The 62016-nt window shown below is 45.5% G+C and overlaps 2 protein-coding genes across 5 annotated transcripts; one reads left to right on the forward strand and one right to left on the reverse strand.

The window, feature by feature from the left end:
• Positions 1 to 34901: 34901 nt before the first annotated feature.
• Positions 34902 to 45575, reverse strand: iqcc (IQ motif containing C). The gene is made up of 5 exons (XM_078423395.1): positions 45531 to 45575; positions 43176 to 43319; positions 38323 to 38716; positions 37271 to 37392; positions 34902 to 36368 (listed from the first exon to the last, which is right to left on the reverse strand). The coding sequence occupies exons 1-5, from the start codon at positions 45573 to 45575 to the stop codon at positions 36327 to 36329; spliced, it is 747 nt and encodes a 248-aa protein (XP_078279521.1). The 3' UTR covers positions 34902 to 36326.
• A 93-nt stretch (positions 45576 to 45668) lies between these two features.
• On the forward strand, positions 45669 to 57073 carry zbtb8os (zinc finger and BTB domain containing 8 opposite strand). Of its 4 annotated transcripts, none has more exons than XM_078423205.1 (7): positions 45669 to 45882; positions 49826 to 49850; positions 51463 to 51584; positions 53148 to 53230; positions 54405 to 54457; positions 55115 to 55151; positions 55267 to 57073. In XM_078423205.1, exons 1-7 carry the CDS (start codon positions 45774 to 45776, stop codon positions 55351 to 55353), a joined length of 516 nt encoding a protein of 171 aa, XP_078279331.1. In that variant the 5' UTR covers positions 45669 to 45773; the 3' UTR covers positions 55354 to 57073. The 4 variants fall into 4 exon arrangements, with proteins under 4 accessions (XP_078279331.1, XP_078279332.1, XP_078279334.1 ...); XM_078423206.1 differs by having other exon boundaries at positions 45669 to 45876; XM_078423208.1 differs by having other exon boundaries at positions 45769 to 45868.
• Positions 57074 to 62016: the final 4943 nt, after the last annotated feature.

Below are 62016 nucleotides of genomic sequence, written 5' to 3' on the forward strand. Positions count from 1 at the left end.
ACAGTGCAGACAGCGCAGACAGTGCAGACAGTGCATCAAAGTGCAGACAGCGCAGACAGTGCGCAGACAGTGCGCAGACAGTGCAGACAGTGCGCAGACAATGCAGACAGTGCAGACAGTGCAGACAGTGCAGACAGCGCAGACAGTGCGCAGACAGTGCGCAGACAATGCAGACAGTGCAGACAGTGGCTCGCGATAAACAAATCCTTCCTTAGCATCTTCCGGTAAATTTCACAAACCTCATATTTTGTTTGGGCAGCTTACACCCCAGCGGTATGAATATTGACTTCTCTAACTTCATTGCTTTCCCTCTCTCTCCATCCCTGCTCCATCCTAGTTCTCCAACCAGTCTGAATGTCCTGATTAAATGTCACTGATTGTGTGCCTCATTGTCACCTTCTTCTCAGCCAACAATGATTATTCAACATTTTCCTTGACCATCATCCCCTTTGCTCTCTCGTTTTCACACCTACCCTTTCATATCTCTATCTCTCCCTCTCCCCTGACTCTCAGTCTGAAGAAGCGTCTCTACCCGAAACGTCACCCATTCCTTCTCTCCAGAGGTGCTGCCTGTCCCGCTGAGTTACTCCAGCACTCTGTGAAACGTCACCCATTCCTTCTCTCCAGAGGTGCTGCCTGTCCCGCTGAGTTACTCCAGCACTCTGTGAAACGTCACCCATTCCTTCTCTCCACAGATGCTGCCTGGCCCGCTGAGCTACTCCTCAGATAGAGCACTGCCTCAGATTATGGAATAAAGTTTGATTGAGCAAAACACAAAGTGCTGGAGAAACTCAGTGTGTCAGGCAGCATCTGTGGAGGGAGTGGACAGACTCGGTGGGTCAGGCAGCATCTGTGGAAGGAGTGGACAGACTCGGTGGGTCAGGCAGCATCTGTGGAAGGAGTGGACAGACGACGCTCCAGGTCGGGACACTTTTTGCCTTTATCACTTGCTCCACCTATCTACCAACCACCCCCTCCCCCTAACTGTATCCACCTATCACTTTCCTGGCTTTGTCCCACCCCATCTCTCTTTTCCAGCTTTCTCCCTCCACCCCATCAGTCTGAAGAAGGGTCGGGACCTGAAACATCATCTATCCATTCCCCCCACAGACGCTGCCAGACCCACTGAGTTCCTCCAGCACTTTGTGTTCTGCTCAAGCTTCCAGCACCTGCAGTTCCTTGTGTACAGTTAGACTGTCGATGGTGTTTCTTTGTCAATTAGTCAATCGGTACAAATCATGGCGTATATACTTTCTGGAGATTCACCTTGACACAGAAGTTGCAGTCACTGTTTGCCATGCTGCCATGCTGCCAGCCTGGGTCCATTGTTCACACACACACACACACACACACACACACACACACACACACCCAGTCACCACCACCAATATATTTACTGCTCCAAATTAGCACTAATGATGAAACATTATACGGCCTTGTAAATCTCCAGAACAGGAACACTGGTCATATTAAAGATAAGACTAGAATTAACTACAAGTCCTGACCAAAAAAGACCAATTAAAAATCCCATTAAGATTTATATATGTTTGTAAAACAAATCCTTAAAGAGTTGTGTTTAAATTATGATCCAATTGGAATTCCAATTTGCTTCAATAAATACCCATCTCGAGGAATTGAGGTAACAGATATATTGCTTCATTTATCCACTTGATTCATTTAACATTCCTTTTCATAAGTGCCAGTTACATTCCTGTGTTTGAAATCTTTCACCCATTAAACAGTTATGGACCATGCTCATTAAGTAGAAATGGATACCAATGTTTGATAGCGAGAGAAATGTCAAACTAATTTGGCCGCATCAAAAATGATCTTGGACTCACAAACGTACCAGAATCAGCTCATTTATTTTTAATCATAGGCGATGTAGTCGGGAACTTTATCTTTCTGAATGGTTTATGTTCACAGTGTTACCATTGTGTCATGCTCTGTAGTCAAGTGTCAAGGGTGTTCAATTGTCACATGTACTAGCAACAAAACAATACCATTCTTACGGCAGCTTTAGAGGCTCATTAGTTTGGTTTAGTTTAGTTTAGAGACACAGCGCGGAAACAGGCCCTTCGGCCCACCGAGTCCGCACCGACCAGCGATCCCCGCACATTAACACCATCCGAAACACACTAGGGACAATTTACATTGATACCAAGCCAATTAACCTACAAACCTGTACATCTTTAGAGAGTGGGAGGAAACCGGAGCACCCAGAGAAAACCCACGCGGTCATGGGGAGAACGTACAAACTCCGTACAGGCAGCATCCGTAGTCGGGATCGAACCCAGGTCTCTGGCACTGTGAGGCAGCAACTCTACCACTGCACCACCGTGAACATAGTAACACAGAGTAACACACAGATAAATATACAATAACCGGTAATACAATAAATTAGCAATCAGTAATACTAAAGAAGCGGATATAATTAAGACTTTTAAAATACATTTGGACAGAAATATGGATAGGAATGGTTTAGCAGGCAAATGGGAAGGGACCTTAGCGTGTAGGATAGTGCTAGTGTATGGGGTGATCGCTGGCTGGCATGGACTCAGTGGACCGAAGGGCCGGTTTCTGCTCTGAAGTGTAAACAGAAGCAATGTGGGTGGCAGTTTCCAACCACCACACTAACGCTGATTTCACATGGCTTGTACCCTGCTCTACGTTTGATGGATAAAGTTATTAAAAATTAATTTAAGTTTTAATAACCCAGAGGGAGAACAGCTTCCAACTGATGTAGATGCCACATTCCTCCAGAAGCGAACCTCATTGTTTCACCAGTGTGCTGTGAAATAATTTGGTTTCATAAATACAGCACCATTTTCACATTAGAAATAAGGTACTACAGATGCTGAAGAAGGGCCCTGACCCGAAACGTCACCTATCCATGTTCTCCAGAGATGCTGCCTGACCCGCTGAGTTACTCCAGCACTCTGTGAAACGTCACCTATCCATGTTCTCCACAGATGCTGCCTGACCCACTGAGTTACTCCAGCACTCTGTGAAACGTCACCTATCCATGTTCTCCTCAGATGCTGCCTGACCCACTGAGTTACTACAGCACTCTGTGAAACGTCACCTATCCATGTTCGCCATGTTTCTCAGTTTTGCCCTCTGTTAGCTGGAGGGTCAGACTGGGGAAGGGAAAACACTTTACGTATCAAAAACAGAACAAGGGCATTGAATTTGTTCGACATAAGGCTGTTCAGTCTTTGGGGGAATGGACAGAACTGCTTCAACCGGGGAATCAGTGCTTCTTATGAGAGACTCTTTGCAATGTTAGTGGCCTCCAACCTTGTCTGACATCAATTCTCGTTTCAAAGGTTTTCAAGTGTTGACCATCTGCATATTCATTGTTTCTGGGGGAGGGAGGGGAAGGTGGGGGAACTAGCTTCGAAAAAGCCTTCAACCCATCAGCTTATTATGAGCACAGCATCACGGTATTAATTACCTGAACAATAATCAATTAAAGGAATATTCCTCATAAAGCCCCCGTTCAAAAAGCTGCCGACTCACATCGACACAGGAAGCAGAGCAACTCACAAAAATCATGAGCAACGTGAAAAGAGTGGATGTGGAGAGGATGTTTCCACTAGTGGGAGAGTCTAGGACCAGAGGGCACAGCCTCAGAATCAAAGGATGTTCCTTTAGGAAGGAGATGAGGAGGAATTTCTTTTGGCAGAGGGTGGTGAATCTGTGGAACTCATTGCCACAGAAGGCTGTGGAGGCCGTCAGTGGATATTTTTAAGGCAGAGATAGATAGATTCTTCATTAGTACGGGTGTTGGGGGTTATGGGGAGAAGGCAGGAGAATGGGGTTACGAGGGAGATAGTTCAGCCATGATTGAATGTTGGAGTAGACTTGATGGGCCGAATGGCCTAATTCTGCTCCTATCACTTATGAATTTATGAACTCAGACATCACAGCGAAACATAAATTGCATGTAATATTTTGAAAGAAAATTTTAAAAACAAGACATGAGTGCAAAACACAATTAGATAAAAGAGCGACGTTGGCATTAGTGCAAGCGGTACGTGGTGTTGCGTTGTTGAGGTGGGGTTACGCTCGTGTGGGTGGGCTCATGAACCTGGTGGTTGCAGGAGAGAATCTGACCCTGGATCAGGCTGCTGTACCTCCTGCCCGACGGTCGCAGTGAGAGGTTGGCACGCCCGGACGGTGGGCATCCTCGATGGCAGATGCCGCCTTGTTGAGGCAGTGCCCGGTGGCAATGATGTCGAAGGAGGGGAGGGCAGTGCCCGTGATGGACCGGGCTGAGTCCACCACTCGCTGTGTCACGTAATGTGTGGGAAGGAACTGCAGATGCTGGTGTACACTGGAGATATTTACACCAGCATTTAATGACTGTCTTTTGTGTCACGTAATGCAGTTTAAACACTCCAGCTGCCGACCTTCTCTCCGACATTGGAGATGATGCTTATTCTGATTTATTGTCATGTTTTCATTGCTATTCATGCCTCTTATCCACAAGTTTTATCAATCTGCCTCACAGTTTTTTTCACGGATTCTGATCTAAAAGTATTTTTCTCACCAATTTTAAAGGTCAGATAAGTATTATTAAATATCTATAAATCTTCTGTAACATTAACCATTCTTGGCAATTTCCTGTGTATCGTTAAAAATAGGTTCCTGATTAAGGTGCAAATACCTTTCATGTGAAAATCTGCATGGAAAAAGATTATGCAAAAAAAACTGAAGAAGCGGCCCGAACAATGAACACTGGAAGACTTAGCGAGGGGGGACTGCCGGAAGGAGGGGGAGGGGGGGGAGGGTGGAGGTGGGGGAGGGGGGGGGGAGAGGAAGGAGAGACGGGGAGGGGGGGAAATAAAGGAGGAACCGGCGAGGGTACTTTGTAACTTTGTGCAGGAAGGAACTGCAGGTGCTGGTTTTTCAGGAGATAGACACAAAGTGCTGGAGTATCTCAGCGGGACAGGCAGCATCTCTGGAGAGAAGGAATGGGTGACGTTTCGGGTTGAGGCCCTTCTTCTGTAGGAAGAAACTGCAGTTGCTGGTTTAAACCAAAGATGGTTGAAACGAAGAAGGGTCTCGACCCAAAACATCACCCATTCCTTCTCTTGAGATGCTGCCTGTCCAGCTGAGTTACTCCAGCATTTTGTGTCTGTCTTACTTTGTAACTTTTCAGCACCGTTTATGTGGCGACTATTTGCATACCTTGGGTACGCAAGCAAAGAATCTCACTTTGCTCTCACATGTGACAATAAAGAATTCCATTACATCTGAAACGTCGTCTGTCCACTCCCTCCACAGATGCTGCCTGACCCACTGAGTCTGTCCACTCCCTCCACAGATGCTGCCTGACCCACTGAGTCTGTCCACTCCCTCCACAGATGCTGCCTGACCCACTGAGTCTGTCCACTCCCTCCACAGATGCTGCCTGACCCACTGAGTCTGTCCACTCCCTCCACAGATGCTGCCTGACCCACTGAGTCTGTCCACTCCCTCCACAGATGCTGCCTGACCCACTGAGTCTGTCCATGCCCTCCACAGATGCTGCCTGACCCACTGAGTCTGTCCACTCCCTCCACAGATGCTGCCTGACCCACTGAGTCTGTCCACTCCCTCCACAGATGCTGCCTGACCCACTGAGTCTGTCCACTCCCTCCACAGATGCTGCCTGACCCACTGAGTCTGTCCATGCCCTCCACAGATGCTGCCTGACCCACTGAGTCTGTCCACTCCCTCCACAGATGCTGCCTGACCCACTGAGTCTGTCCACTCCCTCCACAGATGCTGCCTGACCCACTGAGTCTGTCCATGCCCTCCACAGATGCTGCCTGACCCACTGAGTCTGTCCATGCCCTCCACAGATGCTGCCTGACCCACTGAGTCTGTCCACTCCCTCCACAGATGCTGCCTGACCCACTGAGTCTGTCCATGCCCTCCACAGATGCTGCCCGACCCACTGAGTCTGTCCACTCCCTCCACAGATGCTGCCTGACCCACTGAGTCTGTCCACTCCCTCCACAGATGCTGCCTGACCCACTGAGTCTGTCCACTCCCTCCACAGATGCTGCCTGACCCACTGAGTCTGTCCATGCCCTCCACAGATGCTGCCTGACCCACTGAGTCTGTCCATGCCCTCCACAGATGCTGCCTGACCCACTGAGTCTGTCCACTCCCTCCACAGATGCTGCCTGACCCACTGAGTCTGTCCACTCCCTCCACAGATGCTGCCTGACCCACTGAGTCTGTCCATGCCCTCCACAGATGCTGCCTGACCCACTGAGTCTGTCCATGCCCTCCACAGATGCTGCCTGACCCACTGAGTCTGTCCACTCCCTCCACAGATGCTGCCTGACCCACTGAGTCTGTCCATGCCCTCCACAGATGCTGCCTGACCCACTGAGTCTGTCCACTCCCTCCACAGATGCTGCCTGACCCACTGAGTCTGTCCACTCCCTCCACAGATGCTGCCTGACCCACTGAGTCTGTCCATGCCCTCCACAGATGCTGCCTGACCCACTGAGTCTGTCCATGCCCTCCACAGATGCTGCCTGACCCACTGAGTCTGTCCATGCCCTCCACAGATGCTGCCTGACCCACTGAGTCTGTCCATGCCCTCCACAGATGCTGCCTGACCCACTGAGTCTGTCCATGCCCTCCACAGATGCTGCCTGACCCACTGAGTCTGTCCACTCCCTCCACAGATGCTGCCTGACCCACTGAGTCTGTCCACTCCCTCCACAGATGCTGCCTGACCCACTGAGTCTGTCCATGCCCTCCACAGATGCTGCCTGACCCACTGAGTCTGTCCATGCCCTCCACAGATGCTGCCTGACCCACTGAGTCTGTCCATGCCCTCCACAGATGCTGCCTGACCCACTGAGTCTGTCCATCCCCTCCACAGATGCTGCCTGACCCACTGAGTCTGTCCATGCCCTCCACAGATGCTGCCTGACCCGCTGGGTTCCTCCAGAACTTTGTGTCTATTCTCAGCACAAAGTAAGGAGTTTATAAATTCTAAGCCGTTCAATGTCCTAATGCAAGTAACCACTGTAAGCAGGTTGGCAACAGCTGTGGTTAACGTCTATTTCACTTGCTCCCTCATCAGCTGCTCTTTCCTTTATTTAACTCCACTAATTTCCTTATAGGAAGGGTCACAGCTTGACCTCCACCACTGCCTAGTCTCTCCCCAGTCCCAGCTTGACCTCCACCACTGCCCAGTCTCAGCTTGACCTCCACCACTGCCCAGTCTCTCCCCAGTCCCAGCTTGACCTCCACCACTGCCCAGTCTCTCCCCAGTCCCAGCTTGACCTCCACCACTGCCCAGTCTCAGCTTGATCTCCACCACTGCCCAGTCTCTCCCCAGTCCCAGCTTGACCTCCACCACTGCCCAGTCTCTCCCCAGTCCCAGCTTGACCTCCACCACTGCCCAGTCTCTCCCCAGTCCCAGCTTGACCTCCACCACTGCCCAGTCTCTCCCCAGTCCCAGCTTGACCTCTACCACTGCCCAGTCTCTCCCCAGTCCCAGCTTGACCTCCACCACTGCCCAGTCTCTCCCCAGTCCCAGCTTGACCTCCACCACTGCTTTCACATCTACCTCTCCCCAGTCACAGCCCTGGAAAGGAATCACTTGTCAGTGGGTTCTGAGGAATAAAACTGACAAGGAAATGATTAGAAAATAGATTGTGTGGTTTTAAATATTTCATGTATGAAAATGTGCTGTGGGATATATAATCTGGGGGTGGCAGGCAGGACTAGGGCGTGCAATCCAGATACAAGGAACGGCGACCTGTCTGGCCAATTTGCAACACTTCTCATTACAAGTGTTACAATGTCTTTGCAATAAGCTGCTCCTGAGATCAGGAGAACATTATATTCAGTAAAATTAAAACCTGTGATTCTTTTCATCACATTCATGGGAACGGTTGCTTGCTTAGCCTGCACACAGCGATAGTTTCCCTGCTCTTTGCAATTGCTCTTCCAAAGATACATGTTCCCGATGTGAATGGTCTCGCTGAGATTTAGACCCTGCTCAGAAACATAGCCTGACTCTAACTCACTCACGTGCCTGCACTGGCTGGGCGTGCAACAAGGGTGGCAACTGGAACGATGAGTGGTGGACACTGCCCGGTCCATCTCGGGTACTCACCTCCCCACCATCGAAGGTCCATCACGGGTACTGACCTCCCCACCATCACAGGGATCTACTGGGAGTGGTGGGCACTGCCCAGTCCATCACGGGTACTGACCTCACCACCATTGAAGGTCCATCACGGGTACTGACCTCCCCACCATCGCAGGGATCTACTGGGAGTGGTGGACACTGCCCGGTCCATCACGGGTACTGACCTCCCCCCATCGAAGGTCCATCACAAGTACTGACCTCCCCACCATCGCAGGGATCTACAGGGAGTGGTGGACACAGCCCGGTCCATCACGGGTACTGACCTCACCACCATTGAAGGGATCTACAGGAGGCGCTGCCTGTAAAAGGCAGCCAGCATCATCAGAGACCCACACCACTTTAATCTTCTCTGTGTTTATTTGATCCATGGATTGAATGTAAACAGAACTTGCTCTCTGATCACCAGCTATCCTGCGCAACAATCTGCTTTTTCAATGAGTTCTGAAACCAGTGGTTTAGAATCAAAACGAGGACTTGGCCTCTAATTCAGGCCTGCAGTGACAAATAGCACAAGCCAACCAGACAACGACTGTATGACAGACTGGCTGTGATAAAAGATAATTGTTCAAATGGGACAGAGATGGAATTGAATATTGGTTAACACTCCAGCTCTCGTGTGCAGGACAAACTTCCCCAGGGATAACATTCTAATCATCGCAGATTATTTTTTCGTGTATAAATTCAGCCATTATTCTGCCACACATAAAACAGTTAATCAGTATTGAGTTTCTATTAATTCAATTTTATTATTTAATCTACACACATATAAGCATCGCCATTAGCTGAAAAGCAGCCAATAACACAACAGACACATCAGTGCTTCTTCTCGCTGCATAACGTCAGTCAGTGGCTGGACTTTTAGTTTTAGTTTAGTTTAGAGATACAGCGCGGAAACAGGCCATTCAGCCCACCGGATCTGCGCCGATCAGCGATCCCCGCACACTAACACTATCCTACACCCACTAGGGACAATTTACAATTATACCAAGCCAATTAACCTACAAACTTGTACGTCTTTAGAGTGTGGGAGGAAACCGAAGACCGAAACCCACGCAGGTCACGGGGAAAACGTACAAACTCCGTACAGACAGCACTGATCGAACCCGGGTCACTGGCGCTGTAAGGCAGCATCTTTACCGCTGCGCCACCATGATGCCCTAGATTCGTTGAGTCATACAGCACAGAAACAGGCCCTTCGGCCCAACTTGACATGCCGACCGAGATGTCCCATCTAAGCTAGTCCCATTTGCCCACGTTTAGCCCACATCTCTCTAAACTTTCTCTATCCATGCACCTGTCCAAATGTTTTTTAAATGTTGTTATTGTACTCGACCACAGCGGTAGAGCTGCTGCCTCACCACGCCAGTGACCCGGCTTTGATCCTGACTACTTGTGCTGTCTGTACGGAGTTTGCACATTCTCCATGTGACCACGTGGGATTTCTCCAGGTGCTCCGGTTTCTCACACATTTCAGAGGCAGACGGGTTAGTGGGTGAATTGGCTTCTGTAAATTGCCCCTATTATGTAGGGAGTGAATACAAATGTGGGATAGCATAGAACCTGTGAGAACAAGTGATCGATCGTCAGCATGGACTTGGTGGGCCGAAGGGCCTGTATTTCCAAACTAAACTAAACATTCACTCCATTTCTCTTGCCTCGTGAGACCTGACACAGCTCCTCCGTGAATTATTTCAGACTTCCGGTAACCGCGGAATTTTGCGCGGGGTACAAATTTATTTTATCATTTTTTAAATAAAGTTAAAATAAAAATTATTTTATAATTTTTAAAATAAAATTCTGACAATGACTAAGTCGTTGCCAGAATTTTATAAAAAAATTATAAAATAATTTAAAATTAAAATAAATAAAAATAAAAATTATTTTATAATTTTAATTATTTTATTATTTTAATTATAAAGTATAAATTATACATTATAAATTATAAATGATATAATTTTTTTAATAAAATTATTTTATAATTTTAAAAATAAAATTATTTTATAATTGTTAAAATAAAAGTCTGGTAGTTGCCAGAGAGCAGGGATAAGCGGAGTGTGCTCGGCTCAGACCAACTGCGACAGTGTTCCTGCACTGGCCAAGCTGTGAGCCAGGGGTAATTCTGTGGAATAAGTTTCCTGAAGAGGGTTTCAGGCGGTGAGCTCACACCTTTGCTTTGCAGCTTTGGATTGCAGCCAAGGTTTGCCATTCCGCTCACTGAGGGGAATATGGGAGGTAATGATGTGGGGCCTCTACACGTGTAATAAGGATTGATTCAGTAAATTGTCCAAGGCAGGCAGACTGAACAATTGAATAGCAAGGGTCTGAACCACACGATATCAGTTAATAACAAGCTTCCTGCTTGCTGTACTCCAGAGACCATTATCGTAATTCAAGGATATCTGCTTTGCAATTCCCTTCTATCTTTTTCTCAAGTCTTTATATTCATCTTTGTCATGTCAGTAATGGACAGAGAAATGAAGGCTCCAAGATCAACTGCTATCAGATAAGACTGTAACTATTAAATTATGTTCTACCTTCCTCAAGTTTCAGCGAATAGGCTCCCCACCCATGAACTAACTGCATGGTAGAACAGGTTAAATGGGCAGAATGGCCTCCAGCATATAAATCCAACTTAGTCATAGTCATAGAGTCGTAGAAATGTACAGCATGAAAACAGGCCATTTGGCCCACCTTATTCACGTGGACCAAATTGGTACATTGGATGATCTACTTAACAACCAAAACTTGCAGCCTCCTTTTGCTCTGGTATTTTATTTCATTCTTCACATGTTTAAACTATAATGTTTTATTCTTAATGTTGTAATGTTTTATGTTTTATTCTTAATTGTTTACTGTATGTCGTGTTGTTACTTGCGAGCAAGGCACCTAGGCCAACTCCTTGTATGTGTACATACCTGGCTAATAACTGTCGTTATCTCTGGCTACGGTCCCCAAGTGCCTGAAGTCGGCTACCATAGTGCCGGTGCCGAAAAAAGCAAAGATCACCAACCTAAACGACTACCGTCCGGTTGCCCTAACTCCGATAGTCATGAAGTGTTTTGAAAGGCTGGTCCTCTCACACATCCCTGACTCACTGGACCCACATACAGGGCAAACAGATCCACAGAGGACGCCATCTCTCTGGCTCTTCACACTGTCCTGACTCACCTGGACAGACAGGGCACGTACGTGAGGATGCTATTCATAGACTACAGCTCTGTCTTCAATGCGGTCATCCCCACCAAGCTCATCACCAAACTCCACCAGCTAGGCCTCAGCTCGTCGTTATGCGACTGGATCCTGGACTTCCTGCTGGAGCGACCGCAGGCAGTGAGAATGGGCCCGCACCTGTCCTCCACTATCACCCTGAGTACCGGCACACCACAGGGCTGTGTTCTGAGCCCCATGCTCTACTCCCTCTTCACACATGACTGTGTTCCTGCATTCGACACCAACACCATTGTCAAGTTTGCAGACGACACAACGGTGATCGGGCTGATCACCAACGGTGATGAAACAAAATACAGAGCGGAGGTGCAGAACCTGGCGGACTGGTGCTCTGATAACAACCTGTCCCTAAATACCACCAAGATCAAGGAGCTGATCATCAACTTCCGTAGATCACACAACGGGGAATACGCCCCGATCTTTATCAACGGGGACAGTGTTGAGAGAGTGTCCAGCTTCACGTTTCTGGGCACTCACATTTCGGAAGATCTCACATGGTCCACTAACACCACTGTGCTGGTCAAGAAGGTATAGCAACGACTGTTCTACCTGAGAACACTGAAGAAGTCTGGTCTGCCCCAACAACTGCTAACGACCTTCTACCGCTGCACCATAGAGAGCATCCTAACACATGGCATCCCTGTGTGGTATCTCAGCTGCACGGAGGCAGAAAGGAAAGCTCTTCAGCGGGTAGTCCATACTCAGAGGACCATCGGAACACAGCTACCAGCCTTGGAAGGCATCTACAACACACGATGCCTCAGAAAAGCCACCAGCATTCACAAAGACTCCTCACACCCCTGCAATAATCTGTTCAAACTTCTACCATCGGGCAGATGATACAAGGCCTTCTACGCCCGCACCTCCAGACTCAAGAACAGCTTCATCCCCAGGGCCATAGCTGCTATGAACCGGTCCTGCTGAGCCGGATGGTCACATCGCACAGTGATCCGGCACAGATCTACTTGCACTTTATTCTGTCTTAAAACCATTTCTAATTTTGTTTCACTGGGTTGTCTACATTTATATTGATTAGCTAATTAATTTATAGCATCGTATGGGAGGCGCATTCCCAATCTCGTTGTACCCCTGTACAATGACAATAAAATTGATTCAATTCAATTCAATTCAATTCAATCCCATTCGCCTGCATTTGGCCCTTCAGTCTGAAGATGGGTTTCGACCCGAAACATCACCTATTCCTTCTCTCCAGAGATGCTGCCTATCCCGCTGAGTTACTCCAGCATTTTGTGTCTCTCTTCCTATCCACATATCTGTCCAAATGTCTTTTACGTTGTAATTGTATCTGCTTCTTTAGCTTCCTCTGGCAAGCGTATCTTTTAAAATCTATTTACTTTTTGATACAAAATAAAATTTTAATATATAAAACCTCAATATTTGCATTTAATCAAAATTTTAAAACATATATCTGTGTTTTATTTACAAATATAATATTTAATTCTAATAATTTATAGAAAGAACAATCTGTTTCTCGTAATATACAGGAGGGGATGGTGCAGAAAGATAATATGCCGATTATTTTAAGTCACAACGTTTGGCAGTAACTTTACGACCTATATTTGTCAGTGGTAAATATATCATTGATTTTGTAGTTAAGGATGATGAATATGAAAACCTAATATATTTAAATCAGTTTTCCTATAACATAGCATAATAGTAATAACCTCTATTTGTCAGGGATGCTCCCTGCAATAAATGCCCCCTCTGCCCTTCACATGTAATCAAGCATGCACAATCTCCACTGAAGCTAGTCTCTTAATTGCTGCATTTGTTGCAAAATAATTTCAGTGAGCTAAACCAGTATTTAATGCTTTAATTAGTTTTTCTCTCAAGCAGTGCATTTTGGTTTCAGTGTACCACTAGTACTGAAGATAGATACAAAAAGCTGGAGTAACTCAGCGGGACAGGCAGCATCTCTGGAGAGAAGGAATGGGTGACATTTCGGGTCGAGACCCTTCTTCAGACCCGAAACGTCACCCATTCCTTCTCTCCTAAGATGCTGCCTGTCCCGCTGAGTTACTCCAGCATTTTGTGTCTATCTTCAGTTTAAACCAGCATCTGCAGTTCCTGCCTACACGTGCCACTAGTACTGAGTTGGCCCCAACCACTACATAACTACCTGCCTATAACTCATCACTCAACCCCGCTCTGGTGGGAAATCTGTCGGAAAACTTTTTGTTTGGTGGTGTGAATATTTTTTCAAACATTGCAATCATTTGTAATTCCGGTAATATTGCGGTTTGAGTTTGCCAATGCACACACTGACTGCCCAAAGTGGTTTGGTACCGGCTTTCTCTCCATCACTGACCCCTTTCCAAATGTTTCTGCTTTTCTTCAGACTTCTAGCATTTGTCACCTTTAGCTTCTGAATCCACCGTGGAGAATAACTTGAGTGGTTCCACCACCCTCTCTCTGTCAGTCAGTCCCGGGGAGCGGTGGGGTTTCGAGAGGCCAGGCAGTGGACCAGACGATGTTACATTCCATCATTTCAGCTGCTCATAATCATGAATTATTTTTGGCCATTTACAACATTTTATTCTTTGTTTCTTATTAAGGTATTTCCAGACGATTATTATCTTATTATAATTTCCAAAAGTTATGGAAACACAACTGAAGACAGAGTGCAGTTACTGGGTGGACTGAGATATTTCAAGGCCGGGCTTTGTTCCGATTCTTGCAGCTTCTTTCTAATTTTCTGTGCTGATGGCAGCAGGATGTTGTGAGGTTCCAGGTCCAGCTGCATCATTAACCTCCCCTCACTCTGCACCTCACAGTGTTTCATGGTTTCACTGTCCAGCACGGTACTGACCACCCAACTGGTGAAGGGGTCTACAGGAGACGCTGCCTCACAAAGGCAGCCAATATCAGCAAAGACACACTATTTCTAGTTTAGTTGAGTTTAGTTTATTGTCACGTGTACAGTGAAAAGCTTTTGTTGCGTGCTAACCAATCAGTGGAAAGACAATACGTGATTACAATCGAGCCGATCACTGTGTACAGATACAAGATAAAGGGAATAGTGAGAATAACATTTAGTGCAAGATAAAGTGCAGTAAAGTCCAATCAAAGATGGTCCAAGGGTCTCCAAAGTGGTAGATGGCAGGGCAGGACCGCTCTCTAGTTGGTAATAGGGTGGTTCAGTTGTCCGATAACAGCCGGGAAGAAACTGTCCCTGAATCTGGAGGTGTGCGTTTTCACACTTCTGTACCTCTTGCCCGATGGGAGAGGGGAGAAGAGGGAGTGGCCGGGGTGAGACTGGTCCTTGATTATGCTGCTGGCCTTGCCGAGGCAGCGTGAGGTGTAGATGGAGTAAATGGAAGGGAGGTTGGTTTGTGTGATGGTCTGGGCTGCTGGCCTTGCCGAGGCAGCGTGAGGTGTAGATGGAGGCAATGGAAGGTAAGTTGGTTGTGTGATGGTCTGGGCTGCGTCCACAATCCTCTGCTATTTCTTGTGTTCTTGGATGGAGCTGTTCCCAAACCGTGCTGTGATAAAACGCTGTACAATTTGCTAATGGGGGATGAGGTTAGGTATGACAATACTCTACTAGACTGTTTGGGAGAAAGGAATCTCACTGTGCATTGGCACTTTGCACATGTGACAGTAAAGGCACCATTGAACCTGGGAACCATCCTGGCAGAGGGAGTGGACAGGCGACATCTGGAAACACACTCTTCTTCCACCTTTACGATGTTACAAATTCAAGTTCACCTTTCAATGGATGTTCAGTGTGACTGGTATGAAATGAACTCTACTCAGCAACAGGGTTATGAAAAAACAGGCTGAGGAAATGCAAAATAATTTGTCATGCAAATACAACCTGGTAAATACATCTAGTCTCCCCTCCCCTGATGCTCAGTCAGAAGAAGGGTCTCAACCCTAAAAAGTCACCTATCCATGTTCTCCACAGATGCTGCCTGACCCGCTGAGTTACTCCAGCACCTTGTGTCTGTCCTGGTAAATGAAGCTTCAGAAACTGTGCGACTCAATAATGTCAGGTATTAATAAGTTAATGACAGTACTTCCCAGGTCTGCCATCCCTTATCGCAATAAACAATTGAACAACACCAGTTTACTTGGGGCATATTGACATGAGAAATTAGTAAGTTTTCAATTATTTAAAGAGCGGAGCTGCAAGGTTAACGGTGAATAACTCACAGCGCAGGAAGCTGACACCTCCAATTGTGGCCGCCTGCTCTGAAACTCCGCCTGACGTTCAGTCTTGTAAAGTTGACACTAAAGGGCTTAAGTTACGATCCCTCATAAATTTTATCCCCTTTAGTTCTCCCTCAGTCCCATTCATCTCTGTACACTCCGGTGGTTAAACTGTGGAAATGCATCTCGGCCTGTTGTACCCATGACCACCCACAGTGCGAGCCCACCCCCACCACACCAGGCTGCCGCACAGTCAGCAAGCGATTTGGTGCAGAAACACAGAGTGCTGGAGGAACTCAGCGGGTCAGGCAGCACCTGTGGAGAACATGGATAGGTGACGTTTCACAGAGTGCTGGAGTAACTCAGCGGGTCAGGCAGCATTTCTGGAAGATATAGACAGGCCATGGACCCTGCTTCAATCTGAAGAAGGGTTCCGTCCCAAAACGTCACCTATCCATGTTCTCCACAGATGCTGCCTGACCCGCTGAGTTACTCCAGCATTTTGTGTTTACGCAAGATTCCAGCATTTTGTGCCTGATTTAGTGCAGATCTTAACGAGACACACCCCAGTGATAAACAAGCAGTTCTTCTTAGCAATGTGTATGTAAAGCAAAGTGAATCCCTGTTTAACTGTTTACACAGCCTGGGTTTCATGGTTTTATTAAATAAATAGTGAACTCAATTAAAGTCAATGGGTGAATTCAATGCCCAGTCCATTAGAGGCCTCCAGCTCAGACAAACCATGAGTCTCGACCCGAAACATCACCCATCCCTCTTCTCCAGAGATGCTGCCTGCCTGCTGAGTTACTCCATCATTTTGTGTCCATCTTTGGTGTAAACCAGCACCTACAGTTCCTTCCCACACACAGTACAGTTCTACAATCCATGATCTTGTACAAGCATCATGTGCAGTTCGATTAAACTGGCTAATTTTGACTGCATTTTAATGTGAGATGGATGAATTTCATTTCATGTAAGTTTTGCACTGTACCTTGGTTCACGTGACAATAAACTAAAGTGTACCTGTAACCGATTTGGCTTTGCAACTCACCACTAAATCTATATACTAAACTTCTCGTTTGTTTGTTTGTTTGTCCCTGAACTACAGCCAAAACGGGACACGATAGCTCGACAATGTTAGGCCCACCTTACTCACCGTCGTCCCTTTGGTGCTAATGGAAGAAGTTTCATTGAAATCGGTGTTATATTTATTAAGTTATTCACATTTTAAAGTTTAAATCTATCTCCTAGGGAGGGAGGGAGGGGGTGGAGGGATGGGGAGGGGGTGGAGGAGGGAGGATGGGGGGGTTGAGGGTGATGGAGTTTTGGAGGAGGGGAAGGGGGAGGGGAAGGAGGGAGAGGGGGAGGGGAGGAGGAGGAGGGGCGGAGAGGGAGGGGAGGAGGGGGAGGGGTGGAGGGGGGGAGGGGCAGGAGGGAGAGGGGGAGGGGAGGAGGAGGAGGGGCGGAGGGGGAGGGGAGGAGGGGGAGGGGTGGAGGGGGGAGGGGAGGAGGAGGGGGTGAGGTTGCTGCACCAATACAGGAGAGGTTTGGGCCCAACAGGTCCACTTGGTCCAGTATAAAATAAAATCAACAGACCCATCCTGATATGAGATGGTTTCCCTGTTGCGATCAGCAGAGGTAGGCATGGGAAGGTCAATGTGTGGTCTGTGGACTATACATCTCACATACTGTTGTCTGTGATGAAGCTGACTAGACCTCCACTTGCACTCAGCTGCAGTCTATCTGTGGCAACACTGGCAGAATATCCAACAGTATTTATTAGCCCACGAACATACTTTATAAACCAAGTCATCGTACTTTAATCTGCTCTCCCTGCCTTCTTCTACAATAAAATCATGTTATAAAATTTAACAAATTATTACAAGTGAAGTTTGGGATGAAAATTTGCAGTTGTGACAAGGAGTGAATAATGAAAAGGAGGGATGCCAACCTAACTCACAGCGTTTCCAATTTAATAGTCTGACTAATATTTTGCTAGCCTGAAGCTATAATATGCTGGTGTGAATTTCAATCTGCACTTGATTGAACATAAGTATTCTGGTGCTCTTCTGGTAGAGAAAGAGGCAGTGTTACTATAACACCAATTACATAATGCTATTCCCCTCCAGGACAGGCACCACTGCTCAATATTAATAATCAACCCGCGACATAATGTGGAGCCTCTGCTCCACAGCAGCTGAGGGGAGCAGCCGCTAACACCAGGAGCAGCACACAGACATTTTACTTCCAGCACGAATGCTGCTGCAAACTGAAAATGACCTTGCGTCAGTCGACTGTGGAACCACGCTGATACGTGTAGGAAAGTAACTGCAGATGCTGGACAAATCGAAGGTATCACAAAATGCTGGAGTAACTCAGCAGGTCAGGCAGCATCTAGTAGAGAGGGAATGGGTCGAGACCCTTCTTCAGATCAGACTTCAGAGTCTGAAGAAGGGTCTCGACCCGAAACGTCACATAAACATCTCCTAGATGCTGCCTGACCTGCTGAGTTACTCCAGCATTTTGTGATATGCTGATATCACAAAGCAAGCAACTGCAGATGCTGCTTTAAACCGAAGATGGACACATAATGCTGGAGTAACTCAGCGGGACAGGCAGCATCTCTGGAGAGAAGGAATAGGTGACCTTTCGGGTCGAGACCCCTCTTCAGACTGAAAGAGAAACGAGAGGTATAGATGATGTTGTAGAGAAATATAGAGCAATGAATGAAAGATATGCAAAATAAGTGATGATGATAAAGGAAACAGGCCCATTATAAGCTGTTTATTGGGTGAAAACGAGATGCTGGTGCGACTTGGGTGGGGGAGGGATAGAGTGGTGGAGTGAGTACAGAAATGTGAAAACGCACACCTCCAGATTCAGGGACAGCTTCTTCCCAGCTCTTATCAGGCAACTGAATCATCTTACCACAACCAGAGAGCAGTCCCGAACTACTGATAGACACAAAATGCTGGAGTAACACAGGAGTATAGGCAGCATCTCTGGAGAGAAGGCATGGGTGATGTTTCGGGTCGAGACCATTCTTCAGACTGATGGTCTTGACCCGAAAGGTCACCCATTCCTGCTGCCTTTTTCCCTGAGTTACTCCAGCATTTTGTGTCTATTTTCGGTTTAAACCAGCATCTGCAGTTCTTATCTACACAGTCCTGAATTACTATTTACCTCATTGGTGACCCTCAGATTATCTTTGATCAGACTTTACCTTGTACTAAACGTTATTCCCTTTATCATGTATCTGTACACTGTAACTGACTCGATTGTAATCAAGCCTTGTCTTTCCGCTGACTGGTTAGCACGTAACAAAAGCTTTTCACTGTACCTCGGTACACATGACAATAAACACAACTGAACTGAACTGAGTTTGAAACTCATGCCCAAGGCAGCACCAGTGCATTACCCCAAGCTAGGACTTAAACCTGCAAACCACTCGCAGCTAAAGTTCTGCCCAGTGCCGTGACAGGCTTTGATACTTACCCAAGAGGAATCTCCTATCTCAAGAAGGGTCTTGACCTAAAACGTCACCCATTCCTTCTCTCCAGAGAAGCTGCCTGACCCGCTGAGTTACTCCAGCATTTTGTGTCTTTTCCCTGATGGTACTCATGATACTTACCGAATAGTGAGCGGCCTGGATAGCTTGGATTTGGAGAGGATGTTTCCACTAGTGGGAGAGTCTAGGACCAGAGGGCACAGCCTCAGAATAAAAGGGCGTACCTTTAGGAAGGAGATGAGGTGGAATTTCTATAGTCAGAGGGTGGTGAATCTGTAGAATTCATCGCCACAGAAGAATGTGGAGGCCGTCAGTGGATATTTTTAAGGCAGAGATAGATAGATTCTTGATTGGCACGGGTGTCAGGGGTTATGGGGAGAAGGCAGGAGAATGGGATTGAGAGGGAGAGATAGATCAGCCATGATTGAATGGCGGAGTGGACTTAACTCTGAGCCTATGGCGTCTGGTTGTAGACTCTCCCACTAGTGGAAACATCCTCTCCACATCCACTCTATCCAGGCCCCTCACTAGTCCACTTTACACTCCTGTCCATGTTCTGTTGTGTATTTTTTCATTTGTTTTTGCAAGTCAGCAGCAGGCATGTGAAACCTCCTCGCTCACCGCTGGTAAACACAGCCCCGCACCACAAAAATAGAAATAGAAGTAAAATGGACAGGTGAATAATTGATGAGCTGCTCTACTCACACGGTAGCTTTACAACTTGCTAAATCATTGATGACTGGGCTGCATTTTTGAATACATTAAACTCTTAATGAACAAGCTCCATGCCTGCAACCGATATACAGATGCCTTTGTGAATAATGCACGGTGGAGCTGCCAAAGGGACCTGCATCACCTTGCACGTCTCAACACATGCTAATGTTATGTCCTATGAAATGTCACCCCCAGTCACGTTACAATGAGAAAATGTGCAAAACTACAACGTGAAACCCGATGGAATAACATCCCCTGAAATCTGTGAAAGCTTATTTCAGTAACTATAAACGACGTGGCATATCCCACATCCAATCTTGTACTCACAAACGATCTGCAGCGAGACCAACAATTAAACGAGATCCACTCCTCGCTCGGACAGATGGAGGAACATCAAACTCCGAAGCAAACGAGGATAAATCTGAATTTCTCTTCTCTCGTGTCGTTAGGTTCAGGCAGGTTTTAGTTGTTCCATTCACGGTACATTTTTGTTCCTGGTGACAGGCCCAGCACCGATTTTCCGGCACACGGTGGTCTGGCCCCTCCTTTAATCTGGACAAGTTTAGGAGAGCGCACATGAAATCCGCTCCCCGCAAGAACCCCCAAACATGTGGGGCCTTGGCCGGGTGAGGCGGCTGATCTCGACCTCAAGAAGAAGGTACAGGAGCCTGAAAACTGAGACCTCCAGGTTCAAGAACAGCTTCTTCCCAACAACCACCAGGCTGTTGAACGCTGCACAACACTGACCTCAGCAACTGTGATCTAACACGGACTGTGGCTGTGGTTGCACTACAGACTGTGGTATTGCATGATTATGGTTACCTATATACATATATTAATTGATTGTGTTATTGATCATTATATATTTATCTGTGTGTTATTGCATTTATGGGCCTGTTAAGCTGCAGCAAGTAAGTATTTAATAGTTCCTAGGCCGGTACGTATGACAATGAGATGCTTGATTTTTATATTACGGGACCTGGTCAACGAGATGCTTAGAACCCCTCAGGTCAACAACCCAGGAGAGGGAGGTAAGAGATCGTCAGGAACAAACAGATTTTGTTGCACTCTAGTTCACAATACCACACAGTCCCATTAACATGCTGTGTAGAAGGAACTGCAGATGCTGGTTTACACTGAAGCTAGACACAAAAAGCTGGAGTAACTCAGCGGGTCAGGCAGCATCCCTGGAGAATCCTTCGTCAGTCTGAAGATAGGTCTCTTCCCGAAACATCACCTATTCCTTTTCTCCAGCGATGCTGCCTGACCCGCTGAGTTACTCCAGCACTCTGTGAAATGGCGACTATCCATGTTCTCCACAGTTGCTGCCTGACCCGCTGAGTTACTCCAGCACTCTGTGAAACGTCACCTATTCATGTTCTTCACAGATGCTGCCTGACCCGCTGAGTTACTCCAGCACACTGTGAAACGTCACCTATCCATGTTCTCCACAGATGCTGCTTGACCCACTGAGTTACTCCAGCACTCTGTGAAACGTCACCTATCCATGTTCTCCAGAGATGCTGCCTGACCCTCTGAGTTACTCCAGCACTCTGTGAAACGTCACCTATCCATGTTCTCCACAGATGCTGCCTGACCCGCTGAGTTACTCCAGCACTCTGTGAAACGTCACCTATCCATGTTCTCCACAGATGCTGCCTGACCCGCTGAGTTACTCCAGCACTCTGTGAAACGTCACCTATCCATGTTCTCCACAGATGCTGCCTGACCCGCTGAGTTACTCCAGCACTCTGTGAAACGTCACCTATCCATGTTCTCCACAGATGCTGCCTGACCCGCTGAGTTACTCCAGCACTCTGTGAAACGTCACCTATCCATGTTCTCCAGAGATGCTGCCTGACCCGCTGAGTTACTCCAGCACTCTGTGTCTATTTCCCATTAACATGCTGTCAGGTCACATCCAGCACCATCTTTAATATCACATCTCGAATGTGCAGACATTTGTAATTGCTTAAATGAACATGCAGCGGCGGAGGTCTGAAGGGGTTAAGTCCGATCTCAAAGAGAATCCACTTCAGTGGTTTGGTGCCTGTGGTTCTGTTTCCCGTAGCCTCCTGAGGGATTGATTTGAGACGGATACACATGGGGTGTGTGTGAGCGAGCGAGCGGAGCTCTCCGCACCTATTGTGAGCGACACAGACTCCTGCAATGGGCAAAGACACTCTCTTCATGTTCATTCTGTCAGCTGTGGCAAGCTCTGATCGGCCTCCCAGTGCAGGGAGAATGAGGCTGCATATCCAGAACCAGCGTTGGCATTTAGTGACCAACATTTACATTTTAGTTTAAAGAAAGTAATCTTGACTTCAATCACAAGAATAATGTTCATTTTTAATGTAATCTAAACATTTCCTCCCCAGACCACAAAGGTGAAAGTTATCCTTTTTGTTTTGGTCGTATAATGGTGAAGATACTCTTGTTGCTTTTGCTCTGTGGGAATTTTGTTTTTAATATTTTAATTTAAACTTTATTCAGAATAAAAAATACACAGAGCAAAAGCTGTGAGCTACATCCTCAGTATGGAAACATTCAATATTGCTGGAGTCCCACTCATAGTGTTAGCATTCTGCTCTGTGGGAATGGATCGGCTAAAGCATTTAGATGTAAGGTCCGTCTAATTGCTTGCTTTCATTGTCTCCCCCTGTCTGTCTGAGCTTGAGGCTGAGAGACGAGGGGACCATCTTGTGCATGCCTTCTCCTGGTATTCATCTCCATCGTAGATCAGAGAGCTCTATCTCGTGAAACATAAAACACAGCCATGACTTTGTTATGTAAAAACGGGCCGGGAGGTTTACTGATATGAAGGGAATCAGAAGTGGGTGTTGTAGGAAATGGCGTCCGGATTAAAGGTCAGCCGTCATCTTATCCAAATAAACGCAGATCAGAAGAAATGCAAATGAGTCGCTGAATCACCTGTCTATGCGGATATAAAGTCCACAGAGCTCTGGGCCAAATACTGGCAGACGGGACCAGCACGATGGGCCGAAGGGACATTTTCCGAGCTATAAGATTTTATGGGTCTAACATCTGTTCTTTTCCTCTTGCCCTTTCACCAACCATGGATACGTGGATAGGAAATCTTCAGAGGAATAGGGACCAGGCATGGCTAAATGGGACCGGCGTAGATGAGAGATCTTGGTCAGCATGGACAAAATGAGCCAAAGATTCAGGAGATCCAGTGTGTCACTGAATTTACTATCAAACTTCTACAGGTGTACAGTGCACAGCACACTGACTACTTGCATGACAGCCTGATTCAGTAACACAAACCTGGACGCCCAGGAACGAAGGAGATTACAGAGAGTGGTGGACACTGCCCTGTCCATCATGGGTACTGACCTCCCCACCATCAAAGGGATCGACAGGAGGCACTGCCTCAAAATGGCAGCCAGCATCGCCAGAGACCCACACCACCCTGGCCACACTCTCACTGACCCACACCACCCTGGCCACACTCTCACTGACCCACACCACCCTGGCCACACTCTCACTGACCCACACCACCCTGGCCACACTCTCACTGACCCACACCACCCTGGCCACACTCTCACTGACCCACACCACCCTGGCCACACTCTCACTGACCCACACCACCCTGGCCACACTCTCACTGACCCACACCACCCTGGCCACACTCTCACTGACCCACACCACCCTGGCCACACTCTCATCTCGCTGCTACCATCGGGAAGAAGGTACAGGAGCCTGAAAACCGTGACCTCCAGGTTCAAGAACAGTCTGAAGAAGGATCTCGATCCGAAACGTCACCCATTCCTTCTCTCCCGAGATGCAGCCTGACCTGCTGAGTTACTCCAGCATGTTATATCCACCTTCAAGAACAGCTTCTTCCCAACAACCACCAGGCTCATGAACACTGCACAACATTAAAACACTAAATTCACTAAAATCAACAACTATGATCTTCTATGGACTGTGCCTTTGGTTGTATTACAGACTTTAGTTTTTCACCATTATGGTTACCTCGTATTACTGATTGTTAATTTATTGTATACTTGATTGCTGTATATTCATCTGTGTGTTATTGCGTTTATGGGCCTGTTAAACTGCAGCAAGCAAGAATTTCATTGTCCAGTTGGGGATATATATAACAATTAAACTCTCTTGACTCTTGACTCTTGACATTTATACAAATCTTTTCATTTCATACTTCAATCATGGATTGAACAGAAGAAGATGGTCATAGTGGCAAAAAAAAAACCTATACATAACCTTCTTTATAAAAACCTCATGTAGCAGTAACTGAGAAACAGGCTTCAGTGTAATTGATGTGAAATTGTAAGATGCTTGACACTCATCCATAAACATGATGTTCGCGTACAATATGTCGCTAGATCAGTCGCCGACACGGGGAGCGATGGGTGATGAATGCAGCACTTCACACGGGCAGGGGACCGGAGAAGAAAGAGACTAAAGAACCAGCATAACCCAAACTAGTCAATCCATGGATAATCGTTTGTTGCTTATCCATAACTAGTTTGCTGTGATATTGGGACACACAGAAACGGCAGATGCTGCGGCTTTTTTAAGCGAAAGTACAAAGACCGTTCCCATGAGAGAGTTGATGTCATGCTGTTAAAATACCAGCCGTACCACCCTTCCCTTCTCATCATCAGTGCTTCTCCAGTCAATAAGTCCCAGTTCATATTCACACAGATATTTCCTGGCACTTCTCTTATGTAGTCCACTTGCTCAGGAATGACATTGCCCCAATTGCCCCGGGGTCAGAGGTGGGGTGTTCACCTCTAATCCTAACCCTGTCCAGAACTTGGAATATAAGGTCAGAAGTGATAGGAACAGAATTAGGCCTTTCAGCCCATCGTCTACTCCGTCATTCAATCAAAGCTGATCTATCTCTCCCTCTTAACCCCATTCTCCTGCCTTCTCCCCAGAACCCCCGACACCCGCACTAATCAGAGCCACGCTCTATCCTGCCTCACCTCTTCCAATTTTCTTTCCCCTCCCCCCACCCCTACAATCATTTGAAGAAGGGTCCCGACCCAAAACACAATCTATCCATGTTCTCCACAGATGCTGCCTGATCCGCTGAGTTACTCCAGCACTCTGTGAAACGTCACCTATCCATGTTCTCCACAGATGCTGCCTGACCCGCTGAGTTACTCCAGCACTCTGTGAAACGTCACCTATCCATGTTCTCCACAGATGCTGCCTGACCCGCTGAGTTACTCCAGCGCCTTGAGTTCTATCTGTAGAGCGAATGGAGCAATGACCACGTCAGTCTGAAGAAGGGTCCTGATCCGAAACATCGTCTGTCCATTCCTTTCATAGATGCTGCCCGACCCGCTGAGTTCCTCCAGCACTTTGCTTTTTGCTCCAGCATCTGCAGTCTCTTGCGTCTGCGTACAATTCTCCCGATGGACACTACAGGCTTTTGATGAACAATGGGAACAAATTGCTATTGTCATTAAATGTGTGTTTCTTTGAAACGCCACCCCAGGTCACTCAGTCTTTGACATGTTGGTGAAGCTGCACAATGGAGCAAAGTGTGTAGGGACCAACAGGAGTTACACGGCCACTGGAAATTTATTGCTCTTTTCCCGGTAATAAAAACATCTGCTTTCAAGTGAATTATGATGTTATCCTGCTCCACATGAATGATTTTATACACATATAAAAGATAGATAATAGACACAGTGTGTAGGATAGACAGATATTGCAGACTAGAGAGAGTGGCGGACACTGCCTGGTCCATCACGGGTACTGACCTCCCCACCATCGAAGGGATCTACAGGAGGCGCTGCCTCTAAAATGTAGCCAGCATCATCAGAGACCCACACCACCCTGGCCACACTCTCACTGACCCACACCACCCTGGCCACACTCTCACTGACCCACACCACCCTGGCCACACTCTCACTGACCCACACCACCCTGGCCACACTCTCACTGACCCACACCACCCTGGCCACGCTCTCATCTCACTGCTACCATCGGGAAGAAGATACAGGAGCCTGAAAACCGTGACCTCCAGGTTCAAGAACAGCTCCTTCCCAACAACCACCAGACTCTTGAATCTTGAATGGTTGCGTTACAAAATCCAGCTTTTGCACTGTTATGGGTTACCGAGTATTACGCTTATTAATTAATTGCGTTTTTGATTATTTTACATTATCAGTTGTGTTTTTTGCGTTTATGGGCCTGTTAAGCTGCAGCAAGTAATACTATCATTGTTCTGTTGTCGGTGAATATGACAATTAAACGCTCTTGTCTCATGATTTGAATGAATTAACAATCTTCTATTTTAAACGACGGCAAACTAATCTAAAAATCCTGGCGGTGAGTGTTATGGAAAAAGCGAGTAATGGTGTCTAAAAATAAGTAATTGGGTTCCAAAATGGTCCCCAGTCACGGGGCCTTATTGTTGAAATCCACTTGAGAAGCCTAAATCTACATAAATTCCAGTCTAAACTGGAGTAGACATGTCTGGTAGATTAACAAGCATCCCCTATCCCACACACCACCACCGTCCAAGTGACGTGGAATAATATTAAAACAGTGTAAAGAAGTTAATAGTCTTTCGCCTCTAAATCTCAGCCTCACAGCTTGAAAATTCTTGCTTGGAACAATCATTAGTGCAGCGCGGCGATGCTGTGTATCACATGCCTAACACTCGAACAGCGAGAGGTCCTCGGTGACCCTCGGAGCAGTGAAGTGACTCCTTTGTCATACAGACTGTTTCCCAACCACACCTCTTTCACCTCCAGCGATATTTATTCTGACCGAGGCCTTTGTGGACCAACGTGCCCCCGTCAGCTGCGAGCAAAGGCTGGAGCTGTAAATGTGACCATTGAGAGATGAGAGGGAGCCAAAGGCACGGTGAATAATTACCCTCACTGGGTGCACAAGATGGCTGGAGCTGTGGCAGGGTGTAGCTCCCACCCTCCGCGCTGCTCTCTTTCACTTAATGAATTCTGCATTGTAAAACATCACAATCATCTCCACAATTTATTCATAACAAGTGTGTACACATAAGGAGACAGCTTTGAGCTGCGTTTAATTACACTCTCCTCCCCCCCTACGCTTTATAGATGATCGGTTATGGATAATTCTCTCCCAAACTCACGTGATATCATTAAGCTCTCTCCAATTCAGGCATATCACTGGTGCTTGTAACATAGACTGCTGCCTGCGTTTTCCTAAGGTTATCTCGAAACAGTCTCAAAACAGTACATTCAGGCAAATAATAGAGGAAACCTGAAAGGAAATTATTCTTCCTATGGCTGATAAGATAGCTTTAAACTGCAAGCTTTACGTGTGGGTTTATTTTTAATTAGTAGACTACAGTTTAAATGCAAACCTAAATCCTTTATAAATCTAATGCAGGAATCAACTCAATCATCAATAAAGTGCAAATATTCAGCTCCCCTGAGAGGTTTTGAACACAAGCCTGGCATGGTGGTGGTGGTGGTGGTGGTGGGTTCTGCATCAGATACTCTGTGCTTTGTCTCCTGTGTCCCTGTCCCTCCATGCACTGGTGCAGGCTGGAGCAGTCCAGTGGCTGCATGCAGGATTGAAGGCTGATTTCCCTGCCCCTTGTCACCCCCACCCCCCCTCCCCCAACTCTTTCACTCAGAGTGTAGTCCGAATCTAGAACTGGATGGCAGAGGAAGCTACAGAAGTGGATATAATTACGTCTTTTAAAAGACACTTGCGCAGATATATGGATAGGAAGGGTTTAGAGGGATATGGGCCAAATGAGACATATGGGCCAAGTGCAGGCAACTGGGTTAGCATTCATCATGTGGGCCGAAGGGCCTGTTTCTTTGATCTAGGATGCTCCAGGGGCTTCAGGGATGAAAGCCTCATGGTTAGGTAAAATATATAAAGGATAAGTCCATCAGCAATCTCATTAGCCTCTGAAGCCCCTGATTGTGAGGAGATTGTCATCAGGCTACTGGGCCATCTTACCTACAACTATAGAGCAGTCCTGACCTACCATCTACCTCATTAGAGATCCTTGGACTATCTCTAATCGGACTTTATCTTGCACTACACATTATTCCCTTTATCCTGTATATATACACTGTGGACTTAGATAGTAATCATGTATTATTCGCTGACTGGATAGCACGCAACAAAAAAGCTTTTCACTGTACCTCGGTAAACGTGACAATAAGATAAACTAAACTGGACATGAAATACTGACCGCCTGGCACCGTGGCTCAGACTGGGCCTCTGGCGGTACGGGGCTCAGACTGGGCCTCTGGCCGGTACAGGGCTCAGACTGGGCCTCTGGCGGTACGGGGCTCAGACTGGTCCTCTGGCGGTACAGGGCTCAGACTGGGCCTCTGGCCGGTACGGGGCTCAGACTGGGCCTGTCGGTAGGGGCTCAGACTGGGCCTCTGGCGGTACGGGGCTCAGACTGGGCCTCTGGCCGGTACGGGGCTCAGACTGGGCCTCTGGCGGTATGGGGCTCAGACTGGGCCTCTGGCCGGTACGGGGCTCAGACTGGGCCTCTGGCGGTATGGGGCTCAGACTGGGCCTCTGGCCGGTACGGGGCTCAGACTGGGCCTCTGGCCGGTACGGGGCTCAGACTGGGCCTCTGGCGGTATGGGGCTCAGACTGGTCCTGTCGGTAGGGGCTCAGACTGGGCCTCTGGCCAGTACGGGGCTCAGACTGGGCCTGTCGGTAGGGGCTCAGACTGGGCCTCTGGCGGTACGGGGCTCAGACTGGGCCTCTGGCGGTATGGGTCTCAGACTGGGCCTCTGGCGGTACAGGGCTCAGACTGGGCATCTGGCCGGTACGGGGCTCAGACTGGGCCTCTGGCGGTAAGGGGCTCAAGCTGCAGAGAGGACCAGGGTAATCCGCCACAGATGCCTGATGCATCTTAATGCGCTCTGAAAATCACTCCATCTTTTAATAATAAAATAGTGATAACCTCACACTTTGAGAGCCTGGGGTTGAATCTGCTTTAGCACTGCCCCCCTGTGGGTGCGGGAACAGTTACAAATGGCTTCGGTTTCCAACAGGCGCATTTATTATCTAAATCAAGTCCTGTATGTTCAGAGACATTGAATGGTGCTAAGTTGGAATGATAACAAACAGCCTCAAGAAATGAGATCTTGGGATTATTTCCCTGGAGTTGCACAATTGCATGGCTTACGAGAGTGGAGAGTGTGTAATTGTCATACGTACCAGCAACAGAACACTTAAATTCTTACTTGCTGCAGATTTACAGGCCCATTAACACTAACACACAGATAAACATACAATAGTCAATAATACAAAACATCATCAGCAATGTTAGGTGACCGTAACAGTGTAAAAGCTGAAGTCCGTAGTGGAACCACAGCCACAGTCCGTGTTAGATCACTGTTGCTGAGGTCAGTGTTGTGCAGCGTTCAACAGCCTGGTGGTTGTTGGGAAGAAGCTGTTCTTGAACCTGGAGGTCAAGGATTTCAGGCTCCTGTACCCTCTTCCCGATGGTAGCAGCGAGATGAGAATGTGGCCAGGGTGGTGATGATATTGGTTGTTTACTGGGGTTGAGTTGAATATTTGCATCAGCTAATCCAGGCATGACCAAGGCAAGAGGAAAGCAGAGAGACACACAAGAAACTGCAGATGCTGCAATCTGTTGAGTTCCTCCAGCACTTTGTTTTTTTTGCTTAAGATTCCAGCATCTGCAGTTCTTTGCATCTACAATAGTTGTCAATGTCATGAAACTATTTCTCTTCTAAAGACACCAGAAACTGCAGATGCTGGAATCTGGAGCAAAAAAAACAAAGTGCTGGAGGAACTCAACAGGTCAGGGAGCATCTGTGGAGAAGGAGGGATGGACCCTGTCTTAGACTCCAGATTCCAGCATTTATAGTCAAGAGTCAAGAGTGTTTTATTGTCATACTAGACCAAGTGGACCCGTTGGGCCCAAACCTCTCCTGCATTGGTGCAGCACCCTCTCCCCCCCCCCTCCCCCCTCCCTCCTCCCCCCTCCCTCCCTCCCCCCTCCACTCACTTCCCCCTTCCCCATCCCCCACTCCTTCCCACTCAACCCCGCATATCCACCCTCCTTCCCACTCAACCCCGCATATCCACCCTCCTCCCCCTTTCCTCCCTCCCTCCTTCTCCCCTCCCTCCACCCTCCTCCCCTCTCCCTCCCTCCACTCCTCTCCCCTCCCTCCACCCTCCTCCCCTCTCCCTCCCTCCACCCCTCTCCCCTCCCTCCACCCTCCTCCTCTCTCCCTCCCTCCACCCCTCTCCCCTCCCCCTGTCCTCCCACCCATCCCTTCCCCTCTACTCCATCCCCCTTAACCCCCCTATCCTCCCTCCTCCTCCCCCCCCTCCCTCCCTTCCTCCCTAGGAGATAGATGAAAGCTTTAAAATGTGAATAACTTTAAAAATATAACACAGATTTCAATGAAACCTCTTCCATTAGCATCAAAGGGACGACGGTGAGTAAGGTGGGCCTAAAATTGTCGCGCTATCGTGTACCGTTTTGGCTGCAGTTCAGGAACAAACAAACGAGAATTTTAGTATGTAGATGGCCCGATAAGGAACAATACAATTCATACTTGAGCAGTATAACAGGTCTAAAAACATGTGTAGAAGGGAACTACAGGTGCTGGTCTATACCGAAGATAGACACAAAGAGCTGGAGTAACTCAGTGGGTCAGGCGGCAGATCTGTGGAGGGAACGGACAGATGATGTTTTGGGTCGGGACAATTCTTCAGACTGATGAGTAGGGGGGAGAAAGCTGTAAAAGAGAGGAGGGGGGTAGTTCTGCTCATTCCCTCCACAGATGCTGCCTGACCTGTTGAGTTCCTCCCACTTCTCCAGATATTAACCTGGTCCAGAGCACTTCACATCCAAAGCAGAAGCTTCGAATTGGAGCTGGAACACAGGCAGCTGGAACCTGCACCAGTGTCCTGGCCAATGTTTATCCATCAATAAACCACTAAAAAGCAGTTTATCCTGTCATTATTACATGGTTATTTATGGGAGGTTAGTGTGTGAAAATTGACTGCTACATCTATTACAACTGTAGTCATACTGCCACAGTTGGCACGAATGTGTTTACAATACCAAGAAGCTACGTAAACTGCAATACAGAAATGCAAGTTGTAATGTACGGGGAATACTGCTTGTGGATATTGTGTGGAGTATTTTGTAGACGGCCAGGAGTTTCAAAAGGCTTTTGTTGTCACAGTGTCTGTTCTAAATTAATCAGATGAATGATGTTTGACCAGTACAATAGGTTTGCAAATAGCAAAAGGAGCAACTTCACACATGTGGGGGAAAGATGGACTTTTATGTTTAGTGTTTACATCTTGTGCACTCTAAATTGGGAAATAATTAAGTCTGATTAACAGGTGATTGAGAAATCACCTGGCGATTCTTTAAAGACTTCACTTATCTTCACTTCAGTCAGTTTGCTGCTTGTGATCTCTCTGTCTGTGTGTCACCATTGATTCCCACAGCTCCATTGGGAAGCAAGCACCTTGTTTTGGCATGTTGAACTCTTAGGAATGACATTTGTGCTTCTGGCTTCTTTGTTACTTCAACAGTGATGGACATATTTGCAGGACAATTGTAAAATCAACTTGAGTTCTCTACTGAATTTGCTCTCAATGTTGACCTCCCAGCGGAGCGAGCTGTCCGTCGGGGAATGTTGCTGACTGGCCCGCTGCAGACTGCAGGAGTACGTGCTGAGCAACGCACTGAAGCTTGGTGCAGCCAACGCCAAGGCTCTGTGGGAGGACCACAGTCTAGGGTCCTTCCGCTGCTGGACATTGGGGGGCAGAGTCCGGTGGGGACGCCCATCAAACAAGGGACAGGATATCACCCCGGGGAGAGGCACATGAGAGGTGAGGGTCTTTTGTTCAAGGAAAGAGAGAGGTGCTAACACTACTAGGTATAACACTAGCAATATTGAATGTATTGAGTAGACATACCTCGAGGAGAGTATTGAGAATGTTTTTGGAGTTTTGTACAGTTTTTGTTTTGTATGTGAGTTGCCAGAGGAAGATATAGAAGTAGATACAATTAAAAGATGTTTGGACAGATGTTAGGATAGGAGGGGTTTAGAGATATGGGCAAATGCAGGCCAATAGGATTAGCCCACTGTGTCAACCGGATTGGCATGCACAAGGCGGGCTGAAGGGCCTGTTTCCGTGCTGTCCAGCTCTGTGACTCCAGCTGCCTATCACTATTTTCAGTAGTTCTGCTTGATGCCTTGGGTCCCAACCAGAGTCAGCTTTAACATGTTGTAGGCCAAATCTAGAAATAGTCCATGGTGGTAATGTGTTTGGATTCTCTAAGCCACAGCGGAGCCAGTGGACACAGGACAAGAGCATCGTGTTGGAAATCCCAGTCTTGACACTCACAGGGATTCTTTGAAAGTTCTCCTCACTGATTGATTTCAACTAATCTGCCCCCCCCCCCCCTCACCTGCATCCACCTATTACTTGCCAAGCTTTGCCCCATCTCTCTTTCACAGCATTCTTCCCCCCTACTCCATCAGTCTGAAGAAGAGTCCGAACCCTAAACGTCATCTGTCCATTCTCTCCACAGATGCTGCCTGACCCGCTGAGTTCCTCCAGCACTTTGTGTTTTGCTCAAGATTCCAACAGCCGCAGTTTCCTGTGTCTATTATTTTCAAATTGCTGGTCAGAATTTTTACAAATAGGCCTAAAAATGTGTTTTTAAGAGTGTATAAGAAGAGCAATTAACACCTGGAATAATCTGAACATAATTATATATTGTGGTGCAAATCTAAACAAGGTCTCTTTATGCCCCCTGGTGGATAACCACCCAAGGCTGTGGGGATTTCTAATGGGCAGCGGTAATTGAAAGTTAACTGATTATTCTAAACCAGACCTCGTGATATTCAACCACACAATAAATGGATAAAATATACTCAAATTTCCAAAAGAGCCATCTTCCACCCAACCTCAAATTATTACTTTTCAGACGGTCAGAACCCTTTTCCCCAGGGTGGGAATGTCAAAGACTAGAGGGCAGAGCTTTAAGCTGAGAGGGGCAAAGTTTAAAGGAGATGTGCAGGACAAGTTTGTGACACACAGAATAGTGGTGGGTGCCTGGAACGCACTGCCAGGGGTGGTGGTGTTAATAGATATGATAGTGGTGTTTAAGAGGCTTTAGATAGGCACATGGATATGCAGGGAATGGAGGGATTTGGATCAAGTGTTATGGGGAGAAGGCAGGAGGATGAGGTTGAGAGGGAAAGATAGATAAGCCGTGATTGAATGGCGGAGTAGACTCAATGGGCTGAATGGTCTAATTCTGCTCCTATCACTTATGAACGTGCAGGCAGAGGATATTAGTTTAACTTGACATCATGCTCAGCATGGACAATGTGGGCTAAAAGGCCCGTTCCTGTGTTGTATGGTTCTCTGTTCATGGTTAGCAATGGTTGAAAATTTAATGATTTATTAATTTATTGTATTATTATTACTTATTTGTGTAACATTAGGTTTATTCTTGTCATATGTACTGAGGTACAGTGAAAAGTTTTATTTTGCGAGATATCCAATCAAATCAGATATTATGTTAACGAGCCTGTAAAGCTGCAGCAAATAAGAATTAAGTTGTCCCGCTGTCGGTACATCTGGCAATCAGACACTCTTGACTCGATGTCCATGGGCATCAACCAAGAGAGGCAACCCTGGACGTTTGTACTTGGGCTTTCAGCCTAATGTTACACGAGTGGTTTCTTATTGTCATGTGTACCGAGACATGGGGAAAAGCTTTGTTTGCGTCCTATCCAGTCAAATCCCAGGTACAATCAAGCCATAGACAAGTACAACATGGTGAAAAATACCAGAGTGCAGAATATAGTGTTATAGCATTGTAGTTAGAGACAGTGTAGATACAAAAAGTGCAAGGTCTGCAGTGAGGTAGGTTGGAAGATTGGGATGACAGCCACGCTTATGGGAGGGTGTTCAGTAGTCTAACAGCCGTGCTCCTGTATCTGTTCCTGAATCTGGTGGCCTATGCTTTCAGGCTTTTGTATCTTCTGCACTAATAATTTTGCAGCCTGTACAGACAAGCTTATAAGATTAATGCCATGAGATGAAATATTTTGATGGTGCTTCTGGCAATCCAATAGTGATCAAAATGTTATTACCAATCTCAACTGAGGTTTGACAACTGGGAACACTGAAATTCTTTATTATTTTTTAAAGAATTGTGCTTGAGGAATGGAGATCGAGATTATTGCTGCTCATAAAACATGCAGGTGAGGGGTGCAAACAGAAGAAAGAAAATGACTTTAAATTTAATGTAAAAATATACTTTTATGAATTTTTCTCGTGCACAGCAGGAAGATTCTGTAACAGAGTAGTGGTACAGGAAATATACAAATTAACAACAACAGAGGCCATTCTACAGTATTCTAAAAAAACAACACACAATTTATTTTGATTTATGGTCCTTATTTAAGGACTTGCGTAAGAACAGCTCATTCCAGGCTTATGCTCAGGGTTATGCTTTTTAAAGTGTGGAGAACTAAGCACAACAGGCACTTGATCCTTTTATTTCCTTTGGGAAATATCTTGTTTCTATTCCATGCAGTCATCCCAGCAAGCAACCAGGACCTGACTAAAGAAATCCAGGCACATATTTTATAGAAAAATCTCTGCTAAATTCAGTATTTTTTGTAACGGCAAACTGGCACCTCTAAAAAGTTAAAAATGTAGATTGTCAAGGTTTTAGAATTTTTAATATTACAAAAAGATGACTAAATTTAAAAAATAAAATGTATTAATTAAATTAGTCAATATAAGAAGATAACTGCAGATGCTGGTACAAATCGAAGATATTTATTCACAAAATGCTGGAGTAACTCAGCAGGTCAGGCAGCATCTCGGGAGAGAAGGAATGGGTGACGTTTTGGGTCGAGACCCTTCTTCAGACTTAAATTAGTCAGCCAGGCCCTTAAAATAAAAAAAACCCAAAACCGCTTATGGGATGGCGATCCAGCATTGACACCAACAGCAAGGAATGAGAGGCCTACTGTAACCTTTTGTGTACAAAAAAACCACTGGGTAAAGTCATCCCACCACTCACAACCCCTTCCCCCCCTCCCCTTCTCAATTAGTGTTATTAAGCTTGACACTCCACATCTAGTCTGAGCAAGATACAAGTCTTAGAAATACACAGGCAACATCTTAACCGTTTTTTATTTTTTTATTATTATCAAAAATTGTACTCACTTATTTAAAAACAATATTTACAATACAATGAGACAAAACATAACCCACCACCAGAATACTATACAAACAAATATACCAAATGAAACTATTATACAATTATATTACAATCCCCATCCAGGATACATCCAATCCCCCGCGGTGCCCAGCGGTCCCGGAAATCCTCCAGGGTGCCCGTGGACAGCGTGTAGTCCCTCTCCAACACCACCCGGGCGCGGATGTAACCCTGGAAAAGGGGTAGGCAGCTGGCTCGGGCAGAGCCCTCTTCTGCCTGGCGCCGTGACTCGTGGATGACCAGCTTGGCCAGGCCCAGGAGCAACCCAACCAGGACATCTTCGGCCCTACGCACAGGATGTCCAAAGATGAGGATGGTGAGTGAGAAGTGCAGCCAAAAGGCAAGGAGCAGCCCCTTTAGATATTGGAACAGGGGCTGCAACCTCACACACTCCATATACACGTGGTACACAGACTCACACACTCCATATACACGTGGTACACAGACTCACACACTCCATATACACGTGGTACACAGACTCACACACTCCATATACACGTGGTACACAGACTCACACACTCCATATACACGTGGTACACAGACTCACACTCCATGTACACGCAGAACACAGACTCACACACTCCATGTACACGTGGTACAGACTCACACACTCCATGTACATGTGGTACATAGACTCACACACTCCATATACACGTGGTACACAGACTCACACACTCCATGTACATGTGGTACAGACTCACACACTCCAGAATCCCTGTGTAGAGGGAGCAAAATCTTAACCGTTGGTAGGTATGTCCTCTGTAAACTAAACCATGTTAACAGAGGGCACTCCACACAAACTGATGAATGGTGGAGCTGGAAGCAGCTATGTGGATGGATGCCAAGATCAGTGATAGGTGCTCTAGTCCACTGACCATGAAACCAGCTACAAGACAACAGGCATATTAGATTAAAGGGAGGATAATTTTCTAACGTGTTAAATTATGGCTGGGAGTTTAACAGGATTAGTAAAGATCCATGATCATGAAACAGACGACTGTAACACAGGAGCGCTACAAAATAGGACCGTGGCTTCAAAGGCGCATTAAGGACAATAACATTCTTTAAACCTTTCCATTTGTGGTACAGGCTTCCAGCAAGCACTGTGCTGCAGGGTTCATGGCCGGCAAGTCTGTTCCACACCATCACTACTGACATTGCTTGTTCATTTTTGATTTAACAGCAAGAAGTGGTTTATGTTCAACTTTGTTTCTTACGGTTCTTGCAGTGCTTCCAACTCTGAAACCGCATCATCGTTCTGGAGCTCCCAGCCTTTGCTTCAGTATCAGATACTGGTAAGGAAAATAAGGTCAAGTGACTTGGTTTTCAAACAAAATAGTTCCAATTTAACCAGCACCTCTAAATTATAAGCATTATTGCAAAATAGGATAACCAAATAAAATGGTGGAGTCGAGACACAAGAAACTGTAGATGCTGGAATCTTCATCAAAACAAAAAGTCCTGGAGGAACCCAGTGAGTCGGGCAGCATCTGTGGAGGGAATGGACAGACAACATTTTGGAATGTTGTTTCTGTCCTGAATCATCACATATCAGTATTGTCCATCTCTAACTGCCCTTGCGAAGGTACTGGTAAGAGATCTAGTGATGGTGCTGTTCTTTGGGAGTTTAGACCTAGCACTGACAATATATTTCCAAGTCAGTTTGCTGCAGCACTTGGTGGGGAACCTGTAGGTAGTGGCGTTCCCATGTAAATGCTATCCTTGCGGTAAAGAGTAGAGTGTATATTTTTATACCGTGCTTCCTTGTGACATAGGGGCCACCCGGCACATCAAGTCTATGCTGGCTCACAGAGCAATACTATCCCACAATCAATGTTTTCCTGCAGTCTCTCCTCCCCATATTTCCATAAAAATCTCCCTGACTCTATCATTCATCTGTACACTCAGGGCAATTTATTTCAGGGCCAGTTAACTTGCAAAACTGCACGCTTTTGTGATGTGGGAGAAAGAGCTCCTTCGATATACCCACCATCCTCTGAGTGAAAATATTGCCGGTCAGGTTCCTATTAAAATTTTCCCCTTTCACCGTAAACCTATTTCACCTGGTTCTTGGTTCCCCTACTCTAATTCCATTGCTAGATACGTAGTCCCAAGCTTATTCAGCATCGTTTTCAAATACCAATACAAATATTGATTGGGTGCACTCTCAATCTCGTATCAATTTATTACTCACATTTTTGCGGCTGGCAATGGCCTGTTGCAGCCACAGGAGTTCCATCGCAAGGTTGCTTCTGTAGTTCTGAAGATCCTCATAAGCCGCGGGCATCTCTTTCCTTTGCAATTTATACAGGGGTTCTGTGGAATCAAACATCAACATTCCTCAGAATTAATCTTTTCTGAACCTTATTCTTATACCAATCACAAACAATTTTTAAAGTTAGGAAGATAGGTTTGATCCTATTTTTAAATATACTCTCATTTTTGAAAGGTAGTATGGTTGAATCTGCAACAAGGCACAAAAATTAAAATGACTTTATAGCAGAATACATCCTTGGGACTTTTGATCTGATTTAAATCAGAATGTATTAAAAACATTTGATCACCTATCTGCAGAATAGTTTTCTTTTCCTGTCACCTCAGCAAAATATACAACTTCCCTCTCATTAGTTTCAAAATTCCTGAAGCAAAAAAACTACCCTTAATCTGAAAAAGGGTCTCGACCCGAAACATCACCTATTCCTTTCCTCCAGAGATGCTGTCTGACCCAATAGACAATAGGTGCAGGTGTAGGCCATTCGTCCCTTCGAGCCAGCACCACCATTCAATGTGATCATGGCTGATCATTCTCAATCAGTACCCCGTTCCTGCCTTCTCCCCATACCCCCTGACTCGGCTATCCTTGAGCTCTATCTAGCTCTCTCTCTTGAATGCATTCAGAGACTTGGCCTCCACTGCCTTCTGAGGCAGAGAATTCCACAGATTTACAACTCTGACTGAAAACGTTTTTCCTCATCTCCGTTCTAAATGGCCTACCCCTTATTCTTAAACTGTGGCCCCTGGTTCTGGACTCCCCCAACATTGGGAACATGTTCCCTACCTCTAACGTGTCCAACCCCTTAATAATCTTATATGTTTCGACCCACTCCAGCTTTTTGTGTCTGTCTTCGGCGTAAACCAGCATCTGCAGTTGCTCCCTGCTATTCCAAGAATTTGCAAACAATTAACATTTCAAAACATTTATAACCATTGATCTATTACTTTAACAGAGTCTTATCATTAGCGTACCATTCTGTGCGTCTTGCATTTCACTTGGGACGGCAGCAGCAGATGCATGCTCCACTGTTATACCACCACATGCTGACAGTACTGTGGTGCAGCTCTCAAGGACTTTCCTCTCAGCACCATCTGCACAGGATGCTTCCTCTGTCTCAAACAGTGGGCTCACACCTTCAGTCTGTGCTGCCTCCCAGTGTGAACTGGTGTCTGTACTCAGAGTGCTGGGAACATCTAGCTGCGTGGGAGCACTTTGTCCGTTGGAGGGATTCCTGTCTTCACAAGAATCTTTTACTGGTTCATCATTCTCCATCAGCGAACAGTCAGCACTTTCATCAGCTTCAGGACAGAGAGCTTCAGATGTTGTGGTTTTAGATATTTTGTGCATGTTGTCCACTCCTGCAATCTGACAAAGATGAAAACAAATCCTGTCATGATAAATTTTCAAACACCAGTCAGTAGAAAAAGCTGGGGAGTTGCCATTTCTTCAAATTACAAATTTTACATCTTGCTTATGCAAGAAATATGACAAGCTCTGAAGTCACTGCCCAGATCACATGTACAATGGTGGCTTCATTAGCAGCAGCATGGTGTGGGTCAAGACTAATATTCAATCCGATAATTGCTCAATGGTATCAAATCAAACTCATGCAGTGCTTCCCACAACCAATGAATGATAGAATGGCCAAAAGGAGGCCATTTTTCCCATCATGTCCATGCTAGCTCTCTACAGAAGTAACTCACTATTCCACTTCCTGGCTCTTTCTCAGTTGCCTTCCATTCTTTACTCCATTATAAAATCATCCATGTCCCTTGTGTTGGCAATAATGGGACCTGTCTCCGCTAATTTCTTTTCTCTATAAAAAACACAAAGTGCTGGAGGAACTCAGCAAGTCAGGCAGCATTTGTGCAGGCAATGGATAGGCGATGTTTTGGGTCAGGACACTTCTTCAGACGGATTAGAATTGGGGAGATAAAACTGCAAAAGAAAGGTGGGGGTGAGACAATGCCTGGGAAGTGATAGGTGGATACAGGTGAGGGGAGATGGGTGTAATTGGCAGATGGGTGGAGCGGTCATGTTGATGCTTTGGCACCGACCGTACAAGAGCTGGCTGCTCTTGAAAAGGAGGCGCAGTCCTCTTTCTTACAGTTTGTCTTTCTGCCCAACTAATTGTTCAAGGGCTTTTGATTGCAACATGAGCCTTAATTTAGTTCAACAAAGAAACTGACAAGTTACTAAAGAAGAAGTGAAAAGAGACACAAGGGTATTATATAAGGAGAGTGAAACGTAAAGCCAAGGGTAGGAATATGGGTGGAAGGGGAAAGACGGGGCGGGGGGGAGGGTGATATATGGGACACTGGGGTGGAAGATGAGCTGATATATTCATAAGTGACAGGGGCAGAATTAGGCCATTCGGCCCATCAAGTATACTCTACCATTGAATCATGGCTGATCTATTTCTCTCTCCTAACCCCATTCTGCTGCCTTCTCCCCATAACCCCTGACACCTGTACTAGTCAAGAATCCATCTATCTCTGCCCTCCCCCATCTTTCTAAACTCCAACAAGTACAGGCCCAAAGCCATCAAACGCTCATCATATGTTAATCCAATCATTCCTAGGATTTCTTACGGTTGAGGGAAAAGGAGCAAGAATATTTAATTGTCATATATATGGACAACAGAACAATTAAACTGTTACTTGCAACATCTCAACAGGCCTGTAAATGCAATATACACAGATAATACAAAATCTTTTGTTTAATTCAATAAATTCATCTTTTTTTTTAAATTCAATTAATCAATAAGCATTATTCTAGAGCAAAAGCGGAAGCCCTTGGTGGGACCTACGACACTCCGCAGAGCAGTGCTGGGGGTCTAGATGGTGAAAGGCATGTGTGCAAGGGACAGAGAACGGGGGGAGGAGTATTATTTGAAATTGGAAATATTCTTTATTCTATGTTGCCTCTCCTCATTCTTCCTACGAAAATATATCACCTCACCTTTCACCACGTTAAACTTCATCAGTCTATTCCACTCGCCTGCAGCAATCCATCACTATGCTCTTCGCAGTCCACCACACGGCCCAGTTTGGGCCCTCCCCAGTTGCTGCACCAGTGTTCATTTTATCCAGCACTCTCTGCTTCGCAGACAACATTCCTGTAAGACCCAATCAATCTCCACCTCAGAGTGGTTTGAATGGATTTCCAGTTAATGCATTGGTTGCAGCATCTCACAGGCCCAGCGCTGCCCATCCCCCACCCTGCCTAGGACACTCAGCACCACACTGCACTGATTAGCCCAGGAGCTTGGGAAGGATATTGTCCAGCCTCTGGCTACAATAGAACTGTTAAAAGGTACTCAATAATACAAGACCTTAATAGAAATACCGCTTACAGTAGCCGTGTTGAAACATCATCTATGTTACCAACATTATTTGGACAATTGGGGTGATAAAGATATTAGTGTGGCGGTTTCAAAGGGAAGAGCAAATGAAATTCATGAAGCAGATATGTTATGGTGGGGTAGTAAAGTAGCAATCAGATGAGGTAGAATTGAAACATTTGAAGGAGATAAAGCAAAGGTGGAGAATTTGCAGCAAAGGAACCAAACATGTAGGAAATTCAAGGTGAAATCAGTTATTGTTTTAAATGTTAGAAGTGAAGTTAGTGATTTAAAGCCGGATTCTGACAGCAAGGACAGCATGTGCAGCAATTAGAAAGTCTTGTGATGGAGATGAGGTCAGCAGCTAAACAGGTGCAAACGTTTAAAGAGGGAACAAGCAGTCTTAAAAGGAACCACATCAAGATGGTGATGGAGGCATCTTGATATGCATTTAGCAAGAATTCACAATAGGGAATAGATTTCCAGAGCGCCACACTTAACAGGATGACAGATGAGTTGAATGAGGTCATTGGCCATCCTTACAAATGAGAAATGGAGTACCTTTTAAATGAGGTTGCTGCAGGAAGCAGCCAAATAGAGTTGAAGCTAAGTCACGTGGTGAAATATGTTATCCAGTCAGGTGCAAAGATAAATCAGATTTAGGCAAAAGTACTTCTTTGGTTTCAAAGGAGATTGTTCTCAAGAGAAAAAGATTGGTATTGATGTTGGCTAAAAGAAACATAAGCTGTTCTCACAACAATGAAGGTCAGTGAAGAAGGCTACAGTTAATGGCTGTGATAATACTTGCAAGATCTTTTCTAGCAGGGTACGATGTCAGATAGTCTTTGAAAGAAAAGATGCATTAATATAGCGACCTTCATAACCTCTGCACGTCCCAAAGGATACAACAGTTGTAAACCAAGGAGCAGTGTAGCCAATTTATGCACATCACGTTTGATAAAGAACAAAGTGATAAATAACCTACAACTGGTAGGAGTGACAATGGTTAAAGAGGAAGCACAGCCCAGGACACTGAGTCTTTTACATCCACATCAGCAGATTAACCAGGATTTGGAACATGCCTAGGACCTGGATCGATCTATTAATCGGTATTCTTTCCTTTTTATTATTCACCTAGGTTCATAGGAACATAAGAAATGGAAATGTTTGATAGTGCTCTAGGAGCGAGCTGAATCAAAGGATATGGGAAGAAGGCAGGCACAGGTTACTGATTGTGGACGATCAGCCATGATCACAATGAATGGAGGTGTTGGCTCGAAGGGCCAAATGGTCTCCTTCTGCATGTTATTTTCTACGTTTCTATGTTTCTATATTCCATCTACCATCTTGTTGTTCACTCGTTTAACTTCTTTGTCCTTTTACTAAGTTGGGATGTAACGTTGACACATGACAAAACATTGGTTTGTCTGCACTTGGAGTAATGTTCAGATTGCAGCTCTATAGGAAGGATGGGGTATCACTGGAGAGAGTGCAGAGGGGATTCACCAGGAAGCTGCTTGGATTGGAGAAGAATTTCATCAGAATTTGTGATAGACCACTTGTCATTTTGAAGTTTTCTGAACTTTACATAAGGTAGATGTTGGGAAATTGCAAGATGGTATGCAGAAATGCGTAGTTGTATCCCATTAGAAAAAGCTACTTATAATCTGAGAGATAAATATGATTTCTTTTTGAAACTTTGGAACCCATTCACTTTAAAACTAGGATTAAGAATTGGAAATATTTAATTTCAGGATTGTTTTGATACCCCTAAAAAGAATTTAATAAGAAATTAGCCGGAAGTGTTTCCTTCTTGTCTCCAGGTTCCCTTCCTTCTTCTTTCTTTCTTTCTTTCCTTTTTAAATTTCTTTATCTTTCTTCTTCTCCTTTTTCCTCTTTTTTCTAACTGGGGGGTGGGGGGAGGGGGGTTGTGGTTGGGGAGATAATACAGAACAATACAGGTATAATCGAATTTAAATGTATAATCGAATTTATAATGTAGGTACCATCGCGTACTATGAGTTCATACATGTATTTGTTTTGTTAAAATTTAAATAAAATTAAAATTTAAAAAAAGGTAGATGTTGGGAAATATTCGGTCTAATAATTTTTACTTATGCATTATTTTGCGGTTAAACTGAAGATCTGCATCCATTTACCACTAGAAAGACTATCCTACTGTAAATCAATTGACTGAATTCACAGGATGGTAATTATTTTCAGATAGGATTCAGAATTAGTTTGTAGAAAGGCAATATAGCTCTAAAAATTTGCATCTCTGGAGAGGTTTCCAAAATGTTGAAAATGATTGCAATTGTTTCTTTAAATCGACATTAGGCTACAGCTACATTAGGCAGCAAGCAATGTCAGCATTCCAAAATCTTCCTGATGTTCTGATTAATACTCCACTTTCGGTAGAAATGTAACTAAACAAAAGTTTAGATAATGTGGAAGGTTTAAATACAAATACACATTACATACCTGATTCCTAAATTTGGGTCTAGGCAACTCTTTCCCATCCCATTCCAATATGTCCAATCCTCCTTCAATTTCTTTCACAATGCTTTCATAATCTTGACGCAAACTTCGGAACTTTTTTCTTATCAAATAACCTCTAACATAAGCCTACAAATAAAGGACAAAAATGCTTAAGAAATAACTGTATATAACACATTTTATACATGTTAACCAGCACCCCTAGTGTAAATGAATCCATGTCCCTGTTAGTTTGGCAGAATACAGATAGTTCAGCTGCAACACGAGTTTTCATAACACAAATTTGATATCATGTGAATGATGAATTATAGAATACTACTTGTATTACCGACTTAAAAGTTACTTTGGAAATTGACAAGCAGATAAAAAAGGAAAAAAAAGTTTTATGGGGAAAAAAAATGTTTCCATATCACCTCTCCACAGCAATCAGACATCATAACAGCTTAAGAACACAGTCTGCCACTTTAACCATATGGCCATTGAAGTTGACAAAGAGTCGCCTCTACGGACACTTATACAACAATATTCTATTAAATAATGCAACATACAGTCTTTAGTACTTTTAGCTTGTAATGACAAAAGCTATTGTCACTAAAAAACTTAAAGCTATTGAAAAGACCGTTACATTTGAATATCCTTCAGGGGAAAAACACTGTTTATTGTGAGTCTCAAACTCTCTCGCCCCTAACCCCCTTTTCCCCACTGAAACAATGGAATGTTCTATAACAGATTTATTTGAACGCAACTAGAACTACCTGTACTGTTATCTGCTCCATTTAAAAATAACTATCTGTCCCGCTCACTCCCCTAACATCAGTCTGAAGAATGGTCTTGACCCGAAACGTCACTCATTCCTTCTCTCCAGAGATGCTGCCTGTCCCGCTGAGTTACTCCAACATTTGTAAATGTAAATGTAAATGTAAAAAACCTTTATTGTCACTACACAAAGTACAGCGAAATTAAAGCAGTCCAGATGATGCAATCACACACAGCAGACAGTACAAAGGATAAACCTTTATCCATAACAAGCTAAACCTAATCAGCACCGAGCTGGAGTGCTTAAAGCCGCTGCGTCTGAGCGCGCCGCCATCTTATCTGTGTCTACCTTCCATTTAAAATAACATTCAACTTTGTTAACCAACACTGCATGTCATAATCACCAATAAATGGAATTAACTGGTGTTGACAGTAATTCAATAAGTATTGACTTTACAAAAACAAAATCATATTCTTTATTACTCATCTCCACAAATATTTGCTCATCCGGCTTCCAAATGAAACACTTTTTTTTTGTATTTCACATATTTTTTAAATATCGGAAGGCCATACGCAGCAGGCTAAAAATCACCAAATACACAATGGAATTTAATCGTGATAATAGATGGGGGTTTTTTGTATTAACATACAAATTATTTCATTCAATAGGATGCTCAATGATTGTTCAAACCTTAATGGCAGTAAAACAATTTTGAAAACACACCAGACTTATCATGCTAATACAGGTTTTGCTCAGTTAAGGAGTTACACAGGGGAAAGGCCTAGGCTTCAGTGTGGACTTGGACATTATAGTGCTCTGGCCTCCCAGAGATGCAATCTTTCAAACATGTCTTAAGTTCATAAGTTGTAGGAGCAGAATTAGGCCATTTGGCCCATCAAGTCTGCTCCACCATTCAATCATGGCTGATATATCTTTCCCTTCTCCCCATAACCCTTGACACCCTCACTAATCAATAACCTATCACAGCCTTCTGTGGGAATGAATTCCACAGATTCATCGCCCTCTGGCGAAATAAATTCCTCCTCATCTCTTTCCAAAGGAAGTACAGGTAATTGGTAACAAAAAATTACAGGCTCCAGGGAAAGAGCCAGAGGAAAGGGACAAGCTTAATTATTTTACAAAAAGCCAGCACAGGCTCAACAGGCCATAAGCGTGTTAGAGAATCAGGGCTATTATTTCACCTCTCTTGAGTTTCCATTCAGACTGAGGCTTGGTAACCGTTTTAAACCAGCACTCTATGATGCAATTTGAAGAAAGCAAAAATCGATGGCTCAGGCAGCAATACTTTAGTCTTAATTAGCAGAACACGTTTCATTCTGAGAAGGAAGGAACGGCAGATGCTGGTTAACACTGAAGGTCGACACAAAGTGCTGGAGTAACTCACTCAGGGTCAGGCAGCATCTGAGGAGAGAAGGAATGGGTGACGTGTCAGATCGAGACCCTTCTTCAGACCCATTTGGTGATTTTAATGTTATGGTGGAGGGTTGGTTTGTTCTGTAAGTATGATTTTAGTGATAGTTGGCGACGTGCCGCTGTGATGAGTGATTAGTGACCAGGCTGACCTGCAGACGACAGACTCCGTGCAGCCCCGCCGCCGCCACCGCCATTTTAAACGGTATCTAAGGAAGTGACGCAAGAAGGGCCTGTGCACCAATGGGTGTAGCGGGGCTGGGTGACTGACGTGTGGTGGTGTGGGCGGAACTTCCGGTCGGGCCCGCAGACATGGACGACAGGGAGTACAGCCTTTTTATTCACAAAGTGCTGGAGTAACTCAGCAGGTCAGGCAGCATCTCGGGAGAGAAGGAATGGGTGACGTCTCGGGTCGAGACTCTTCTTCAGACTACAGCCTGACGGCCGGGCAGCGCGCCGTCAAACACAAGTACCCGCCCGTCACCAAGAAGTACGAGTGTGAGTGTGAGTGGGGCGGGTAGGGTAGGGTAGGGTAGTGCATGGCGGGTAGGGTAGGGTAGTGCATGGCGGGTAGGGTAGGGTAGTGCATGGCGGGTAGGGTAGGGTAGTGCATGGCGGGTAGGGTAGGGTAGGGTAGTGCATGGCGGGTAGGGTAGGGTAGGGTAGTGCATGGCGGGGGGTGCTCGGGGCTGGGATCCCGCCTGGTTACCAGGCCCTGCTGTGTGGCCTGTGGCCGTCCCCAGGGCCGGGGCGACCTTCTAGAGCAGCGCTGAAACAACAGGCCCTTCGGCCCACACAGACAGTAGAGTCGGTGCCGACCAGCGATCCCCGCGCACTAACACTATCCTGAACGCACTAGGGACAATGTACATACAAGCTTTACCGAGGCCAATTAACCTACAAACCTACTACACGTCTTAGACTTTATCCTGATCGCACTAGGCTAGGGACGATACATACAAGCTTTACCGAGGCCAATTAACCTACAAACCTACTACACGTCTTAGACTGTCTTTTTTTTTAAGATGTGGGAGGAAACTGGACCAACCCGGAGGAAACCCACGCGGTCACAGGGAGAACATGCGAACTTCACACAGACAGTACCCGTTGTCAGGATTGAGCCTGGGTCAGCAACTCTACCCGCTGCATCATTGTGATTTGGAGTTAAAGGAGAGGTGCTAAGTAAAAGGTCAGCCATGATCCTACTGAAGAGTGGAACAAGGGCTTTACAAAAAAAAAAAAATTCAGAGGCTATTTTAAATGTGCAAGTAGCACAGAAAGAGAACACTGTCATCTCACTGATGGAGATCACCATGTAAGGAAGGAGGTGCACTCCACTACACTCTACTTCATCACCAGTGGGAGCAGATGCTCTCCATTTATTTTGGCTAAATCCATAGTGGTTTTAAATGCCTCTTTCTCCGCCACCATCACCTTGTCCTTCTCTGGTGGCAAAAGACTCCATTCTTCTCATCGCCAGAGATGTTATGTCTCTTCTGTGCGCTCTTCAAAGCCTTTGCATCTTTCATAAAATGTGTGGCTCAGAACTGAGCAATGGTTGATTCACTGTTGTGTAAAAGTTCATTATATCTTCCTGAATCTTGCACCAATGCCTCTGCGTATAAAATCTTTAAACTTTTTTTGACCACTTTAAGCTTCCCATCAATAGTTGCACGTATGTCCTCACACATGTGTCGAAAGGAACTGCAGATGGCGTGTTTTACACCGAAGACAGTCACAAAATGCTAGAGTAACGCAGCGGGACAGGCAGCATCTCTGGAGAGTTCTCTCCCCAGAGATATCGCCAGTCCCGCTGAGTTAATCTAGCATTTTGAATCTATCCTCACACTTATACTTATACCTTTTTAGAATTGTGCCATCCTCACATTCTTAACATTAAAACATTATACAGAGCTTTCCTCAGGAATCGTTTTTGGAATTCTGAAATCAGCATTATAACCAGATGATCAGTTTTGGATCTGTTGATTAACGGATATATATTGACCCTAGTGCATTCTCTGCCACAGAAGGCAGTGGAGGCCAATTCACTGGATGTATTCAAGAGAGAGTTGGATATAGCTCTTGGGGCTAACGGAATCAAGGGAAATGGGGAGAAAGCCGGAACGGGGTACTGATTCTGGAATGATCAGCCATGATCATATTGAATGACGGTGCTGGCTCGAAGGGCCAAATGGCCTACTCCTGCACCTATTTTCTGTCTCATAGAAACATAGAAAATAGGTGCAGGAGTAGGCCATTCGGCCCTTCGAGCCTGCACCGCCATTCAATATGATCATGGCTGATCATCCAGCTCAGTAGCCTGTACCTGCCTTCTCTCCATACCCCCTGATCCCTTTAGCAAAAAGGGCCACATCTAACTCCCTCTTAAATATAGCCAATGAACTGGCCTCAACTACCTTCTGTGGCAGAGAATTCCACAGACTCACCACTCTCTGTGTGAAGAAATGTTTTCTCATCTCGGTCCTAAAAGACTTCCTCCTTATCCTTAAGCTGTGACCCCTGGTTCTGGACTCCCCCAACATCGGGAACAATCTTCCCGCATCTAGCCTCTCCAACCCCTTAAGAATTTTATATGTTTCTATAAGATCCCTCCTCAGTCTTCTAAATTCCAGCGAGTACAAGCCCAGTCTATCCAGTCTTTCCTCATATGCAAGTCCCGCCATCCCAGGGATTAATCTGGTGAACCTTCTCTGTACTCCCTCTAAGGCAAGAACGTCTTTCCTCAGGTTAGGAGACCAAAACTGCACACAATACTCCAGGTGCGGTCTCACCAAGGCCCTGTACAACTGCAGCAGAACCTCCCTGTTCCTAAACTAAAATCCTCTTGCTATGAATGCCAACATACCATTCGCTTTCTTCACTGCCTGCTGCACCTGCATGCTTGCTTTCAATGACTGGTGCACCATGACACCCAGGTCACGTTGCATCTCCCCTTCTCCCAATCGGTCACCATTCAGGTAATACTCTGCTTTCCTGTTCTTGCCGCCAAAGTGGATAACCTCACATTTATCCACATTATATTGCATCTGCCATGCATTTGCCCACTTGCCTAATCTATCCAAGTCACTCTGCAGCCTCCTAGCATCCTCCCCGCAGCTAACACTGCCACCCAGCTTCGTGTCATCCGCAAACTTAGAGATGTTGCATTCAATTCCCTCGTCCAAATCATTAATATACACTGTAAATAACTGGGGTCCCCGCACTGAGCCTTGCGGTACCCCACTAGTCACTGCCTGCCATTCCGAAAAGGACCCGTTTATTCCTACTCTTTGCTTCCTGTCCGCCAACCAATTTTCTATCCACCTCAAAACTGAACCCTCAATACCGTGTGCTTTAAGTTTGTACACCAATCTCCTATGTGGGACCTTGTCGAAGGCCTTCTGAAAGTCCAGATATAACACATCGACTGGTTCTCCCTTATCCACTCTACTAGTTACATCCTCCTTATCCACTCTACTAGTTACATCCTAGTAGAAAGTCTCTATGTTATTGCGCTTTTAAAATCGCCACTGATTTTTTTAAATGTTTGTAAATTCATCTTGCCTGTTCCATTATCCAGTAAGTTAATGGCTGATATTTTACTTAAACCTCTTTTCTTTATTAAGCCCATATTGTTTAATTTGGTTACTATCTATAAACCTGTATTGAATATATTCGGTGCTGAACAGTGCAGTAGGACAGTGAAATCCAATGGGTCATCCCCTCTGTGTGAAGACTTTCTCCTTGTGTGTGACTCTGATCCCCTCTGTTGTAGCCCCCACCCCACACCACACACCCCCCACCCCCCACCCCCCAGCCCCCAGAAAAGACCTTCACATCCACCCCTTCAATGAAATTACTGCTCATTCATATGTTCAAGAGCCGAATTATCTTACAATGTCTGTCATTAAGATTTCAGTTAAACGAGCATGGACAATAACCTGTGCTTCCCTACCCTTAGTTGGGTCAGGTTTCAATCAGTGCTTTTAACATTTGTGAAAAAGAGAGCTTCAAAGATAATTAGTTTTGTGGTGAACTTTATCTTCCCATGAAAAGCACAAGTGACTCTAATTGCGAACTTAGGGTTTAAGATCCCAGACAATGGAAAAACGTTGTGTCTGCTAATGCTTCTGTGAAGTGCCGTGAAATATTTCTGCTTTGTTGACGTTGTTGAAAAATAATGAGGTAGACAGCGTTCTCGATCCACGATACTTGGTGTGACTCTGGGTAGGAAAGTGCAATCTCTGTCCTCTGGACAATTTTTATAAATCGATATAATGTGGAGCAATTCACAACATCAATAATTGAACAGGTTCCTGTACCCTTTCGGTGCTAAGGAATAAAACAGTCCACAGTTTATATTTTGCAGTGATATTTTTAGATGTTTCATGACTGGTAACTTAATGACATTGATATTGATTTCTCAATTCTGTTTTCTCCTCTTTAGATTTGGACCACACTGCTGATGTTCAGTAAGTTCTCAAAATGTTTATTGTAAAGTGAACTGAAAGAGGTGCTAACACATTTCAAATGTTTTAGCAGAGGAGTTTGTATACTATGTAATTAATGAATTACAGAATTAAAGCTTGCATTTATTGCAAAATGTTTCATTTATGTTGTATCATCTTTGTATCTGTCCAGTGCAGAACATGTTGAAACCTGTGTGGCCTTTGAATAATCATCTAAGCATTATTTTTAATTAACGTGTCACTTCACAACCAAGGCTTACTTATTAAAATTTCTACTGGTCATTCGCACAAAAATAATCCTCCATATCACTAAGATTTCATTTAGTTAGGCATGTAAAGTATTTCATGCTTTTCCAATTGAGTTACAAACATTGACCTTCCAATTAGAATCTGGGCTGCCAAACTTGGACCATATCTAGAAAAAATATTTGGAACTATATTAATAACAAAATGCTTGCAGCTGTTACTTGTTGAATGAATTTAGATACGTCACACAAGCAGATTGGAGGACATTAATGTGCTTTAGGTTTTTAATGTGGAGTTTAATATATTGTGACAATATTTAAAGTTTAAAGTTCCACAAAAGTTTACCATTTTCATACCAGAAATGGCGAAATTGAGAGGATGGCTCAATATTCTTGAGATATTAGAGGAATGAGACGTACTAATTGAACCATGCGCAATCCTTAAGCAGCTTGTGATGGGTAGATGTGAAATTGGCTATTTCGTGGTGGGGGTATCAGTAGACAAGGGTCACCTTACAAAGTAAGGGACCAATCATTTAGCTGTGGAATGAAAAAGGATTTTTGCATCCTACAGGCTGTGGAGGCTGAGTCACTGAGTATGCTCAAGGCAGTCATGATATATATTTGGATGTCAAGAGAGAGTGCAGCAAAGTGGTGCTGAAGCAAAAGATCAATAATCTATTAAAATGCAAAGCTATCAAAATGGACCAATATTCCTGTTCCTGTGTATGCCAAAGTTATGGTAGGGAAATCAGAAAATTATGTGAAATTTGATCATGTTACCAATGCAATAATGGCGCAATGGGGAACATGGTTCAATGGCACTTTATTGTCACATGTACCGAGCTGCAATGAAATTTATTTTTGCACACAGTTCAGTACAAGTATTACTATACATAAGCACATCTTAGGTACCACACAAGTGTATAGAAATAGTACACAATCAGTATACAAGAATCAGTATACAATAGTACACAATTAGTATACAACAGTATACAATGATTAGCGCCTGTTTCAAGTGGCAATAATGAGCTGGTACGTGAATTGTAAATGATAGAAATGGCCACATTTTTTAAATTATGTTAATATTTCAATTTGAGACCGCTCTTCACAACCAAGCCATTTGATGAAAGCTAGCTTGTATTGTTTCCTTTGTAAATCCCGTTCCAGTAAAGCCCAGCACATCCTCAGACATGGGGTCCAAAACTGCTCACAATATTCCAAATGTGGCCCCTCCAGTGATTTATAAAGTCTCAGCTTAATGCATATTCGCGGCTAAGAGAATGTGTAAACTATACTTGCTGCATATTACTTGGCAAGAGAATTAACTCTCAGTTCAAGGCCCTGAACGGTTCCCCTTTGTTTTCCAGGTTACATTCATGGGGGGATACACTAGAAGAGGCTTTTGAACAGGCTGTAATGGCCATGTTTGGCTATATGACAGACATAGAAACCGTGCAGCCCTCAACAACACTTGAAGTGAAGGCTGAAGGTTGTCTTGCCACTGTAATAAATACATCATGTTTGATTTAATTGTATTTATAGATTCTCAACCAACTATGACCGTTTCTGTTATCCTTTATGTGAGCTTACTTGTGTCGCAGGGTCATTTGTTAATCAGCTGCTTGGGGTATATGTGCTCGGTTTTGTAAGCATCAAGTCCTGTGATACTGGGAGGCTGCAGGGCATCAGTTTAAAATGTTTGTGCTATTCTAAGTGACTGCGTGATCTTCGTTTTTCTTTGCCAGTTACCAGACTCCATTCAGAACAGCCAACTGTTCACCACAACTACCCCATGTCTCCTAGCATCCGGCCAATTTTGGATACACTTTGCCAGCTTACCCTAGATCCCATGGGCTCTAACCTTTTGCTCAGCCTACCTTGCGGAACCTTATCAAAGGCTTTGCTGATGTTCATGTAGACTGCACCGACTTCAACAAGATGGTAGCAACATGTAAGAGACAACAACCATAAGGCTATTGAACACTATGAATTCCAACTAAATTACAAACTGATTGATTGCACTACGGATTTCAGGCTTTGTTTTATTTTTGCACAATTTTTTTTGTTGTTATTTATTGGACATTTTATTTTATGTTTGTTTATTATATTATCAATTGAGTATAGTGTTCACAAACCTGTTGTGCTGATGTAAGTAAAAAGTTCATTGTTCCATTTCGGTATCTATGACAATAAAATACTCTTGATACGCCACTACAAAATGCTCTTGACACGCTACTACCTACAAACTGCATTTTCCAGCCTGTTGCTGAAAGAAACCCAACTGTAATTGTGGAAAATGGTTTAAGTACATAGCTTCAAACTTTAGTTTTTGCTGTGTTATGTGTGCCGTGAAACTACTGCTGATTTACCTGTCCTGCAAGATGCAAACCTGCAAGAGTAAAACATTCCATGGACTTCATAAGTTCGTAAGTGATAGGGGCAGAATTAGGCCATTCGGCCCATCAAGACTACTCCGCCATTCTATCATGACTGATCTATTTCTCCCTCCTAACCCCATTCTCCTGCCTTCTTCCTGTAACCCCTGACATCCGTACTAATCAAGAATATATCTATTTCTGCCTTAAAAATATCCATTGACTTGGCCTCCACAGCCTTCTGTGGCAATGAATTCCACAGATTTACCACCCATTGACTAAAGAAATTCCTCCTCATCCCCTTCCTAAAGGAACATCGTTTAATTCTGAGACTATGACCTCTGGTCCTACTCTCCCACTAGTGGAAACATCCTCTCCACATCCACTCTATCCAGGCCTTTCACTATTCGGTAAGTTTCAATGAGGTCCCCCCCTCATTCTTCTACATTTGAGTGAGTACAGGCCCAGTGCCATTAAACACTCATCATATGTTAACCCACTCATTCCAGGGATCATTCTGGAGTCCATTCAATGAGTTTGTGTTTTGCTGTGATCTCCCAGGTGATGCTGATCACCAAAAGGCACTCTATTCTGTTGCTCAGTCAGTTGCAGGAATGCTTGCATGATTAATATAAAACAGTAATTCTACCCTAACTAACCTTTCTGTTTTCTTTCAGGACATGACATGTTATCTCTACTCTATAATTTCATGGCTGAATGGCTGTATCAGTTCAGTGCAGAAATGTTTTTTATTCCAAGGGTCAGTAACTTTTAAAATAAGTTGTGCATGAACTGATATAGTAGTAACATAAAATGAATTGTTTGTGCTACCATAGCTATGTTGCAGAAAATCTGAACCAGCTCTCTGAAAGGTGTTATGAATTTTAAGCAGTCCTGCAAATTTATACATTCCTACGTTAAATGTACATGAAATGAGTCCAGTGAAGGGTTTGAGACTTTTGAATCCCAGATTAAGCTTGCAGAGAAAGTGGAAACCTATTTAGCTCAGAGTGGATTATTAATTGGCAACAGTGCACCGGTCAATTAGATGGAGTGGGTGCAGAGCATATGAACCAGAGAATAACCCAATCATCCCCATTCAGAGTGCAAAGCAATATTTAAAAACCAAAAACACACGTTTTGAAAGAAATCAATACTTTTATCAAGACTTATTTTAACTTTAAAATTTGGTTGAGACAAGTTTTCTGCGAACAAAGATAGTCATACTAGTATGAAGGGCCCCTCTAGAATAGTGAAAGACCAGGATAGAGGAGATGTGGAGAGGATGTTTCCACTAGTGGGAGAGTCCAGGACTGGAGGTCATAGCCTCAGAATTAAAGGACTTCCTTTTAGGAAGGAGATGAGGAGGAATTTCTTTAGTCAGCGGATGGTGAATCTGTAGAATTCTTTGCCACACCTGGCTGTGGAGGCCAAGTCAGTGGATATTTTTAAGGCAGAGATGGATAGATTCTTGATTAGTACGGGTGTCGGAGGTTATGTGGAGAAGGCAGGAGAATGGGGTTAGGAGAGAGAGATAGATCAGCCATGATTGAATGGCAGAGTAGACATGATGGGCCAAATGGACCAATTCTACTCCTATCACTTATGGCCTTATGACCTCTTTTATCCTCCCCCCTCTTGAAAGCTTCAAGTGTGAGTAATCTCAGTCTTGAACCTATATCTTATCACACAAAAATACCTGGATATAAGGAACTGCAGATCTTGGTTTACAAATCAAAGGCACAAAGTGCTAGAGTAATTTGGCAGTATCTCTAGAGAACATGGATCAACAATGTTTCTGATTGGGGCCCTTCTATACATGTTTGGATGGGATGACCCATTTAAAGTTCGCCCATTTGTTGTCATTAGAAAGTTTACCAATTGCAGTTGTTGTTCATAGTTGCTGTTGTAACGTTTCTTTGTTTCTCTTTCAGGAGATGAAAGTGATTCACTTGGACAGAACTAATTATACAATTCGATCAATAGGGTAAGTCTACTTTCTCAGAACAGTTGGAATACCAACCAGTCTAGAGAATTAGCAATATTTGAGTCCAGTTGGCATTATTAATATATATATATATATATCATAGACACAAAATGCTGGAGTAAGTCAGCAGGACAGGCAACATCTCTGGATAGAAGGAATGGGTGACGTTTCGGGTTGAGACCCTTTGTCACCATTTTCCTTCTATCTATTTGCCCCTTGATGGCCTCCCCAATGCATAAGTAAATAGGGATGAAATCTTATGGGTGAATTGAAAAATAATTTGGAAGATGTGAGAAGTTTCAGAGGTTATTTTGTACTGTGGTGATTTTGAAGTTGTGAAAATTGACAATCAATGCCAATGGGGTTGTGTACTTAAATTCTAATGTGTAAATTATTATTCCCTTTGGTGATGAGAATAAGTGTATATTTATTGCAAGTTATTCCGATGCGTCCACTGAACTGAGTGAGATCCATTTGCTGGGTACACTTGTTCAATGAAAATACGACCTTGTATCCTGTCTCCAAACAACACTTACGCCTACTTTCAATAGGCACTTTAAACGAAAGGGAACTTTGTGCAAAAATTATTGTCTGGTGTCTCATATTTTATATTTTTAAATGTACTCTCAAATCTAACCATTTTTTTCTACTCGTAAGGTGGGGTGAAGAATTTGATCTGGCCAAACATCCACAGGTAAGGTGTGAAGTTGGAATTGTTAGTCGCCATCTCTTGTGGCTTTAGAAATTGCTATGTTCAAAGCCCAGAATCATCGCCAACAATTATTTTGTTGTCTTGTTTACACTCACAGGGCACTGAAGTGAAAGCCATCACATATTCAGCTATGCAGATTCACGAGGATGAATCTCCTCACATTTTTGTCATCATTGATATTTGACTTTTTATTTCTGTTTGCATTTTTGACTACTCTAAACTATGTACAAAGTATATCTTTTTAATTATTGTTTGTGATGGTACCAGCACCCTCTAAAAGTTAAAAACGACATTGATGAACAGCAGCCAGTGTGAACAGTTAGAGGTGTACTGACACTTTGTTTTGTACACTAAAAGCACTGAGTATTTTGGTATTGGTAATAATGTGCTAAATAACTGCGAAGAAAATGTTCTCTAATTTATTAAAAGAAATTCCTATACTGAACCGGAGAAATAAATCTGAATGTTTACAAACCTCGGTACCAGATGATTGGAACAATGAGGTGGTACATTAGAAATGAGTGTGCTGTGCTGAATGGTATGTTCCCATCTACTTGGAATAACTCTTATTTAGTAGATTGATCTACCATTAATGATGTACCTTTGAATTTCACATTTCTTTTACTTAATTCTCACTTTTCTGGAACATTTCTTTTGTCTTTGGGAAGGTTACTAATCCACATGTTTGGCTTGCAGACTGAATGTGGAAGTTGTGGTTACTGGTGAAGTTTTTTAATACTGGTGAAATTCTTTCATAGGGCATTATTTTTTTAATATGTATATATCAGACATGAAGCCTCTTGGAAGTGAAATATACCTGACAGATAAATGTGAACGCAGCAAGGCTGAACTTGTCACAGATGCTGTTGGTGGAGTGTTGAATGATGTGGTGTCTCTAAGAATTAATGACATTGAGGATTTACGATGAAATTTGAATACCAATCAAGTGTAAAGCCGGGAGGGAAACCATGAAGTCAACACTGAAAGTTCCCTAGTGGTAATGCACAACGATCTTTTACTCTACAAATAAATTATTTGGAAAATTGAGTGTCTTTGCTGGAAATTTGAAATTACAGAAAGATCACAAAGGACAGACAATGTTTGGACAATGCCAGTCTGAAGATGGGTCCCGACCCAAAACATCATCCGTCCTCCGTTATAGTACAGACACTGGGCTGAAGGGCCTGTTCCTGTGCTGTATGGTTCTATGAAATGCCTCGTCTCTTGGCTTGGCTGGAACTAGCAAAGCCTTTTATTGGCATACATGCTCTTGTAGCTCCATGTCCATGCAAAGCAAACTTCTTCCCATCTGTAAATTATCCCCGGTGAAAAGTGTTACAATCTGTCTCTATATCAATCCACGTTTGAGGGGAATATCAAAAGTATCTTAAGTGCAAGTTGATTTCCTCTTGACCAAGCCCAAAGTACTGGAGGAACTCAGCGGGTCAGACTGCATCTGTGGAAGGAATGGACTGACGATGTTTTGGGTCGAGACCCATCTCCAGATTTGTCCCTTCCCTCCACAGATGAGCCTGACCTGCTGAGCTCCTCCTGCACTTTTCTTTGCTCCAGATTCCAATATCTGCAGTTTAGTGTCTCTCTGCTTTCCTCCTGCCTTGATCATGCTGGAGCATTGATTGCCAATACTCAACTCAATCCCAGTAAACAAGGACCCACATCACCTTTAGTTCATCTGCATCTGCAGCCTCAAGCTTCCAAGCGATTTAAGTCTCTCGTTTTCACTAGTTATTTGCCGCTTATGGGGAACTTCTGCTGTTGGCTGTGGCTTCAGCTTCACCTACACACTGTAAAGACTTGACTTTTACAGTCAAATGTATCTTGATTGTGAATTATTTGAAATATTCTTAATTTTTACTCTGATCAAGTTTTTAAGTACAATAAAGTTATCACAATATGTCTTTCGTTCATAAACTATTGCGAATGTACTGTGTCTGGTTTGTCACTCTTGCCAATATTAACATAACGGGCGGCACGGTGTCGCAGCGGTAGAGTTGCTGCCTTACAGCACCAGGGACCTGGGTTCGATCCTGACTACGGGTGCTGTCTGTACGGAGTTTGTACGTCCTCCCCGTGACCTGCGTGGGTTTTCTCCAGGATCTCCAGTTTCGTCCCACACACCAAAGACGTACAGGTTTGTAAGTTAATTGGCTTGGTACAAATGTAAATTGTCCCTAGTGTGAATGATAGTGTACGTGTGCAGGGATCGCTGGTCAGCGCGGATTCTGTGGGCTTAAAGGCCTGTCTCCACACTGCATCTCTAAAAAGCTAAAAATATACTAGTGTTTCACAGTTAACAGATTACCTTACAGGGGACTGAGACAACTGTAGGAAAACTTGTTTTACCGTGAATGGAAGCTTTCTGATGCTCTTACCCTGCACACTGGATGTATCAAGGGATATGGGGAGAAGGCAGGAACGGGGTACTGATTGTGGATGATCAGCCATGATCACAGTGAATGGTGGTGCTGGCGAAGGGCCGAATGGCCTCCTCCTGTACCTATTGTCTACTGTCTGTCTCACACTCATTCTCTCAAAGGATGCTGTAGCATTCCCGCCACCATTTGACTGGTGTTGGGTATCAGAGGTCTAGCCAAGTCCATTAGTATGGAAACCAGCCCACAGTCCAGATACTTTTGATGAATTCCCCAGCAGCTCCACAGTGAAGTGTGTTCCGTTGTAATTTGTACAGGGAATGGACCAATGAAACACTCGCTGCAGCTTGACAGGCCCATGAACACAATACCACAAAAATATAATAATGCAATAAACTAATCGGTAAACATAACAGTGCAAAAGCAAAGTCTGTAGTGCAACCACAGACACAGTCTGTGTTAGATCACAGTTGCTGAGGTCAGTGTTGTGCAGCGTTCAACAGCCTTGTGGTTGTTGGGAAGAAGCTGTTCTTGAACCTGGAGGTCACGGTTTTCAGGCTCCTGTACCTTCTTCCCGATGGTAGCAACGAGATGAGAGCGTGGCCAGGGTGGTCACAGTGGGTCAGTGAGAGTGTGGCCAGGGTGGTGTGGGTCAGTGAGACTGTGGCCTGGGTGGTGTGGGTCTGGCTGCCTTTTTGAGGCAGCGCCTCCTGTAGATCCCTTCGATGGGGAGGTCAGTACCCGTGATGGACCTTCGATGGTGGGGAGGTCAGTACCCGTGATGGACCGGGCAGTGTGGGGTGGGGAGGTCAGTACCTGTGATGGACCGGGCAGTGTGGGGTGGGGAGGTCAGTACCTGTGATGGACCTTCGATGGTGGGGAGGTCAGTAACCGGGCAGTGTGGGGTGGGGAGGTCAGTACCTGTGTCCACCACTCTCTGTAGTCCCCTTCATTCCTGGGCATTTTCTGCATATTATTGAATGAAAGAAAATATTTGTGCTGCCATATGAAACCAGATACAAGGCATATTTATCATATACGTATCACAATTCTCTCTAAACTTTCATATTGTTCATTTTTACCGCAGGACCAAAATTAAATTGTCAATAAGATGTCCTTCCATTGCCCTGCCTGCAGGTGGAAGTAACAAACAGTGTATGCGCTTCCATGAAGAGTGCAGACACAGACAGCTGATGCTGGAAACTGGAGCAAACACACAATGCTGGAGGAACTCAGCCGGTCAGGCAGCCTATGTGGAGACAGAGAGTCGACATTGTGGGTCAATAGCCTGCATTAGTCCTGTTCTTCCAGCAGTTTGTTAACTACACCACAGTGATTGTTGGAACATCATTAATTCAGCTCCTTAAATGGCACAACGATTACAACAACAATACTACAATTAGCGATGGTTGCTACATTGGAAATTATGCATAAATTGTTTTGTATTTTTGCACTGGATGGATACAGAAAGTGACCTTGATGCATAATCAGAGTGTTGACAGCGAGCTAAAGATACGAGTAACGGTTATTGAACAAATATGGTCAATCAGGATAACTTTTAAGGAAGATTGCGAATGGCAGGGTCTCTGAGGTCGAAGCACAAGCAGCAGCAATGTTCCGAATGATGGAGGTTAGACAACCGGAGGCACATGCAGGGACAGTTTCTACCAGCTGCATACCATACCATACCATAGAACTTTATTTATCCCAGGAGGGAAATTGGTCTGCCAACAAGTCATAAAACACAACAAGATGCACGAAACATGAAATTAATCTGACGAGTGGAAAGTCCAGGATTGGGGATGTGTAAGGATTGGGGGGGGGGGGGGGGGGGGGAGAGGGGAGGGGGGTTAGAGGGGGGGGGAGAGGGAGAGGGGGAAGAGTCAGTCAGCCTACCCAATGACAAGGGGGGGAGGGGGAGGGGGAGGGGAGTCAGTCTACCCAACGGGAGGGGGGGAGTCAGTCTACCCAATGACAGGGGGGGGGGGAGGGGGAGTCAGTCTACCCAACGACAGGGGGGGGGAGGGGGAGTCAGTCTACCCAACGACAGGGGGGGGGAGGGGGGAGTCAGTCTACCCAACGACAGGGGGGGGGGGGAGGGGGGGGAGTCAGTCTACCCAACGGGAGGGGGGGGGAGTCAGTCTACCCAACGACAGGGGGGGGGGAGGGGGAGTCAGTCTACCCAACGACAGGGGGGGGAGGGGGGAGTCAGTCTACCCAACGGGAGGGGGGGGAGTCAGTCTACCCAACGACAGGGGGGGGGGGAGGGGGAGTCAGTCTACCCAACGGGAGGGGGGGGAGTCAGTCTACCCAACGGGGAGGGGGGGGGGGGGAGGGGGGAGTCAGTCTACCCAACGGGAGGGAGGGGGGGAGTCAGTCTACCCAACGACAGGGGGGGGGGAGGGGGGAGTCAGTCTACCCAACGACAGGGAGGGGGGAGTCAGTCTACCCAACGGGAGGGGGGGGAGTCAGTCTACCCAACGACAGGGGGGGGAGGGGGGAGTCAGTCTACCCAACGACAGGGAGGGGGGAGTCAGTCTACCCAACGGGAGGGGGGGGAGTCAGTCTACCCAACGACAGGGGGGGGGGAGGGGGGGAGTCAGTCTACCCAACGACAGGGGGGGGGAGGGGGGAGTCAGTCTACCCAACGGGAGGGGGGGGGGAGTCAGTCTACCCAACGGGAGGGGGGGAGTCGGGGGGAGGGGGAGTCAGTCCTACCCAACGACAGGGGGGGGAGGGGGGAGTCAGTCTACCCAACGGGAGGGGGGGGGGAGTCAGTCTACCCACGGGAGGGGGGGGGGGGGGGGGGGGGGAGTCAGTCTACCCAACGACAGGGGGGGGGAGGAGGGGAGTCAGTCTACCCAACGGGAGGGGGGGGGAGTCAGTCTACCCAACGGGAGGGGGGGAGTCAGTCTACCCAACGGGAGGGGGGGGGAGTCAGTCTACCCAACGGGAGGGGGGGGGGAGTCAGTCTACCCAACGGGAGGGGGGGGAGTCAGTCTACCCAACGACAGGGGGGGGAGGGGGGAGCAGTCTACCCAACGGGAGGGGGGGGGAGTCAGTCTACCCAACGGGAGGGAGGGGGGTGTCAGTCTACCCAACGGGAGGGGGGGAGTCAGTCTAGTCCCAACCAACGACAGGGGGGGAGGGGGGGAGTCAGTCTACCCAACGACATGGGGGGGGGGGGAGGGGGAGTCAGTCTTCTACCCAACGACAGGGGGGGGGAGGGGTCAGTCTACCCAACGACAGGGGGGGGAGGGGTCAGTCTACCCAACGACAGGGGGGGGAGGGGTCAGTCTACCCAACGACAGGGGGGGGGAGGGGTCAGTCTACCCAACGACAGGGGGGGGGAGGGGTCAGTCTACCCAACGACGACGGGGGGGGGGGGGGGGGGGGGGGGGGGGTTCTACAGTTTAATAGCAACAGGGAAAAATATCTCCTGTGTCGTTCTGTGCTGCATCTTGGTGGGACCAGTCTGTTGCTGAAGGTGCTCCTCAGGTTGACCAGTGTGTCATGGAGGGGGTGAGCTGGATTGTCCAGGATGCCCCGCAGTTTGAGGAACATCCTCCCCTCCAAGACCACCTCCCGTGAAATCCAACTCCACCCCCAGGCTGGAGCCAGCCTTCCTGATGAGCTTCCTATTTATTTTATAGACAATAGGTGCAGGAGGAGGCCATTCGGCCATTCGAGCCAGCACCGCCATTCAATGTGATCATGGCTGATCATTCTCAATCAGTACCCCGTTCCTGCCTTCTCCCCATACCCCCTGACTCCGCTATCCTTAAGAGCTCTATCTAGCTCTCTCTTGAATGCATTCAGAGAATTGGCCTCCACTGCCTTCTGAGGCAGAGAATTCCACAGATTCACAACTCTCTGACTGAAAAAGTTCTTCCTCATCTCAGTTTTAAATGGCCTACCCCTTATTCTTAAACTGTGGCCCCTTGTTCTGGACTCCCCCAACATTGGGAACATGTTTCCTGACTCTAACGTGTCCAACCCTTAATAATCTTATACGTTTCGATAAGATCCCCTCTCATCCTTCTAAATTCCAATAATCGTCTGTCCATTCGCCACACAGATGCTGAAGATAGACACAGAGTGCTGGAGTAACTCAGCGGGTCAGGCAAGCATCTGTGGAGAACACGGATAGTGACATTTCACAGAGTGCTGGTCTCTATGTCTGTAATGCGTTCCCTTTTGGCCTTTTTTCACGACTAAACGGGCCATTTTCTTCCCACTTTTCGGGATGTGATCGCAGCGGGAAAGGCCAGCGATCACTGGCCTGGCAGTGAATTGTTTAATGAGCTTGAGGGTGGAGATCAGGATCATGACAGTCCCCTTGAACTATCGCGGTTAATTAGACTGCAGTAGACTATAATTGTGGGATGATCCCGTAACGTTGTAAACAATAAATCACTTTAATGTTGAAAAGCGTCCGCGCAGGTTCCACCGAG

The sequence above is a fragment of the Rhinoraja longicauda genome, chromosome 27 (assembly GCF_053455715.1).
Source record: "Rhinoraja longicauda isolate Sanriku21f chromosome 27, sRhiLon1.1, whole genome shotgun sequence".
NCBI classification, from domain to species: domain Eukaryota; kingdom Metazoa; phylum Chordata; class Chondrichthyes; order Rajiformes; family Arhynchobatidae; genus Rhinoraja; species Rhinoraja longicauda.

Excerpts from the sequence above, each read along its gene's own strand:
- iqcc (XM_078423395.1), bottom strand. The coding sequence starts at position 45,575 with ATGGCGGTGGCGGCGGCGGGGCTGCACGGAGTCTGTCGTCTGCAG. Across the intron at positions 37,393-38,322 it reads AATGCAAGACGCACAGAATG|AACCCCTGTATAAATTGCAA; the intron begins GTACGCTAATGA and ends TTGATTCCACAG. Across the intron at positions 36,369-37,270 it reads CCATTGCCAGCCGCAAAAAT|TATCTGATACTGAAGCAAAG; the intron begins GTGAGTAATAAA and ends TTTCCTTACCAG.
- zbtb8os (XM_078423205.1), top strand. The coding sequence starts at position 45,774 with ATGGGTGACGTCTCGGGTCGAGACTCTTCTTCAGACTACAGCCTGACG. Across the intron at positions 45,883-49,825 it reads CAAGAAGTACGAGTGTGAGT|ATTTGGACCACACTGCTGAT; the intron begins GTGAGTGGGGCG and ends TCTCCTCTTTAG. Across the intron at positions 54,458-55,114 it reads TATACAATTCGATCAATAGG|GTGGGGTGAAGAATTTGATC; the intron begins GTAAGTCTACTT and ends TCTACTCGTAAG.